General features: G+C 46.7%; 1 protein-coding gene and 1 long non-coding RNA gene across 2 annotated transcripts; one reads left to right on the top strand and one right to left on the bottom strand.

The window, feature by feature from the left end:
• Positions 1-6,704: 6,704 nt before the first annotated feature.
• Positions 6,705-25,848, bottom strand: LOC136313123 (uncharacterized). Its single transcript, XR_010727103.1, has 5 exons — positions 25,769-25,848; positions 23,603-24,402; positions 17,896-18,020; positions 9,308-9,473; positions 6,705-7,028 (listed from the first exon to the last, which is right to left on the bottom strand). It is a non-coding gene; the product is annotated as an uncharacterized lncRNA (long non-coding RNA).
• Positions 25,849-26,356: 508 nt separating this feature from the next.
• Positions 26,357-50,370, top strand: C9H10orf71 (chromosome 9 C10orf71 homolog). Its single transcript, XM_066242971.1, has 3 exons — positions 26,357-26,662; positions 41,410-41,512; positions 44,771-50,370. The coding sequence occupies exon 3, from the start codon at positions 44,918-44,920 to the stop codon at positions 49,193-49,195; it is 4,278 nt and encodes a 1,425-aa protein (XP_066099068.1). The 5' UTR covers positions 26,357-26,662; positions 41,410-41,512; positions 44,771-44,917; the 3' UTR covers positions 49,196-50,370.
• Positions 50,371-71,864: the final 21,494 nt, after the last annotated feature.

The following is a 71,864-nucleotide window of genomic DNA, read 5'->3' on the forward strand; positions in this document are numbered from 1 at the left end:
TTCCCTCTACTTTTCCCCCCAAAATATGTCAAATTGTCTAGCATGAGAAAAATACATTTTATTGAGAAGGAAAGAAGAGAGAGAAGGGAAGAGGGAGGGAGGGAGGGAAAAGGGAAGGAGAAAAGAAAAAAGAGGAACCCTTTATCCTGACTGAAGAGCACAGACGGACTCTCAGCCTTCTGCTCTATGACACACCTTCTGTCTCACCAGCTGTTGGAATTCCACACCATTTTAAGTTTGTGACCTCATGTCCACCATCAACATACTTTCTCCCATTCAGACTATGTTAATACTTTCTCAACCCCTCAACCCTCCTGAAAACGTCAAATGCAAGTTGGCCTCCTAAGGAAGCCTCCTGAATTCAGTCTCCAGCTCCCTGTACCTGAGGCAAGTGTTCCTTTGGACTTTGAGCCCTGGTCCATCCAACCTGTGCCCTGAGAACCTGGGCAGAGAGTCTCTGGCTTTCTCCCCATTCTCCTCCACACACATGCTGCCTCCAAGGCCTGTGGGGAGCAGCACTTGCAAGGCAGTTTTCTGCCAGCAGGGGGCAGAATGCTGAGCTTGGTTGGAAGCCAGGCCTGTGTATGCATCTCAAGGTCCTCAAAACCCAGAACCAGGGGAGCACAAGTACCTTGATTGAAAGAGTAAATAAGTTTGAGGCCCATTTTTGGACTTTTAACTGGAAAATGTGCTCTTCTGGCCAGTGATAGTGGAGTTTCATATGTTACATCAGCCCACAGGAAGGACTATTCATAGCATAGCTAGCCTGTTTCAATCTCTGATAGACGCTTCTAAGGTCCAGTTCCACCTCCCTGTGCTGCAGAAGGGTGTCAGGACCTGGGTTTCCATCCACACACCACAAAGCCTGGCCCAGGCTCACTCCCCCGGGGGTCCTGGGGGTCTCAGGTATAGCATAAAGGGGTGGAGTGAACTCCCAGGGCCCTTCCACCAGCTGGATCCCATTAAGGGCCACTTGAATGTATAATTAATGCTCAATGTGAAAAGCACTTCCAAAATACGGGATATTTTAGAAAATCCAGTTTATTTTTTATGTTGTTTGTAACAGCTGCAAAAAATTCAGGGTAAGATTCTTAGAAAATTAGCTCCACAAACAGTGGAAATGAACTTCTTGTTGTCTTTTTGATAAGATGATAATACAAAGTCTAACCCATAAACCTTCCTGGGCTACACACACACACACACACACACACACTCACACAATCACAGATGCGTGCATACTATCACACTCTCGTATACCTGTATACATTTCTTTCTTTTTTTTTTAACAGAGACAGAGAGAGAGTCAGAGAGAGGAATAGACAGGGACACACAGACAGGAACGGAGAGATGAGAAGTATCAATCATTTGTTTTTCATTGTGTATTGTGACACCTTAGTTGTTCATTGATTGCTTTCTCATATGTGCCTTGACCGTGGGGCTACAGCAGACCGAGTGACCCCTTGCTCGAGCCAGCAACCTTGGGTCCAAGCTGGTGAGCTTTGCTCAAACCAGATGAGCCCGCGCTCAAGCTGGAGACCTCAGGGTCTTGAACCTGGGTCCTCTGCATCCCAGTCTGACGTTCTATCCACTGCGCAGTGGATAGAAGCAGTGGCTTGGTCAGGCTACCTGTATACATTTCTATCACCACCTAAATGTATTGTAAATGCACATGGAAAAGTTTTTAGGAAGGGGACCACCTAGTGAAATTTAAAAAGATGAAATTTAGGTGTTACTTAGAAGCAAATGATGCTATGGAAATGGGGGCAGCCTCTCCCCTTTGGGATTTAAAATAGACAAAAGATGGGGCTATTTTTGTCTTTCTGGGGAGGGGAGCATTGAGGAGTGACAGTGCTGATGTTTTGCCCAGGGCACTTACAAAAGAAAAGAGGCACCCTGACTCTGCTCTGGACTGTTCAGTGGTGGGCTCCACCAGAAGAGGCAGGGTCTGTGCAGGAGGCTGCTTTCAAAGACCACTGAAAGCAGATCACTCTCCTAATCCAAGCTGCTTCTCATTGAATACCAACCTCAAATGCAGCATGGATCTAAGGGTTGAATAGTCACTGTTTTTACTTAATCTGTACAATAACTACCAGACCGATATTATTATGCCCAGTTAATAGACAAGACCACTGAGGTAGAGATGGATGAATATCCTTCCCACACCTACATACCTAGTAAGAGCCCAGCTGGGATTTAAAGCCAGAGGCCAATATTTTGGGTTTTTTCTTTTTTAACATTTCTTTCCACAATTTATTTTTTAAAGTTTATTTTTCAACTCTAGTTTACATTTAATATTATTTCATATCAGTTTCAGTTGTATAGCATAGAGTTTAGAAAATCATATACTTTACACAGTAATCTCCCTGGTAATTCTAGTCCCCACCTGGCACCACACATAGTTATTACACTATTATTGACTATATTCCCTATGCTGTACTTCACATCCCCATGACTATTTTGTAACTGCCAATTAGTATTTGTTAATCCCTTCACCTTTTTCATTCAGTCCTCCAATCCCTCTCCCGTCTGGTTTGTTGGGAGTTTTTTTGATTACTGAATCATTTTGTTGGTTATAACTGGTCTGTTCATATTTTCTGTTTCTTCTTGGTTCAGTCTTGGAAGGTTGTGTGTTTCTAGGGATTATCCATATCTTCCAGGTTGTCCAGTTTGTTGGCATACAATTGTTCATAGTATTTTCTTATAATCCTTTGTATTTTTATGATGTCAGTTGTCACTTCTTTCACTTATGATTTTATTTGTGTCTTCTCTTTTTCTTGATAAGTCAAGTTAAAGGTTTATCAATCATGTTTATCTTTTCAAAGAAGCAGCTCTTGGTTTCATTGATTTTTGGTATTATTTTTTAGATTCTATTTTGTTCATTTCTCCTCTCATCTAATTTCCTACACTCTATTCACTTTGGCTTTGTTGTTGTTGTTTTCTAGTTTTTTAGGTGTAAGATGGATTGTTTATTTGAGATTTTTCTTGTTTCCTGAGGTAGGCCTGTATTGCTATGAATTTCCCTCCTAAGACTGCTTTCACTGTGCTCACAATTCCGCTTTAGATTGAGTTTTTGGGAGGGGCTTGGAGAGGTGAGAAACATTCCCTGAGGTCACAGCTCTGCCTGGACATCTTGCTCCCCTTCTAGCTCAGCTACTCTGGCTATTTCCTCTTCACCCTGGGCTGACCTGCCATTTTAAAAGCAATCTCTTTTAAAATAGGCCCCAAAGGGTGTGGCCTGGGTCTGGTGGTTTGATCTTGCTCCAAATGAAAACTGTGATCTTTGGCAGTCCTGTGTTCTTGAGACTAGTTCTTACTAATGCTCTGGGTGGTAACAGCATAGTTATGTCTGACTTGCCTAATTTGACATGCCTTTGTTTCCCCCCCTTCAGCATAATTTAGAATCCTAGAACATAAGTGGTAGACTTGTTTGTTTTTGGAGGGAGGGTTCTTTTTTGATGGGGATTATTTATGTGTGTTTTGGTCAAATATTTTCTAATTTATGTGAAAGGCATATCCATAGGGCATATGTTTTATTCTTTCCATTGTTGGCTTTTCATACCCTTTGCAGTGACGTTAGAATTAAGGATAAGAACCTCTTCAACACCGTAGCTCTAGGCCCTTTCTAGCCCCCTATTCCTTCTGGGGAAGAAGCTCATGGTGCGGGGCCATGGGATCCTGGGCCCTGCCCTGCCCTCATCTACTGTCTGACTTTGGAAAAACCATGCTGTCCATCTGGGCCTTGGTTTCCCACCTGTGAACAGTGGGGAGGCATTGTTAAGACCAGATGTTGAAAGAGAACCCTCAGAGGGCTTGTCAACAGAGTTTTCTGGGTTCACCTCTGGTCTCTGATTCAGGGGAGCCTGAGAATATGCATTTCTAACAAGCTCCAAGATGCTGATACAGTTGGTCTAGGGACCAGGCTTGGATAACCTCTGGCTAAGCATGAAGTGGTGCATGGTGAGAGGTGTTATCATGGTGCAGGGTACAAGGTACAGCCATAGGAAATTTCTCCCCTCAGCACCATCCCTCACACATCAAGACAGTGTTGCCTAACTCCAGACAAGTATCATCTGAGGAGCTTGTTTAAAAACAATACAAAATAGATTCTTGGGCACCAACCCCACATACCAAATTAGAAGTTCTGAGGGAAAATCCCAATACTCTGTGTTGCAACAAGCCTCCAGATCAGCCCTACCAGGAAAAGGCTGGGAAACATGACAACTTAGCCATGAGTTGTAGATCACTGAAGTGTTAGACTAAAGTAAATGGTTCGTACCTCCTCTAGGGGAGGACATGTGCAATAAGTGGCAGTGTCTTTTCTTCAAGGAGAAAGTATCCTCCAACCTAGTCATGAGTACTTCATAAGGCCTAAGAGCCAGACTGTGGGGATATCTGGTGGCATCAGAGAGAGTATGAAAGAATAAAGAAGACCTGTAATGGACCTCAATGTGTGCTCATCCCTCTTACACAGGCTGCAGGGTCCCAGCTCTGCACCCACAGTTTCCCTGCCCCAAAGAAACAGAAGCACAGCTTGAAGCAGCAGTGCCCAGCCTGGCCACACACCAGATGTATGTGGAATCTTAGTAAGCCTCCCCTGTGTATGGCCGAGCATCTCTCCAGATGAATTCAATCAGAAACATCCGGGGTGGGAGGCGGCACTGCAGTGTTTACTGCTCCACAGGTGCTCACAGTGCACAGCTGGCCCTGTGTGGAGGGAAGGAGGGGCATAGCTGGTAACTTCACAGCTGCACATCTTCCTATGGTCTCACCCTCTGTCATCAGCATGCCCATCCAAACCATGTGGCCTGTTCAATACAAAGATTTCCCTTTGAAATGAAACCTCAAAAAGTAGTGATTTGGATGCTTCTTTAAAAACTGATCTTTTTTTTTTAAATGCTCAACAGCATTAATCATTAGGGAAATGTAAGTCAAAACTACATATGATACTACCTCACATCCATAAAGATGCCCACTATTTTTTTTAAAAACAAATAAATAAAAGAACAGTTTATGAGTGGATTAAAAAGCTCTGGTACATACATGTAAGTATTTTACCCATTTTGAGTTTATGTAAGGTGTAAGTCATTGGTCTAGTCTAATTTTTTTTGCATACGCCATTTCAATTTTCCTAATACCATTTATAGAAGAGACTGTCTTTTTTCCATTGTATACTCTTGCCTCCTTTGTCAAGTATTAATTGATTAGCCAAATATATATGATATATATACATGACATAGATACAGATAGCAGGGTAGCTATAGCTAGAGGGAAAAGGGGGAAGAGGGTGGAGAGAGGGGGAAGAGAGCAAAGCGGGGGGTGGAAAATGGGGACTGAAAAAGACTTTGCTTGTGTTGGGGGGCACACAATGAGGTGTGTAGATGGTGTTATATTGAGTTGTACACTTGAAACATATATGGTTTGGAACATATATTGTAGGTGCTTAATGGAAAAAAAAGCTGTGGTATATTTACAATGGAATAGTATTGTGCTGTAAAATGGGAGAAAAATCTTAATTTTGGGGACAGCCCGGATGGACCTGGAGAGTATTATGCTAAGTGAATTCAGCCAGTCAGAGAAGACAAGCACCATATGATTTCACTCATATGTGGAATCTAATGAACAAAATGAACTAACAAGCAAAGGCAAGACAGACTCATAGATAGGAGATTGATAGCTGTTGGGGGTTGGGAGGAAACTGGGGGAATTGAGCAGAAAAGAAGAAAAAAAGAAAAGAACTCATGAACACAGACAATGGTGTGGTAACTGCATAGGGTGGGGAGGCGAAGGAGTACATAGGGGGCATGAACAGTGATGGAAGGAGACTTGACTTGGATTGGTGAACACACAATACAGTGTGCAGATGATGTATTGTGGGACTGGGCATTTGAAACCTATATAATTTGGTAATCAGCGTCACCCCAATAAGTTCAATAAACAGGGAAAAAAGAAAAGAAAAAGTTTTGGTCGGGATGTGGGGAAAATGGAACCTTTAAGGACTGTTGGTAGGAATATAAATTGGTGCAGGCACTATGGAAAATAGTTAAAAAGTTAAAAATATACCTACTATATGACCCAAACATTCTACTTCTGCATATATACTCAACAGACTTGAAAGCAGGATCTTAAACAGATATTTGAATAACCATGGTCATAGCAGCACCATTCATAATAGCCAAAAGGTGGAAGCCACCCAAGTGTCCATTAATGGATGAATAGATACACAAAATGTTGTATAATCATAAAAAGAAATATTATTAACCACAAAAAAGAAATTCTGACACACAATGCAACATGGATGAACTTTAAGAATATTATGTTAAGTATAAAAAGCCAGTCATAAAAACCTAAAAACTACATAATTCCACTAGTCAAATTCATAGAGATTGACATGAAGGCTGGTTGCCAGGGGCAAAGGGAAGGCAGATGGGAGGTTAGTGTTTAATGAGAACAAAGGTGCAGTTTGGGGAAATGGAAACATTCTAAGGATGAACGGTGGTGATGGTTGCCCATCAATATGAATGTACTTTGATGCCATGGAATTGTGCACTTAAAAATGGTTAAGATGGTACCTGTTATGCAATATGTACTTCACTATATATTTTTAAATTACCGTATTATTAAAAACTGATATTTTTTGGAAATGAATAGGATCCCCTTCATGACAAGGTGATTTTATTTGAACCAAACTCAGGAGTCAGGGTTTGTGCTGAGAGAAGCATGGCATTCATGCATCAGCTTTCAAAACATCTTCTACCTCAGGCACCCGAGGACCCAGGGGACATTCCACTCTCTTTCAAAACACAAAAACAATCTGCTAGGGAGGCACTGTAACTGAAGGAAGTTGGTCACAAGAGTTCGTGTGTCAAGGCCAGGCATACATTCAGTGTGTTTCACCCACTGACCTGCTCCTGCTTACGTTCACTCATTTATTCTTTCTCTGTACCAACGGTCACCAGGCAATGGGGCAGGAAGAAGCAAAGGGTCCAGAATGCAGGCTCGATCTTGGTGAGCTCACAGCCCAGCAGGTCCTCTAAGGGAGAAGCAGCACAGTGTGACAAATAAGGAAGAAGACAGGACAGAACAAGAGAGAAGAGAAGCCATGGAACTAGTCGTAGGTGCTGGCAGCCATTGGAGAGAGGCGGAAGGAGGAAGCTGCCTGCGGGGTTTGGTCTAGGCAGCTGGCTCCGGGGAGACTGAGGCTGTAGGTGGTCCCCCGGTGCAGCCCCAGCCCTGACACACAGGAGAGACCCAGCAAATGTCGGCCTGTGACGTGTCAGAGTGGCATTAGTTTTACAAGTGCAGAAGAACCACTCATCTTGATCTGGGGGTATGTCTACAAAGCAGGTCGAGGTCCCCTAGGGGACCAGAAGAGTCTGTGGCCCCGTCCACCACTAGCTTCTGGCAGAGCTGGCTCCCTGTGTGAGGCGTTTTGCGGGCACAGTCCCTCTGCACACCCATCTCTTTTTTAAGCCAGGGAGGGATTGTCTTTATTTCATTCGGATTGAACAGCAACACTAAACTGGGTCCAATTTCTGATCAGTGTCATTTCTCAGGCTTGCTCAAGGAAGACAAAATCCATTAAACTCCCCCTACTCCCCATGAGAGGCACCAAGCTCCTCACGGCACCGGGATGGGAGCTCTTGAGGGTAAAGACTCATTTTATGTGGATCAGTGACTGGCTTATTGTAGGTGCTTAATAAATATTCAATCATAACAATCTTAATTACTGGATTACATCATGTCTGTCTTAGGGTAGGATATAAATAAATAATGCTATAATAATGATGAGACTTTAATGGAGAGCTGCTCAGTTGGAGTTCCCACTACTGTGCGGGAAGTTTTAATAAATTTGGGTGGATTTTATATTTCATGAAGACGTATCTGCTCTCAGTAGGTAAATGTTTCTGAAGATATGTCTTATTTAGTATTACTTCCAGCAGAATGCTTTCTTAGTTCATGTCCTCATCAAGGTTTAATTCAAGTCAACATGGTAACCCAGTTCTCTAAGTGTCTGAGCATGTCTGGTAGGTGGTGAGGAGGGTGGTGGGGCTGGGAGTTCAGGGTCCGGTCTCCCTGCGGGCTTCAGGGGGGACATTGAGATAGAGCAGCTGTGTTGCAAGCAACCAACTCCCCCTTTAACACCATCTAGACCACTCCTTGCTGAGAGTAGAAATGCAAACACCAAAGCCTTCAGACCTGGCAGCTTACGTCACAGTGAAAGTAAACGGGGGCCAGCAGGAGGCTGTGCCCTGACTGCAGGGGCAGCCTCAGCTCCAGCTCCCGCCCCAGGGAGCAATGCCACCCAGTGGAATCCCACCCTCCATTAAAAAACAAAAGCCAGAAATGCTGCTATTGCCACAAAAATCTCTTGATTTTTAAATGCCATTGACTAATCCAATTACTTTAGAACAAAACCCTCCTGCAGTCTTTTGGGCACGAGATGAATCCATGTCTGGAGCAGACAGCCATGGATGTGTAAGGATAGGCATGTGTGCTGTTCCCTCCATGAAGGCAAAAAAGGGGCCAGAAAGCCCCTGGTCCAATAGTTGGGCACCTAGGTTCAGTCTGGCACTAGCTCTGTTATCTGCTGGAATGGTCATGATGAAGAACTCTCTGCAGACCAGACATTACCCTCTGTGCCAGTGGAACGGTGACTAGCAGATGCCCAGGAAGTCATGTGAAAATCTCATCACTCCCTGAATTCTGGCCTCTGGAAACAGGACTACTTTTGGGGAACTAGACTTTGAATGTCAGAAAGCAAACCTGGAGAGAAGGTGACTTGTAAAGCTACTCACTGGCTCCACTTTAACTGCAAAGGCACCTGAGCCAGGCCCAGTGCCATTGTGGGTATCTGTCTCCAATGCTGTGCTCTGACACTGGACAAGTAAATGAGAATGACCTCCCCCAGTGGAGCTGATATTCAGGGAGGGGGACTTGACATCCTGTTTCCCAACAAGAAGCCAGAGCTCTGATGGAATTAAAAGTACATGAGTTGGGCAGTCCATCCATGTGGTGAACAACCCCTCCCTCCTGTACCCTGGGTGACTGACTGGCCCTCTGCAGCAAAGACAATGTCTGTTGAGGGACCTTGAGGTATGCAAGAGTCTAAGAAGTAGCTTGCTCCTGGTACAATCACCATGTCACAGATTCTAACCATTAGGAAGTAACCCCTAGCCCTTGGGAGAAAGCAGATATCTCTGGGTTTTCTGGAGAAACTCCCCTACACTGGTGTATTTTTAGAGCCCTCCCCCCCATCCCACAGACCCATTCCAGGGTGCCAATGTCATGGATGAAATCAGCTGCTCACCTTGCCCAGCTCCAGCCCGCGTGAGGGTGAGGGAACGAGAAGCATCTCCCTGAAACCCTGGACTCAGGTTTCCCTGAGCACAGGTCCAACTGTAATCTCTTGTCGAAGTACGAACAGCTGTTCTTCGCCCTGCTGCAAATCGTCTCATGAAAAATGCATTACCGTCCTTCAAAAGAAAAGGGAAAATCAACACACACATGTAAACTGCTTACAAAACAGTATCTGTTGGGTTGAGGTTTCTTCTTTTTTACCTAATATTTGGTGATATATCTAAGACCTTTTTTATTTTTAACAAAACTGCATTGTTACTTTTTTTCCTCATGAATATACACATTTTTACATCAAAATATAAACTCTACTTGGTTACTTAACAGTCTACTGTAGATATTACCTTCTATTTTAATTTTGTGTTAGTTAAGCATGGCCTCAGTCAGCCAACCTCTGAACTTAGAGGTTTGTTTCTGATGTTCTGTGTTCCTGCCAATATTTGCAGAGCAGTTGGCCTCCCCGAAGCCACTTCATATCAGATAACCCCAAGTGGGGTCAGCAGACAGACTGGAGTCTACAGGACGAGCCAGGCCAGCCCAAATGCCACCTCTCCTGCCACAGGGTCTAAAGGACAGTCTGGGTCCTTGCCCCAACTCCCACCGAGTTCTCTGCCTTCCTCTGTCTCCCTCCCTGAAGCTCCCACCTCCCACTCACTCACTCTGATCTTCTTTTTCTCTCTTGTCTGCCCTAGGGAATTTCTGTTTTGTTTTGTTTTAATTAGGGAGCATTCCATATACAAAAGTTCAGAAGATAGTATAACAAATTCCCAGCTTTAAAAACCTTGTTTCATAGGCTCTGACCCTTTCCCCTTAGACGGCATTACTTAGAAGTTAAGTCCCAGATATCATATTATTTCAGTCAAAAAAAGTAGTGCAGGTCTCTCTAAATACCAAAGCTTTATTTTTTTTTCAGCATATTATCACACCTAAAACAGAAACAGTAATCACTGAACATCACAGAGACCCAAGCAGCGCTCAAATTTCCCAAGTTGTCATAAAAATGTTTGCTGTAGATGGTTTGTTGGCATCAGAATCAGTGGTGTGATTCAAATAACTTAACAACCAGTTATCTGCCCTAATTACCATTTTTAAGTATTAAAAAAATGATATACCAAAAGGTAGTTTATTATTTCATGCATTTAATACTTAAATAAGAATAAAAGAAGTACATAAAACTAGACTATGTTACAAGAACTCTTTAGGGCCTTTCAATCAATTAGTTCATCCTGTATCAGTTTCAATGGCTTATCTGTTGGCTGCTTGTCCTGTAGAGTTCCCACCCCAGACTGTGCTTCCTCCTGGTGTCATTATCAGTTTTCCCTTTCCCTGTTATTCCTGTAGCCTGGCAGTAATATCCAGACTTAGAGGCTCATTCTGATTTAGGATTTTTTGGGTTTTGTTTTTGCAAGAATATTTTATGGGCAATGGATACTATCACAGGAGGTCCATTGGTGACCATGGTCTATATCCATTATTTTGTTCGGGGTTTGGAAAATAATTATATCTTACCTTTACCCTTCCTTCTTTTTTTTATAAATAAATTTGTATTAATTTTAATGGGGTGACATCAATAAATCAGGGTACATATATTCAAAGAAAACATGTCCAGGTTATCTTGTCATTCAATTATGTTGCATTCCCATCACCCAAAGTCAGATTGTCCTCAGTCACCTTCTATCTAGTTTTCTTTGTGCCCATCCCCCTCCCCCTCTCCCTCCTTCCCTCCCCCCCCCCGCCCCTCATAACCACCACACTGTTGTCCATGTCTCTTAGTCTCATTTTTATGTCCCACCAATGTATGGAATCCTGCAGTTCTTGTTTTTTTCTGATTTACTTATTTCACTCCGTATAATGTTATCAAGATCCCACCATTTTGTTGTAAATGATCTGATATCATCATTTCTTATGGCTGAATGGTATACCATGGTGTATATGTGCCACATCTTCTTTATCCAGTCTTCTATTTTTTTTTTACAGTGATTAAAGCCTTTAAGCAAATTCTTGGCCAATACAGCAAGAATCCATAAAAGAGTAGTGTCCTTAACATGTTCACCAAGTCCAAGTTGGCCCCATCACCATGCCAAATCCCTGAAAAATGCAACCCAACCCCAGTTCAGTCTGTTAGGAGCTGTCACAAGGAGCAGGAGTCCAGGGAAAGTCCACATCCAGGAAAAGTCCTCATGGCACTGGAATTGTCACAATTCTATACTTTGCAACTCATGTCCAAGTCCCAATGACCGCTGCTTCTAGCTGGTAATGGTTCAGGTAGACTGGAAAAGCCATCTGCAGCATGTGTGGAGATGGAGCTTCTGTTCTCCTCTGCCTGGAGAGATGAGACCAGGTTGCTTTTCCCTGGAGCTCTGTGACTGTGGCGTGGTAAAGAGAACCTTGGGATACACTTAGCTGGGTGGCAAAGGTAAATTCATAATAGAAGTTGGCAAAAGGGGGAAAGAGAGCTCTAAATTAGGAATAGGTTCCAGCCTGAGATATGAGTGGGGCATTGAGGTAGGAGATAAAAGAAATAAAATATATATTAAATATATATAAATAATTTTATAATAAATATATATAAATAAATATATATAAATAATAAAAGAAACACTATATATTAAACAAAGCAACAGAAAATAGGACTATCAACACCCACAACAGAGATCTTCGAGGGAAGAATAAAAATCCTGACTACTCAGGCAAGACATAGTTAAGTGGCCCTTGTGCAAATGAGATCAGTTTACCTGCTTCTTGGAAGAAATACCCTAGGCTCGTCCACAATGTCGTAGATGGGGCTGACGGCCCTGGGCACCTTCAGCCTTCAGTGGCAAACCCCAGCATTCTGGGCAAGGTTAGGTCATAGGTGGCTGGAGCAGGGGCGGAAGAAACTGAACCCTCCCTTAGAGGAGTGAGGGGGAAGCCTACCTTCCAGCGCCCCTGTTTCCTCACAGCAGAGGCATGTAAGTCTGGCAGGTTTTAGCTCAATGACTTTCCTTTCCACTATTGAAGCAGGACCCAGATGGCATCCTATGAGACCCCTTTGGGGCGTTGGAGCCTTTAAGGGCGTATTCTAAAAGCTGGTAGTTCACCTGATCTCTATTGGGCTTTTTCTGCCTCTTGGTATCTTAAAAGCCATGCTCAGAAGATCTTGCTGAGGGGTTTGAGGATCCCCATCTGTCTATATAAATCTTTTCCATATATCTGGAGCTATTTGGAAAAAGACAAAACAGTGTTATTAGCTGGATCAAATAAAAGAAGGTAGTAGTTTGCAGATTTGGTGTCTCCTGTTCATCAGCATTCAAAAGAAATTTAAAATTTTTTAAGTAAAAAGCATGATATGGTAGACCCATAGGAGTTCCAGGATATGACTCTCCCCTTTTAAATTTTTTTAAATTGACCTTAAAATATTTGCTGGATACACTTTAATAATACTTTGACTTTAAAGATTGTAAGAAATATACATAATTTGAAATGTTTGACAAAATACAGTAAATGCTTTTGCTACATATGCAGGAGCATTGTCAGTTTAACCAGTTTAGGAAATCCAATAATAGAACAATGCATACAGACAATGAGCTATAACATGCTTAGCAGCCTCTCCTGTTCTGGCAGAGGTTACTATAAATCCAGAATATGTATCCACTGTAACGTGGACATAGGACTGTTTGCCAAATGAAGGTATATGAGTAACATCCATTTGCCAAAGTTATCCTGGTAGGGGTCCTTGAGGGTTAACTCCAAATGAAGGGACAGATTGTAGTATAGGACTGCTTGGACAGGATTTGTCAACCTGCTGTGCTGCTTCCCAAGAAAGTTGAAACTGTTTACACAGGGCTGCAACATTCTGGTGATGAATAGTATGAGACTGAATTGCTTGATCTGTCATGGTTGCTCCAAATAATTTTCTTTTGGGTAGCTTGATCAACAAGGGCATTCCCTTGTGCTAAAGCTCCAGGGAGCATGGAGTGAGCTTGAGTATGTCCTATAAAACATGGAGCTCTATGTTGACATACAAGTCTTTGAAGAAGGAGGAACTGCTGAAATAGTTCATCAGCATTTGTCCCTAAGACAAATAGTCTTTATAGTGGAAACACCATAAGTAAATATTTGCTGTCTGTATATAGATTAAAGGGGGAATATGGAAAATGCTGAAAAGCCATGATAATGGCATATAATTCTAGTCTTTGAGCTGATTTTAAGTTGACAGTTTCAGTATAAAGTTGTCCATTGATTTGCAAAAGCGATTTGCCATTTAGTGGAAGTTTCCCAGAACCATTTTTGTTGATCCTTTGAAAAAAGGAACAACAATAATTTTGAGGCTCAAAACCTATTAGTTGTAAGGGTCACCTATACCCCTTGATAATCCAGGAGGCAACAAGATCAAAATATGAAAGTGTATTCCATGGGCTATTAGATGGTTCAATGTGCCCAAGCTGTAGCTGCTCTTGTACCAATTGAGCAGCTGCCCTAAGTTTCTCCTGAGAAAGGGGTCATTGGTCTACCCATACAGGATTATCTGATTTCCAAGTAATTGGGTCTGCTCAATGCATTATTGAGGTAGCAGGAGCTACCAAGGCCCCTATGCTAAATTTTGATATCCTAATCCACAAGTTCTTAGTTTTTTCTGATTTACTTATTTCGCTCAGTATAATGTTATCAAGGTCTATCCAGGTTATTGTAAAAGATCTGATGTCATCATTTCTTATGGCTGAGTAGTATTCCATAGTATATATGTATCAAAGCTTTTTAATCCACTCGTCCTCTGACAAACATTTGGGCTGTTTCTAGATCTTTGCCATTGTGAACAATGCTGCCATAAACATGGGGGTGCATTTCTTCTTTTCAAACAGTCCTATGGTGTTCTTGGGATATATTCCTAACAGTGGTATAGCTGGGTCAAAAGGCAGTTCGATTTTTAATTTCTTGAGGAATCTCCATACTGTTTTCCACAGTGGCGGCACCAGTCTGCATTCCCACCAGCAGTGCAGGAGGGTTCCCTTTTCTCCACATCCTCGCCAGCACTTATTCTGTGTTTTTTTGTTGATGAGCGCCATTCTGACTGGTGTGAGGTGATATCTCATTGTGGTTTTAATTTGCATTTCTCTAATAATTAGTGATGTTGAGCATTTTTTCATATGCCTATTGGCCATCTGTGTGTCCTCTTTGGAGAAGTGTCTATTCATTTCTTTTGCCCATTTTTGGATTGGATTGTTTGTCTTCCTGGTATTGAGTTTTACAAGTTCTTTATAAATTTTGGTTATTAACCCCTTATCAGATGCAATGTCAAATATGTTCTCCCATTGTGTAGTTTGTCTTTTTATTCTGTTCTTGTTGTCTTTAGCTGTGCAGAGGCTTTTTAGTTTGATAAAGTCCCATTTGTTTATCCTGTCTTTTATTTCACTTGCCTGTGGAGACAAATAGGCAAATATATTGCTGCAAGAGATGTCAGAGAGCTTACTGCCTATGTTTTCTTCTAAGATGCTTATGGTTTCATGCCTTACATTTAAGTCTTTTATCCATTTTGAGTTTATTTTTGTGACTGGTGTAAGTTGTTGGTCTAGTTTTATTTTTTTGCAGGTTGCTGTCCAATTTTCCCAACACCATTTGTTGAAGAGGCTGTCTTTACTCCAATGTATGCTCTTACCTCCTTTGTCAAATATCAGTTGTCCATAAAAGTGTGGGTTTATTTCTGGGTTCACAGTTCTGTTCCATTGATCTATATGCCTGTTCTTATGCCAGTACCAGGCTGTTTTGAGTACAATGGCCTTATAATATAACTTGATATCCGGAAGTGTGATACCTCCCACTTTATTCTTCCTTTTCAAGATTGCTGAGGCTATTCGTGTTCTCTTTTGGTTCCATATAAATTTTTGGAATATATGTTCTATATCTTTGAAGTAAGTCATTGGTATTTTAATTGGTATTGCATTGAATTTATAAATTGCTTTGGGTAATATAGACATTATAATGATGTTTATTCTTCCTAACCATGAGCACGGTATATGCTTCCACTTGTTAGTATCTTCCCTGATTTCTTTTATTAATGTTTTATAATTTTCCGAGTATAAGTCTTTAATCTCTCTGGTTAAATTTATTCCTAGGTACTTTATTTTTTTGGTTGCAATGGTAAAGGGGATTGATTCCTTAATTTCTCTTTCTGACAGTTCATTGTTAGTGTATAAAAATGCCTCTGATTTCTGAGTATTGATTTTATATCCTGCCACCTTGCTGAATTCATTTATCAGGTCTAGTAGTTTTTTGACTGAGACTTTAGGGTTTTCTATATACAATATCATATCATTTGCACATAATGAGAGTTTAACTTCTTCTTTTCCAATCTGGATGCCTTTTACTTCTTTTTCTTGTCTGATTGCTGTGGCTAGGACTTCCAGAACTATGTTGAGTAAGAGTGGTGAGAGGGGACACCCCTGCCTTGTTCCTGATCTTAAGGGGATCACTTTTAATTTTTGCCCATTGAGTATGATGTTGGCTGTACGTTTGTCATAGATGGCCTTTTTCATGTTGAGGTATGTTCCCTGTATTCCCACTTTGCTGAGAGTTTTGATCATGAATGGGTGCTGGATTTTATCAAATGTTTTTTCTGCATCTATTGAAATTATCATGTGGGGTTTTTTTTGTTTATGTGATGAATCACATTGATTGATTTGCAAATATTGTACCAGCCTTACCCTTCCTTCTTTATTAGAGGAACTCTCCTTCATCCACACTTGATTCCTTGGCACAGTACATACAGGTAAGTCATGTGAGGTACTCAACCCTGCTCCCCCTTTTGGAAAACGAAGCTGGTCCCTTCATTCTCTAAGAGGACCATTGAAGGGCTGTTTCAGTTGTTGGCTTTTGGGGTTTTGTTTTGTTTTTTCATTATCATTATGGACTCATGTTTTTAAACATATTCGATGTGTTTCAACCCAGCATGGCTTTCACTCTCACTGGTATAGGCCCTGCTCCCCCATTCTCTGGTGGGAAACTTCAACCTGTTTCCTTTGTTCTCTGGTTTCATTCCAGGAGCTTTTCTTAGTCCACCTGCCTTTTGGTGTTACAAAGAGTTCTAACCCTTTCTACACATTTTCTACTCCAGATCAGGAAATGCTTTTTTTTTCAATGAGAAATTGTATTCAGAGACAGAATCTACGTGCAAAATAGATTCATTGTGGTTGCATTGTTTATTGTTTTGAGACTGGTTCAGGAAAAAAATGCTTTTTTTAAAGATAAAATACATGTTATATTTGCTTTTTATATTTGATTTTATAGTATCTCTCCAACTTACGCTGATATTAAAATATAAGTACATTGATATTCAAATATACAAGTAACAGCTTTTGCTTACCATTTTATTCTATATTTTCATCTCTTTAACACTAAAAAAGAAAGTTCTGCTTTCCAGGGCAGTAACATATCTACTAATTTGCTGTATCTATATCTACATCTATTTCTGAGAACAGTTAATTTTGTGTTAGGGAATGTGTTTCTTACAGATGCTAAGTCCAATTAATAAATTTCAAGGTCATTTGAAATATTTCCTCTCTGAAATTAGGCCACCCACATATTAAGTTCATTTGTTTCATTTTGCTCTTCATTTTAGGGACTTTTTTTTTAATTTCTTATGTATTTAATTTAATTTTATAATTCTGTAAGGTACTTACATGACTCAACATCAAATCTACCAAACCAGGTAGACTCAGAGATGTCGACCTCCTCCTCCCATCCCCACACCTGTGCTCTCCTATCCCCACAAGTAACTGTTTAACTGTTTCTAGATGGGTTTTCTCTTTTTTTGTTGTTTATTTTTCTATTATTTTCCTTACTGTAAACAAATACACATCAATGCCCACATGACTCCCTGAGAGGATGGAGGAATGCCCCTCATCCCTTCCGGCAGCTATGCAGTACCCCACCGTCAGGAGGGGCCCCGCTTCTCGGTCCACTGCTCACTACCTCCTCACCCCAAGCCCCAGGCTTCTCAGTCCCTGCAGACCTGCTGAGGCCCTCTCCCCCAATGCTGATAGAGTCAAGGCAATCAGAGCGGTAACAAAATAGCTCCCTCAGCCTATTGCACTTTCCTGTGTGGAGCTACCTGTGGAAACACATGCGTCATCTCGTTTTGCATTGACAACAGTCACCTGAAAGGAGTGCCAAACTGAATTTTAGAAAAATCAAGCCACGTGCTGAAGGTCACACAGCCAATGTGTGGTAGGTCTGGGAATAAAAACCTTACTTCTCTGAGCCAAAATCTACTATCTTAGCCACTCAGCTGCACAGTCTCCGGGCTGCATCTCCTGAAGTTCCATGTGGCTCTGCAACCATCACAGATAAGAACTGGAAATAGACAGCTGGTCTACCTGGCACCCATGACCCATATCCAAAGGCTTCTGGAAGGTACACCTCAGAGAGACAGTAGGGAAGAATGGGAGCATAGCTCTTGCCTGGGCTGAGTCTGTAAATTCAAACCCCGACCTTATTTTCCCCTAGTTCTTTGACCTTCAGTTATTTCTTTAGCCCATCCCTCAGCTCCCTTACCTGTAAACTCACCTCAGAGATGCAGTAAGGATGAAGGTCGATGCCTGAGACCTAGGGGGTGTTCAGTACACACTTGCTGAATCAACTTAAGAAGAAAGCCACTCTTGAGCGATTGTCCTCAGGAAATGATCTGTAGCCTGTAGCGAGATTGGGAGGGTGGAGTGGGCGTGGCTCACCTGGCTGCAGCTTTCTTCTCAAAGTGCAGCCCTCACACAAACAGCACAAGTATCACCTGGGAGAGTGCTTTAGAGTGTGCATGCTGACAGAGGCCCTACAACCTGTGTTTCTGCCAGCCCCCCCCCCAGATGACTTAAGAACAGCTGCTCTGTAGTAAGGCCAACACTCTGAGTCCGTAAAGGCAGGTCTGAAAAGGCCATGAGGAGCCCCCCCTTCACCTTCAGTGTCTCCTAATCATTCATGAGCATATATTAGGTGCAGGGAAGAGCAAGGTAGACAAAGTAAAAGCCCTCTTGGAGCCTGCCTTCTGGGAGAGTAGTTACAGAGTACAGAGCCATGATTAAAGGGGTGAGATGGGTCCTGTGAGTGATCAGCATCATGAAAGATAACAACAGGACAGCATGGCAGAGGATGCCTGGGGTGCCATGTGACAGGTGGGAAAGTCAGGAAAGGTCTCTCTGAGGAAGTGACACTTGAGCTAATGTTTGAGTGGGGAAGGGAGCAGCCAGGTAAAGATCAGGTCTGCTTCCAAGCAGAGGGCCAGCATGTGCAAAGGGCCTGAAGCAGAAAAGAGCTAATATGTGAAGAGGAGCAAGGAGGTCAGTGCTGCTGCAGCCAGCGTGAGAGAAGTGAGTGCTACCTTGGGTCATCTCTTAAGTCAAAACAACCCTGCTACCCCTGTGCCAGGGATGGGTGTGGGGCAGTTAAACAGTGGTATTCCTCTGCAGCTGCCACTGGGGGTACAGAGCAGCAAGGGCACACACGTGGGGTTTGCACTCCCGCCTACATCAAGATCTTTCTTGCACACAATGTGCCCTTGCCCCCACTGCCTTTCTGCAGTGGAGGGAGAAGCAGTTCTTCCAGGGAGGCCTTGTTTCTCTGGGCATTGCAGTGAGTGTGGCATCAGGAAGAAAACTTAGTCTAGGGAGACAGGGAGACCTGACTTTGAGAGCAACTCTGCTGTCAGTTACATAATTTGGGGCAAGGGATTTCAGCTCTGTGACCTTGTTCTGCATCTGGAAGTGGAGACAGGGATGGCTTCCTCCCAGGGTGGCTGAATCAAAATCCACACCGTGTAGAAGAGAGCTAACCTCATGTCTAGATGGTGCCTGGAAACGGTAGCTGTCACAATCTTTATATCGTTAGCAGAGAATGTCATTGAAGGTCCAATATTTTCTAGATAATGGTAGAAGCAAATAAAAGCATCAATACTAGTGTTCTAGGAACAAGTCCTTGCTTCACAACTGAACTCAGAGCAGCTGACAGTGGAGAAGCTGAGACATTTTCACTAGGAGCACATCAGCCCTGTTTCCAGGAGCAGACCAGCCTCGTGGTCTTGGTGGGCAGTGAGGGAGGGTCCCCACCCAGGAGAAGAGTTAGCCTAGTGCTGTCCAACAGAAATACCTAAGAATCACACATCATTTAAAACCTGCCAGTTATTAAAACAGTAAAAAGACACATGTGAAACCCATCTTAGTGATACATGTTATTAAAGCCAAAATACCCAAAGTATCATCATGTCAACACAAAGTCAGTATAATAGTCAATACAGAATATTACTAAAGAGACACTTTACATTCTTTTTTTTTCTTTTTTTTTTAATTTTCTGAAGCTGGAAATGGGGAGAGACAGGCAGACAGACTCCCGCATGCGCCCGACCAGGATCCACCCGGCACACCCACCAGAGGCCACACTCTGCCCACCAGGGGGCGATGCTCTGCCCCTCCGGGGTGTCACTCTGCCGCGACCAGAGCCACTCTAGCGCCTGGGGCAGAGGCCAAGGAGCCATCCCCAGCGCCCGGGCCATCTTTGCTCCAATGGAGCCTTGGCTGCGGGAGGGGAAGAGAGAGACAGAGAGGAAGGAGGGAGGGGGGTGGAGAAGCAAATGGGCGCTTCTCCTATGTGCCCTGGCCGGGAATCGAACCCAGGTCCCCCGCATGCCAGGCCGATACTCTACCGTTGAGCCAACCGGCCAGGGCCCACTTTACATTCTTTATTATTATTATTATTATTATTATTATTATTATTCTGTCCTGTCTTCAAAATCCAAGGTGTGTTGTAGACTCACAGCACATTTTAATTCAGACTAGCCAGGTTTTCAAGTGCTCATTAGCCTCATGTATTGTAGTTGACAGTCACTAAAGTAGACAGAGAGGTTTAGGGGTTCGCACACCATGGCCATGAGCCAAATTCATTCTGCCGCTGTTTTTGTACAGTCTCCTGAGCTAAGAATAGTTTTTACATATTTAAATAGTTGGAGGCAAATCAAAACAAGACTATTTTGTGAGATGTGAAAACTATACAAAGTTCAAACGTGTCCATAAATAAAGTTTTATCAAAACCCAGCCACTATGGCCCTGGCCGGTTGGCTCAGTGGTAGAGCATCGGCCTGGTGTGCAGAAGTCCCGGGTTCGATTCTTGGCCAGGGCACACAGGAGAGGCAACCATCTGCTTCTCCACCCCTCCCCCTCTCCTTCCTCTCTGTCTCTCTCTTCCCCTCCCGCAGCCAAGGCTCCATTGGAGCAAAGTTGGCCTGGGCACTGGGGATGGCTCCATGGCCTCTGCCCCAGGCACTAGAATGGCTCTGGTCACAACAGAGTGACGCCCCGGATGGGCAGAGCATTGACCCCTGGTGGGCGTGCCGGGTGGATCCCGGTCGGGCGCATGCGGGAGTCTGTCTGACTGTCTCCTCGTTTCCAGCTTCAGAAAAATACAAAAAAAAAACAAAACCAGCCACTATCATTTGTTATAGATTCTTTCTGACTGCTTTCCACAGTCAAGCTGAGAGGCTGAGAAACAGACATCTTGCCGGTAAAGCTGAAAACACGTACTCCCCAGCCTTTTACAGAAAAAAACAAACAAACAAGTGTCGACCTGTGCTCTAGAGAGCAGAGCACACCTGTCCCAGCTCCTCCTGACTCTGGGTTTCTAGATATCTCCCTTTTGAGACCTTTCTACGCAGGTTGTAGATATGCTGGGGCCCAATCTCCCAGTGGCCCACCCTGATCTTGCTGGTGTCTGCCAGTGTCTTAATGAACTGGATTCACCTCTAGTCACAACACAGGCTCTGCCTCTTTCATTTGAATTGAAGTTCTAAGCAAAGAATCCTGATGGGACCCTGGCTGATTGGCTCAGTGGATACAACATTGGCCCAGCATGCAGACATCTCAGGTTCAATCCCAGTCAGGGCACACATGAAAAGCAACCATCTGCTTCACTTCTCCTCCCTCTCCCCCTTCTCTCTCTCTTCCCTTCTTGCAGCCCGTGGCTTGATTGGTATGAGCCTGTCAGCCTCAGGTGCTAAAAATAGCTTGGTTGATTTGAGCATTGACCCCAGATGGGGATTACCAGGTGGATCCCAGTCAGAGCACATGCAGGAGTCTATCTCCCCCTCTCACTTTAAAAAAAAAAAGAATCCTGATAGAAGGCCTTAAGGAGAAGCCCCTGGTCTAGGTGACCCTCAATTGACTGTGACAGACACCTTGTGGGACCAAGCTGGTCAGACTGAGAGAGCAGCTGCCTAGGAAATGGCCTCAGTGATCAAGGCCAATGTGCAGTTTTCTAGCATGACCTACAAACAGGGGTACCCCCATAAATCCAGCCCCTCTGAGCTAGGCACAGAGACACATTATCATGCAGCAAAGGATCAGCCCAGAGTTCCTAGTAAGGAAATCTGTCTGAAGGAGGACTCCAACTGCCCAAGCCCCTAAGCAGGTGAGTGGCCTAGGGGAGCCAGAGCCTCAGAAGCACCATCCTTCAGTGATGCCCCTTCCTGCCATGAGCCCTGAGGGCACAGTTCCACTGTTCCAATGCTGGGTAAGAACCCTCTGGGTTACCATTACAAATCAGTAGCTAAGGAGGTGCCCTGGCCTGACTCTGGCCTCTTGGCAGTGAGAGGCAAAGAGAACAGGTGGGTGAAAGGAAGCTGTGTTCCCTGGACTTGGGCTAGGAGAATGGTTAGGTGGCGGGTGGGGGGTGGGGGTACAACAGAGACGTACAGGCTGACAGACAGGCAGACAAACTCTGGCCTACATCCTCAGTACCACCGTGAGCTGTGTGACATCCAAAACCTCTGCAAGTTTCAGTCTCCTCATCAGTACAGACGGAGCCCAATCTGCCACTGCGCAGGGCACTGTGAGGATCTGGTGAAGAAAGCACTGAGAGTGCCCGGCACGTAACAGGTACGTAGGCACTGTTGATTCCACTGCTCGTGTTACGGTAGCTCCTGGACAGGCAGTGATTTGTGGGGGCAGAACAAAGTGGAGCCATGCCTCTGACACACTGTACAGTGTGCGGGTTAACTTATATCAAGACTCAGAACAGTGCAGGGCACAGAGTAAAGGTTTTACGTGTGTTAGCTTAGCATGATTATTATGATGTTAGTGCTGCTTCTTTTTATTATTATTATTTTTATTCAGTGAGAGGAGGGGAGGCAGATAGGTTCCCACATGCATCCTGACCAGGATCCACCCAGCCAGCCCTGGAGATGCTCTGCCCATCTGGGGTTTCTGCTCTGTTGCTTGGCAACTAAGCTATTTTAGCCCCTGAGGTGAGGCCTTGGAGCCACCCTCAGTGCCCAGGGCCAGCTTGCTCGAACTATTTGAGCCATGGCTGCAAGAGGAGAAGAGAGAGAGAAAGAGAGAGAGAAAGAGAGAAGGGGGAGAGGTGGAGAAGCAGATGGTCACTTCTCCTGTATGCCCTGGCCGGAAATCGAACCCAGGACATCCACACACCAGGCTGATGCTCTACCACTGAGCCAACCAGCCAAGGCCTACTACTTATTTTTATTATTATTGTTGTTGTTATTATGACTAAGCTCAGGAAATGCACCAACCTCCTGAAGAAGTTGATGGAAAAGACTTGTAAAGAATTTGGCCCTGGCTGGTTGGCTCAGTGGTAGAGTGTCGGCCTGGCGTGCGGAAGTCCGGGGTTTGATTCCCGGCCAGGGCACATAGGAGAGGCGCCTATCTGCTTCTCCACTCCCCCTCCTTCCTCTCTGTCTCTCTCTTCCCCTCCTGCAGCCGAGACTCCATTGGAGCAAAAAGATGGCCCGGGCACTGGGGATGGATGGCTCCTTGGCCTCTGCCCCAGGCGCTAGAGTGGCTCTGGTCGTGACAGAGCGACACCCCGGAGGGGCAGAGCATCGCCCCCTGGTGGGCATGCCAGGTGGATCCCGGTCGGGTGCATGCGGGAGTCTGTCTGACTGCCTCCCCATTTCCAGCTTTGGAAAAATACAAAAAAAATAAAAAAAATAAACATGGAAAGACTTGTAAAGAAGGCTGAGCTTTAGTGACAAGAAGTCTCCTGAGGCCTCCTGACAAGCCATCCAGAGAACTATGTCACGAAGTGGAAGAATGGGGGGGGGGGGGGCAGTGCCTCATGATACTTTCAGGTATCTAAGCTTCCAACACCCCAAATCAGGAATTGGCCTGAAGGACCCATACTGTACTGCCTTCATTACTGGCTTTGAATGTTTGTAACTAACACACATGCAGAATGCAGTGAATTTGCTGTAAAACTAAATTAGCAAAGCGTCACGTACATTCAGTTGAGGGCCAGGCCATTTTCACCCACCCAGTCAGGCAGGTGAGCAGCTCCCACGGCATTCCAGGAGTTGGGCTGAGAGTTGGAGGCAGCAGTCGCTGTGCGAAGGGAAGACACAGCACGCCACCCGAGGACAGCTTTATTTACGCTCTTGCAGAATGTCCAGGCAAGCCTTGTTTTTCTGGATGATTAGAGAGACGGCTCACATGGCGTCAGTGATGCTACATTTAGAATTGTGTCTTCATTCACATTCTTTCCACGCAGCTCACGGCTCCTGGACTGGGAGAGAGCGCTCGCTCCCTGTGCCTGAGCCCGTCCCCTGGAAGGAGGCCGGTTCAGGCTCATGCAGACCCTGAGTTCTTGGTCTGGGGCTGGGGCTGGGTTCTTGGGCTTTGCTTTGTGCTGGAGTTGTCAGTGCCAGTATGCTGCCATGACCAAACGGCACACAGGGTCCCTGGCACGGGGTAGGTGGAGGCATATTCCAGGAGACACCAGACTCTGCAGCCATCCGCTGTGGTCAGGCTAATGGGATGGGGCCTCCAACTACACTCTAAGGACGCCTGCTCCCAGGACACACTCTTGCCAGGTTAACTGTGTCTTATTGTTCTCCCCCGACCCCTTCAGTTGACATCATGGACAAAGTTGCTGGCCATCGCCCTGCCTCCTGAACTATCCCCAGGTCACCCCATGGTTTTCCTTCTCCATTAGCCTCTTCCAGGGAACGCCAGCAGCTCCTGCTGCACAGCAGAGTCCACTGCTGCTGGGTTCCTGAACTGGACGTGAGGGCGTACACTCCACCTGCGAAGAATCACAGTAAGCAGGGGAGGAAAGGTACTGAGGAGTGAGAGGGAAGCATATCAGGAGAACCGGAGGCCCTGCTGAGCAGGTCAGCATGTGCAACTCTGGCCCAAAGCGAACTCCTCCATGAAATGAGATTTAGTAATGGCAGCCATTTCCTAAACTCTGAACGAAACGATTGAGTCAAATGCAGATAACATAGGAACTGGGTATAAATTTATTTCCATGTGCAGTAAGGAAAACAAAATTAACTAGAACATCAAATTCATGGTTGCACAGGTATGATTGTTTGCCATAAAGCCCTGTTTTTGAAAGTTCTTTTTACATATAAATAGTAAATAAGCAATGGTACAGATGATTGAAAATGTGGCAAAAATCATGAAAAAAATAACAAATGACCGACATTTGAAAATCTTTGTATTATAATATACAAGCATATCGGTGTACATTTGCTCGTTTAAACTTTAGCCCCACAGAGCACAGGCAATCTGCCCATCTCAGACAGGAGTAAACTGAGGCACAGGAAGGTTCAGTGATTAGGCTGTTGCCAAACAGCTGAAAACCAGGACTCCAAATCCTATGCTCTGTGTTGCTTTCTTAATGCTGACATGTATGTCAGGTTGATTCTTTTCATCTGCTGGGTTGGCCCGTGCCAGTTTTGACAAACAAAGGAGGTGGATGAAGTAGGTAGAACCCGGGGGTTCACTTGGGCTTCCTCCAACCATCTCTGAGTACTCATCCGTGAGCAGGCAGTCCTCGGTTCTCTGGGCGGAGGACAGGCTGGACACTCCTGCTGGTCAGGGTCTGACCCCCACAACCCCATCTGCGGGGCAGCAAGGAGCTCTTCTTCTTGACTCTGTTTGAGCTGCAGTGAGTAGACCCAGGGCCCTGTGACCCTGGCCCTGCGGGTTTAAGGCAGGGGGTGGTGCTAGGCACTGAACTGGGGCTTAGACAGAGGTTGCTGTCTACGAGGAGCCCACGGGCATGGGAGGGCAGTCTGCAAGTAGATATGGAGGTACCGTGCAACGCAGACCTCCTGGGGCTATGAGCTCCGCATAGAGGGGACACTGGCAGGGACTGGGCACCTTGGCATTCCCAGGCCATGGGACAAGGGAGTGTGAGAAAGGGCTGTTGGAAAGCAAGAAAAAAAACCCTCTCCCTTTAAATCTGGTGGTAAGCAGACTTTCACAGGGCCAACTTGAGGAGGGTGAGAAGGGCACCCAGGAGGTGGCACCACATGAGCCAAGACATAGGGGTTGAAGGATGTCTGAGGGTCCACAGTCAGCCTGGGGAGCAGATGACCCAGGCCAAACAGCAGGTGACTACTGGGGCAGCACCTCCGAGGGACGGAAAGGGGAGCTCTCACCTGGTGGAACGGGGCCTGTCCACTGGTGCTCGGGTCTTGCCAACACCTGGGCCTGTGTGGCCAGGCTCACAGAGAGGGCGCTGCCCTTGCCTCCCTACTGCCTCTCGCTCGTGTTCTCCCGCCAGCCCTACCCCGAGCCCCAGCCTGGCATTCTTCCAGCCTGCAGTTGGGCGTGTTATTTTGCTCCAAAAGCACAACAGAGCGCAGTGCCTTCCTCGAGGAATGCAGCCCGCGGCCTCCAGCCCGATGATGAGAGGAGCTATTTCTGCCCTGGGACATCAACGGGCCTCTGCGAGCTGCTTCCCAGGCACGTGCTTTCCATGTTTTTACTGTTTCCCTAAACAAATGTTTTCCTTTGCACCTTGGGATTATTTTTATTCAAATTGAGGGTACTGGGATCACTTTAGAAATCACTGTGGACGGGAGTTGGGATCGCCTTCAACGGCCTGGCTAAGCGGCCAGCAGTTTCTCACTCCCCAAAGTTATCTGTTACCCATGACTGATCTGGATGTAAAAATAGCTGCTGAGGCTGTTTGTTTAATCTGACTGTTACTCGACACCACGCGGGTGTTGCAGTGCACTGTTTTCTCCTGCCCCACCGAGGACACCATTTGGTTCCCCTGGCTGAGTCTCTATTTAGGTACGCTTCGTGAACTCCCAGTGTCCAGCCAGTCCCTCCCTGGTTGCTGATTTTCCTCAGGTGGGCAGGTCTACAAATAAAAAGAAGTTTGGGTCTGGAGTCCCGTCTCTGGGCAGCCCAACTAGCAAAGGAAGTTTTGGCTGCCGGGCAGAACTGGGCGGCTGGAAATGTCAGGATTCTCCCCCATTCCTGGGGGCGCCTGAGAAACAAGCAGCAGGACGCACGGGGCACGCAGGACGCGCAGGGCGTGGAAGGTAGGACACACACACTCTGGTTTCTTAGCGTGGGCAGGGAGGCACAGCTGCCCAGGCAGGGAGGTATGCTCTGGGCCCTCAGTGTGGGTGTCAGGGACGGAGTGAATGCTGGGCTGCGATGCCATGCAGGGTGGTGTGAGTGCTGAGGGGCGCGTCAGGACTGCATGTCTCAGGGTGCTGGGTGTGCAGTGGGTGTGAGATGGCTATGTGAGCCACAGGGGCATGCTGTACAGAGTACAGGGGTAGACTCGTGTGACTCCATCCTTACGTGCATCTGCCAGGGCACTCTGCTCCCACATTCCAGTGGGTGCGCCCCAGTCACCGTGTTGCCAAATGTGGGCGACCCCACAGTCACAACTTCTATGGCAGGAGGCTGACTCATTGTGTCCTCCAGCGCTGGGCCAGGCAGAGTCCGACCAGCCGAAACAAAGGAGACAACTGGTCATGTATGTTCTGGCCCATGAGCTCTGAGAGCATGGGTGTCCTCACTGTGGGCCCACCAGACCGCATGTCCCCTGCACCCTGGGGACCTAACCAGACCTGCACACAGCAGGCCCGGCCAAATCTAAAACCGTACCTTTATTTTTTTCTTGTGGGGAAGAATTGAACACTGAAAATAACAATGCTAATTATGTGTAAAAAGCTAGATAGCCTTAAAAAATTTATCATTTAGCACTTTAAAACACAATCATGGGTATTGAAAATGGAGGAGGCTATATTTGCGGGGGCGGGGGCTACATTGGAAATTTTTGTATTTTTCACCCAGTGGCTCAATTTTGCTATGAACTTAAAACTGCTCTAGAAAATGAAGGCTATTAAAAGACAAAAAAAAAAAAAAAACCCTAAATCATGGACCATTACTTCAATACATTTAACTAAATTTTAATAAACTCTATTTGAAATATTTTTAAAAACCTATAAGCATAGAAAACCTAGCGAGTAGATTAAACAAATCTTTGTGTAAATAAAGTCAGGGCCCTGGTGGGTTGGCTCAGCAGCAGAGCGTCGGCCCAGCGTATGGAAGTCTCGGGTTCGATTCCCGGCCAGGGCATACAGGAGAAGCGCCCATCTGCTTCTCCACCCCTCCCCCTCTCCTTCCTCTCTGTCTCTCTCTTCCCCTCCCGCAGCCAAGGCTCCATTGGAGCAAAGTTGGCCCAAGCTCTGAGGATGGCTCCATGGCCTCTGCCTCAAGTGCTAGAATGGCTCCAGCCACAATGGAGCAACAGCCCAGATGGGCAGAGCATCACCCCCTGGTGGGCATGCCGGATGGATCCCGGTCCAGCGCAGGCAGAGTCTGTCTGACTGCCTCCCCGCTTCTAACTTCAGAAAAATACAAAATAAATAAATAAATAAAGTCAGATTTTCAAGCATTCAGGTTCCCTTTACAACAGTGGTTGGTACACCACAGCCTGATTTTGCAAATAAAGTTTTATTGGCACACTGCTGTAGTTGTTCATTTACATACTGTCTGTGGCTACCATAGCCCAAGCCATATGACCAGCAAAAATGAAAAGATGTATTACTCAGCCCTTTACAGAAACATTTACTGGTCCCTGGTATACAAGATCATTCCTTGAAGTGTGTCAATTTGGTACCAACACACACATTCACACATACACATATAAATATATACACACATACATACACACAATGCACGTGCACACATGCATACGCACACATACACACATACAATGAAAGTTCTGGCAGTTGAAACAGCAGACCCCTCAGGACTGGAGGCTGGTTCTGCAGCCCCCAGCTCTCCCTGAGCCAGGTTTTTCAGCCTGGTGGTACAGGAAGTGTTCGGCTTGCCACTAGGGGGTTGGCGTTGCTGGGGAGTGTGGCCTGGGCTCAGCGGGGCTGATTATGCTTATCAGGACAATTTATAAATAGGTACCTCCAGGTGACCCGAGTCCCGCGTGCATCTGCCCCTGAGTCTTTAGGAGGGAAACAGTTGTGCCTGTTCTTTGGTGACCAGAAACTGACTGGGGTGGCAGAAACTGTGCCTGCTAAGAGGGAAAGGGGCTGGTGAAATGCTGGGTTCAAAGGGGCTTGGGTCCCTTAGAAACTGGGGGACAGAGGTGTGTGGAGGAGACAGGGAAGGTCAGAGAGAGCCACAGATCCTCAGAAGTGTCTTGTTATTTTCCACTTGTTTTTCCTGACCCTAAGGAAACCCTAGAGACCCTTACAGAAAGGGGAAACCCCATGTCTGGAAATAGCCCTATTGCTCCCACCCATGCCAGAAATTTCAGTCCTGAACCCTGCCTGCCAGTTGAGTCAGGGCCGGGCTGTCTTCCTCGTGCGTCTTGGGCTTTCACTTCGTCTGTCCAGGGTTACCGCAGAGACACAGAGGGCCTTAAGAGAAGGTGGCCCTCATGGAGACACACAGAGCTGGCACTTCCCAACAGGCTGCTGTGAGTCTCCGTTTTATTTCCATTTGAGGATTTAAACCACATTTCACCAAATTCAGCCAACCCATGCCCCAGTACTCAATCTTACATTTCATTCAGTTAGTTGGGAAAACCCCAAACACCTCTTAGTTTCTACTTGTTTCCCAGGGATTGCATGACTCAAGCTGGTGAGAGTGGATGGAGAGGGCAGGACAAGGTCAAGACGCACAGGATAAGACCCAAAAATTGAGTACGTGGAGCATGGCTGAGACGTGTCATCCCCACCATAAGTCATAGGTATCATTCTAGAACATTCCCTGGAGGGGCCACATGCGTAAGGCCTGGCCTCCTGCATGGAGGTGGAGGCAGAGCAGGTTCTCAGCTGACCTTGGCTCCCTGGTGAAGACTGTTTGCTGTGAAGTACATTCCCTGGGCAGCCTGGGGCATCAGCCCTGTCCTGGGCAGCCTCATCACTTGCAGCACCACCAGCTTATCCCCTCACCTGGAGCTGTCTGCTCCTCTATGAGCCTGGTCAGGCCTGGAGGCCACAGAGGTCAAGGGTCCAGAATTCAGAAACATCACTCACCCTTGGTGTGTTCACCATTTTCATGAGGGCAGTTGCTGGCTGTGTTACCCGCATGTGTAAAGTGCTTCTGCGGATCACCTGGTTCTGCTGTCGAGATTATCCAGTGTGGCAGCTCTCAGGCTGCCCTTCACGATGTGGCACTGCCCGTCTGGGGTTGGAAATGGTGTGTGCCACTACATGCTCTTCACACAGGAGCTTGTTGAAAGTACGTAGCCATCCTGGTGGCACATTAGGACTGCTGTGGCGGATACTGGACTCCTTCCTTGCCCTGTCTGCTTCAAAAACCCAAGGTCTTTAGTGTGAAAGCTTCCAATTTCCAAGTCTCTTGTAAGTCTCCTCTGGGCTCTTGACAATTCCTCACCTCCACCCAGGGAGGGAGGTATGGTTGCAGGTACAAGTACGCAGAGGCTCAGAGAAGTAAAGTGACTTGAGGTGACACAGGGCCAGGGGAGGGGAGTGCTGGTCTGACTCTCGATCTCCTGCTTTTCCCACCACCCTCTGGCTGGTGCTCAAACTGAACCCAGCAGGTTGTTTGTGCACAGACAGTTGGAACTCTCTCACTCGACCTTTAAGCAACCTCAGGGAGACCTCTCTCCTTCCATTTCCTGGCCCTGAAGCTTGCACTGACCTCTACCTGGTCTCCCCTCACAGGCCATCAGCTCTTGGAGAGGGTAGAGTTTCTGATTCATCTCTGTGCCCCACTCACTCATGGCCTGCCCAGAGCCAAGCCTAGAGAAAGGCAGACACAGTCCAAACCACAGGGGTTGACAACCATAAGACCCAGTGGCCTGAGAGCCTCTGACCTATTAATAAAAGCTCCCAGAAACAGAACACCTCCCATCACACAAGGCCCAGGGCAGTGATACCTCAAGTGTGGTCCCCAAATAGCATCTTCAGCACCCCCAGTGCCCTTCCCCACTGCCTGACCTCAGAGAGTGGGCCTCTCTGAGTGGGGTCCACTGTGCTGAAAAGGCCCTGGGGCCTTCTGAGAGGTAAGGACAAACCTCAGAGCAGGAGGGCTCCCTCATTGTTCTTAGACATAGTGGAGCTGATCTTTCCCATCAACTTGACTCATTATTTTAGATAACCTTGTCTATTGGAAGAGCATCAGTTTTAATTTTTAGAAGGATAACCTGAGTTGCCATGTCTGGATTCTTTCTCTTGCCTCTGTGAAGCATTCCATAGGGAAACTGAAGACAAGACCAGCTGGATACCGATACGCATGTGCGTGCGCGCATGTGCATGTGTGTGTGTGTGTGTGTGTGTGTGTGTGTGTGTGTGTGTGCGCGCACGCGCGCGCAGGACGTTTAGAAATTCCCATGACTGCCCCTATCCCAGAGACTCTTCCCTTCCTGGCCATCCAGGGGTCAGGAAGATGGTGCCTTCCAGGACCCTCCCTACAGGACAGCTAGGTCCAACAAGCGCCTCCTCTGGCTTCACTACAAGCAAATGCTCCCTGGTGGGCAGCGGTGGACTATGGGAGATGGTAGAGAAGGTGCTAAGAGAAAGGCTGCCACACCCCTTTACCCTGCAGGGGCACTAGTGCAGAGGGAGAATCTCCACACCCGGTGCCCCTCTTGGCCTTGGCAGCATAGGAAGGGCAGAGGCGTATAAACTGGAGACCAGGGTCTGAATCACAACTCTGCTGCTCTCTGGCTGTGAGACCTTGAGCAAGTTCCTCAACATCTCTGATCCTCAACTGCTTTGCCTTAGATTTCTTTAGCATAGCTCCACCTAACTTGCCCAGAGATTGTGCCCCTTGAACGAGATTGTGGATATAATATTGAAGGTCCATTATAATTGAAAAAAAATTTTTAATTAAAAAAAAATAAAGATCTTGGCAATAGTAGGAACTGGATGAACAGGACATGTCTGGAAGCACGCAGCAGGGTGCTGATGCTCAGGGAGGGCCATCCAACTCTGCTTCTCTGACTGCTGCCCAGCCCCGTGGCAGTAGTGTACAGATGGAGGAGTTGGGTCCACAGACAGTGAGGAGAGCTCTGCAGCACCCCTGCCTTCCTGTGGTTCCAGGAGCCCTTCTGGAACCTCCTCTCTCTGCCCCAGCCAAGGACACCCCAGGGCTGCTTTCAAGGTATGTCCTTCCCAGAGACTAAAGATAGGATAGTTGCTGAGGGACAACCCACTCCTAACAAAATCAAGTGCCTCTTTCTCTGGGAGCCTGTAAAGGGGCCTTCTCTAGGGCCAAGTCTCTCCAAGGTGGAGTCGAGGCCATCAGTTACAGTTATCGCTACACCCACTTTGTAATCCACAGGGGCCCGTGAGTACCAGGCTCCTGGGCTTGCCTTCCCATCAGCCCTGGGTTACAAAAGCAAGATTAAGGCTCAGACTAATTGAGTGACTTGCCCAAAGTCTGTCTGATTTCATACCTCTTAACCAGACAGCCTTCAGGGAGGTGCAAGGCGGGCTTTCAAGTTCTTTGCAACCAATTTATGGATTCCCAAGCATAATGGGGTGCAGGAAATGAAAGGACATTTTGTGTTCACAGTTCTTAAGATTAGCTCCAAGGAGGCCTGAGGTGATGAACAGGAGTGTGTGGACCACAGGGTGGCCAGGGGCAGGGAGGTGCTAAGCAGAGGTTCTCAACCTGAAACAGGCATTCAGAAGCTCCTGGAGGCCCTTTGTGAATACAGGTTTAGGGACCCTCTCCTCTCCAGTAACTCCAGTTTTGAGCCCCACACCACAAGCTATTAAATTTCTCATGACTCTAGGTTCCCCCTCTGTAAAGAACAAGAGTACTTTGTACTTTACAGGTTGTTGCAAACATGAATTACATAATAATAAATATGGATTAATAATACTGGAGTATATAAAATGTTTATCTTATGCCAGCACTCAGTAAAAGGTGACTTCTCTTATTCATTTATTCATTCATCTAACAAATGAATGACCCTGTACTGGGCCCAGGCCCTGTGTGGGAATTGAGGACCCAACACTGAAGCAGAAAGGTAAGACATGGTCCATGGGTCCACTGCCCTGATGCCTCCTCCCATCACCTAGGGGAGTCGGGTGAGACCATGTCAGTCACTATGTCGGGGCTCGGGTCACCGTTTCTCAGTCCAAGTGAAAACCCAGCATCACTACAAATCAGGCAGCAGCAGCAGAGCCACATCAGGAACACCTGAAGTTAACAGTTCTTTCAAACCTCCTGCAGATCATAACTCGTTATTGGATGCCAAAATCACTTACTAAATTGCAAATAGGTTTTTTAAATGAAGGAAAGAATAGAATAGAATAGAATAGAATAGAATAGAATAGAATAGAATAGAATAGAATAGAAACCAGACAGTACAAATAAGCAGAGTACTTTTTCTCCATGAATTTTCCATCTATATATAAATGTATGTATAAGCTGAGCGTGTGCTGTGCTGTGATGTAAATATATTTCTTATGGTGTATTGAGGGAAAACCAAACAGGTATGAAACTTGTGCTCTGGAAAGACAAGCATTACCCTGGCAGCCCAGCAGCTGGCAAGGGATGCACAGGACTGCACAGCCAGGGCTCACGTTCAGGTGTCCCCTGGCTGGAGGATGCCCCAGGAACTGGTGAACTAAGTGACTCTGAGTATCTGGAGACTACTGGGCATTGTTTGCCCCAGGAACCAATTGCACAATAATTTCTGCAGGTTTCTCCAGTCTGGGGAGCAGCCCACCCAGGGGATGGAAGCAGAGTCGAGGTTCCTATTTTGTAGGTATAAGTAGAGGTTCAGTGGCTTGCCCAAGAGGATGCTGCCTTGGCACCAGGACTTCACCCAGGTCCCAGCTCTTTATACTGTCCAGAATCTAGGGCAAGATGTTCTGGGAAATGTGGCAGGGATAAAGAAAGGAAGGAAGGAAGGAAGGAAGGAAGGAAGGAAGGAAGGAAGGAAGGAAGGAAGGGAGAGAGGGAGGAAAAGGGGAAGGGGAAGGGAAAGGGGAGGGGAAGGGGAAGGGGAAGAGAAAGGGACAGGGAAGGGGAAGGGAAAGGGAAAGGGAAGGGAAAGGGAAGGAAAGGGGAAGGGGAAAAGGAAGTGGAAGGGAAAGGGAAGTGGAAGGGAAAGGGAAGGGGAAGCAGAAGGGAAAGGAAAAAGGAAGGGAAAGGGAAGGGAAAGAGAAAGGGAAGGGAAAGGGAAAGGGAAGGGAAAGGAAAAGGGAAAGGGAAAGGGAAAGGGAAAGGGAAGGAGAAGGGGAAGCAGAAGGGAAAAGGAAAGGGAAAGGAAGGGAAATGGAAAGAAAAGGGAAAGGGAAAGGAAAGGGAAAGGGAAGGGAAAGGGAAAGGGAAGGGAAAGGGAAAGCGGAAGGAAAAGGGAAGGGAAACGGAAAGGGAAAAGGAAGGGAAAGGGAAGGGAAAAGAAAAGGAAAAGGGAGAGGGAAGGGGAAGTGGAAGGGAAAGGGAAGGGGAAGCAGAAGGGAAGGGAAAGGAAAGGGAAGGGAAAGGGAATGGAAGGGAAATGGAAAGGAAGGGAAAGGGAAAGGGAAGGGGAAGCAGAAGGGAAGGGAAAGGGAAGGGAAGGGAAAGAAAAAGGGAAAGGGAAAGAGAAAGGGAAAAGGAAGGGAAAGAGAAAGGGAAAGGGAAGGGAAAGAGAAAGAGAAGGGAAAGGGAAGGGAAAGAGAAAGAGAAGGGAAAGGGAAGGGAAATGGAAAGAGAAGGGAAAGGAAAGGGAAAGGAAAGTGAAAGGGAAGGGAAAGAGAAAGGAAAAGGGAAGAGAAAGGGAAGGGAAAGGGAAAGGGAAATGAAAAAGGAAGCAGAAGGGAAAGGGAAAGGGAAGGGAAAGGGAAAGGGAAAGGGAAGGGAAAGGGAAAGGCAAGGGAAAGAGAAAGGGAAAGGGAAGGGAAAGGGGAAGCAGAAGGGAAAGGGAAGGGAAAGTGGAAGGGAAAGGGAAGGGAAGGGAAAGGGAAGGGAAAGGGAAATGAAAAAGGAAGCAGAAGGGAAAGGGAAAGGGAAGGGAAAGGGAAGGGAAAGGGAAAGGGGAAGCAGAAGGGAAAAGGAAGGGGAAGTGGAAGGGGAAGGGAAAGTGGAAGGGAAAGGGAAAGGAAAGAGAAAGGGAAGGGAAAGAGAAAGGGAAAGGGAAAGGGAAGGGGAAGGGGAAGGGGACAGGAAGGAAAGGAACAAATAATGTTCCAGAGGCTGAGCTAATGCTCTCTACTTAATTCCATAACAACAGTTCTCAAGCAGGGGTGATTTTTCCCCAGGGGACTTTGGCCCTTGGACCTTGGGTTGGGTCTCACGAGGAAGTCAAAAGGTCAAAAGGCTGAGCAGCTGCCTGTCTGTCCCCTTTTGTGCCCCAGCTTTTTACCTCTGAGAAAATTTCCCTTTGACCCCCACCCCCTGGGCAGGGGCCTGTGAATGGCACTCCCCAGTCTGGTGGCCTGAGCAGGTGAGGGCAGCCTGTTTGGGTCAGCCCCTTTCTGCCCCTGCTTTACTTTTGATGCCAGTGTACTTGTTCCTGGAAAGGTAAACTGGGCACCTCTGAGCCCACAAAGCACAGAGGGCCCCTTGTCCAAGAGGCCTCTGGCCACTTAGGCTGTTGGTAGAGCAGGGTCAGAAAGCTGGGCAGTGTCAGGCCAGAGCTCCCCCTGAGAGAAGGAAGCGTCCAGAGCTAGTGCAGGCTGAAGTCCAGTTCCTATGTCCCCAGGAGCTCTAAGAACTGTTCCCTACAATTCCTGGCTGCCAGAAATGGTCAGAAGTGGCAGGAAGATGTGACACTGAGGCTCTGTGGAGTGAGACCACTGCCCAAGTATCTATCAGAGCCAGTGCAAGTGCATCGCAGGAGGGCCTCTGTGTGCACCGCATCCCAACTCCGCACTGGATGCCGGGTCAGTAGCAGGAAACACATTAGTGCTACAAAACAGGGCCTTTGCGCCAGAGAGTAAGTTGTAAACATGCTCAGCCATCTGTGCTCATGTCTCCAAGCCTTACTTATTCTCCTTTTTCCTGCTCCAGGATCTCCCCAGCTGTGTTATGCCAGGTGCCTGCACCTTCCTGTCCTGGGCAGGGTGCAGTTGGGTCCGTGCCAGCCTTTGTTGTGCTGGCTCCCTGTCTCCTCCTCGCAGACACAGCCCCAGGTCTGGGCAATGTTCAGAGGCTCCTGAGGAAGCGGCCCACCTAGACATAGCAGACCAGATTGGCAACCCAGGCCAGACGTGGGGATGAGGCTGGACTGAACCCCAGAAGAAAGTGTAGCTGTTCCTGAGCTGTCTCCCAAGGGCAGGAGCACACCCACAGCAACCATGACTACACTAATAGCCACCTAGCAAGCCTCGCTAGCCCAGGCAGGTGGGCTCCTTCAGCAGCGTTCCCTGGTATGTCCTAGATTCCCACATGTACCCACTCATGAGAGACTCAAGAAGCCTCAGTTTCCTCACCTGTAAAGTGGGAAGAGAGGCCTACCCCTGCTGAGTGTTAGCAAGGAACGAGTGAGCACACTGCGTGCAATGGGAGGGCTGAAGCCTGCCCTCTCACACTCCCGCCATACATGTCTGCCTGCCCTCTCCCAAAGGACCTCCTGAGAAAGTCAAGTTGCCACTTTATGGTTCAGCTCCAGGACATTGTCCCTGAAACAGCAAGCAGAGAGGCTGTTGGCAATTGCACAGAGAGGTCAAGAGCTTGGCCCAAGACTGACCAACAGGGCACGGGTCCAGGGCAAGGCCTGAGGTGGGGTGGGGTGGTGGAGATCACATGTGGGACCTCTGCATGTCCACTGGCTAGAGTAGACCATCTGTCAGTTTACTATACTGAACAGCTCAAGGCATGCCCGAGTCAATTGCTCATAAAAACACCCAGAAAAGGAGTGAGAGAAATCAATTCCAATTTGTTAAGGCCTTCTGAGTTTGATAAAGCCAACCCCTGTCTCTCCTGGCTTCCTGCTTTCCCTTTACGAAGAAGTGAAAACACCATTCAATTAAGGTAATTAAATTCACCCAAAGAGCCTGGGCTCAAAAACCACACTCCAGGCAAGTGGTCAAACCCAACAGCAAAGCAAACCCCAATGGCTTCCTGTGCAGAGACCGCCAGGCCAAGAGGAGAACTGAATTGCTGTCTTAAGGGCTCTTGAGCATCCCTACCAGCTCTGCAATGGCCACTGGACCAACCTCAATGAGTGGGCAGGACCGGTATTTACCAGCCTGGTTATCAGTCCCACTCCTGTGATTGTCATGAAAAATTGAGCTAAGAAATTGTTGGGACATGAATAGAAATGAGAGCCAGCCTTTCTTCTACCTCTCCTCACCTATCTTCAATTCTCCCTTGCATGCTGGCCCATGAGCCCATGACACAGCCTTGCATGCCTGAGCCCATGACCACAGGGTTTTATCCCGAAGAAGGCACACAGGGTGGCCCAGAGATTCCCAGTGCCAGTCCCAGTTCTCTTCCTTGCGTACTGTGCAATGTCACGGTCCAGCCACGACGAGTCGATTACGGGGTCTTCGAACAGGAAAAGGTATGGAATTGAATAAATGATAAACAGGGACTTAAAGATATATATGGGTTCAGGAGGACGCCACGGCAAACAGTCTCTACTGTTCCTTAGCCGTAATCCCTCCCCCCCACCCCCCACCTCACCCCACCTCCCACCTCAACCCACCTCACTCCCACTCCCAGAAGCACATCCACTTTTATGCATAGAAAAAAATGTGGTCCATCAGCAATTCAATTAAGTTTCCAAGGCAACTCAAAGACATCCCCCCCCCCATACCATCCAAATCTACTTTACACTAATAAGAAACTAGCTTCCAGCCTCCTCCGGAGAACATGGGTGAGACAAATGAGAATCAGGTGTAGCTCTTTGTTAACTAGGCAGGTGAGGTGGGGGTTGGGCCCAGCACCTCTGTCCAGATTGCAAAAATACCCTGTTTATTTATTCGGTCCCCAACAGTGCAACATTAAGCAATATTTCACATTTCTCTGTGTTTTTATTTCTCCACCTAAAAAATGGTGACAAGAATACCTGGTCACCTCATCTCATAGGAGTCATGAGAGTTAAACAAGGTAATAGACGCTGACATGTGTCCTAAACAGCAAGGTGACGCACAAACATAAACCATCCCTGCATGGATTCACTGTATCATCTCTTCTGACTGTGATCCAACCTGAGTCCTAAAAGTTGGTGAGGCCCGCAAGACGCCAAATAAAAAACTGATGTCCTTGGCCCTGGCCGGTTGGCTCAACGGTAGAGCGTCGGCCTGGCATGCAGGGGACTCGGGTTCGATTCCCAGCCAGGGCACATAGGAGAAGTGCCCATTTGCTTCTCCACCCCCCCCCTTCCTCTCTGTCTCTCTCTTCCCCTCCCGCAGCCAAGGCTCCATTGGAGCAAAGATGGCCCGGGCGCTGGGGATGGCTCCTTGGCCTCTGCCCCAGGCACTAGAGTGGCTCTGGTCGCAGCAGAGCGAGGTCCCAGAGGGGCAGAGCATTGCCCCCTGGTGGGCAGAGCGTGGCCCCTGGTGGGCGTGCCGGGTGGATCCCGGTCAGGCGCATGCGGGAGTCTGTCTGACTGTCTCTCCCCGTTTCCAGCTTCAGAAAAATACAAAAAACAAAAACAAAAACAAAAAACAAAACAAAAAAAAAAAAAAACGATGTCCAGTGAAATTTGAATTTTAGAGAAACAATGAATATCTATTTTTAATTTAAGTATGTGGTGATTAGCTTTATAGATAACTCTGACCAATAAAAAGTATACTCAAATATTGCATGGGGCACATACTGAAAAAGTGTTCATTGATGGGAACCGTTCTCTTCTCTTTCTCTGAGGCTTCATTATGTCATGTCAGAAATGAAGTTGATGGTGCCCATCCACATGGATGATTACTGTGCCAGAGCTGGGGCCTCCTGCAGTCACCACTCAGGACTCTGGTCCCATGGGCCTGTCCCACCTCCTCATTCATGGAGCTTGGATGAGTGGCCATATAGAGAGATCTTGATAAGGGCCCCTAGGGGGTGATATGGACAAGTCCCTTCTCCTTGCCACTCCCTGTCCTTACAACCTGGCACAGACCAATAGAGCCAGGGCTGTGTGACCTCTCAGGAGACTAAGCCGGCTGCTGGCCAGTAGCCTCAGGGTAGGCAGCAGAGCTTTCAGCATTCCGTTTGTGTACTGCACACGTGCAGCAAACCTGTCATCACATCCTTGCAAGGGCAGCTGAAAACATGGACAAGTGACCACCATGCACCAGGCATCCTGTTCATCAAAAATAAACAAGGCTGGGAACCTTAGTCTCAGGAGCTCAAAGGCTTGTTGGAAAAAGATTCTTTAAAAAGTGGAATAAAGCAATACAAGTGATTTTTTAAAATAAATATTCTATAAGGAATAGGAGAACTGAGTGGTCAGCAGTTGGTGACCACAGACCAGAGAAAGACCTTCTAGGCAGAGAGACTACCACTCCAAAGAGCCATGCAGTGACCCACCTGGGCATGTAGCTCCCTCATGGAAGGTGGGGGAGTGTGGGGAGACACAAAGTTTATCCCAGTCCATGATAGTTCAACAGCATCATGCAACATGACATGGAAAACAGCATTACGTGAGAAGACATTTTGAAAGAGTTAGCAATTTCATTGCTCATCACAAGAAAAAGCTGACTCATGGGGCTGGTCACTGAGATTTGGTTTGTTTGACATACTCTGATTCAAACAGATGACACTGGCCCTGAGAAGACAGATGAATCAGTTGGGGGAAGGCATGGAGGAGAAGGAGAAGGAGAAGGAAAAGTCATCGATTCTTGGGATCCCAAGAGAGAAATGGCTGTGGGAAGGTCATAGCTTCTGTTTAAACTGTGTGAGCTTGTAGAGCTGTGAGACACAGGCGTGACACTCTCTAGTGGGCCATTGGAGATTGGGCCTGGAACCCACATGGGTGCGATTGCTCCCCATGACCACGGGTGTGGGTAAAATTGTCCCTGTGGAGACCATAGGTGGGGAAGCGCAGAGGATCAGGGACTAGGAGCAGAGGAGATACCACCATGTAGGAGAGGAGGATAAAAGACTGAACATCCAACACCCAGGCAGGCCAGGGAGAAGACAATGCATCCCATATGTCGAGGTAGGATAGCTTCTCGGGAAGCTAGTGGCCAAGGATCTTGATTACAGCTCAGAAATAAAGTCAGATGATGAGCAAGGATGACCTGTTGTAAGGACAAGTGGGGGAGGGGGGACTAAAGGCAGAGCAAAATTTGTTAAGGAAATGATGGGAGGTGAGGAGGAGAGGTAGCATTTAAGAGAGCAAACTATTTTGAAAGCCATAGACATAAATAGAAACTTACCATGATATGGTTACATATTCATTTTTGTTTGTGTATTAATTAGTGCATATTCCAAGACTTTGTTTATAACAAGGTTCAGCAATACACAATTTTCCTTCATTTATGTCACCTGAGGGGAAACCACAGCCTTTTACCTGAAAAGTGCTCTATGAGCCAGAATTTTCACCAATTTGGTTTTGCTTCCTTCAAATGGCCCAAAGCAGTGAGCAAGAAAGTTCTGTGCTGACCTCTGAAAAATGTACCTCAGCAGCAGTGAGAGTGAGTCCACAAGCCTCTAAGCACACCTAGGTTCCCTAAATGCTCACAAATAAAAAGCCACCACACCCTTCCAAACCCATCTCGTCATCACGCATGCTAGATGCAGACTGCTGTTCCTCTCGCCCCTAAACTAGAGCTGCACAGAGCCTCAGACAGGGGAGTGGGCGCACTGCTCAGTGACACAAACCGATCATTCCAAAGTTTTCAAATGGCCTGAAGACCCAAGGCCAGAGGTCCTCCTCAGTAGAATTTTTTTTTCTTCCTTGTTCCTTTTCTGGGTCTTTTTTTGCCCAGAGTGTAGGTGGGGAAATTTATTCACACACATTTATTCAGGTTCTGTGTTGGTATGTCAGCTATACAGAGGCCAGTAAGGCACCCTGTCCGGGTTTAAAGAATTTTCTTTCTACTTGAGAGTAAGAAGCAATCATTAATTTCTAACACGTATGGTGTAGGGTGATGGTATATAGCAATGGAAAAGGTAAAACCAGCTGTTGTGCAGACATGAAGGAGGGCCTGGGAGTCAGGAATGGGCTACTGAATGGTGGGGACATCAGGCACCTTCATGAGTCTCTGGCAAAACGTACTCCACAAATTGAGTTGCTATGCTTATTAATATTTATATTAATAAACTTCTGTGAACTGGATGCACACCCAGGAGCTGCAGTGTGAGGACGATCCTATGGGAGCCCTGAGAGTCTGCCTTTAAGATGCACAGTTGATTTATTTTAATTAGTTTGGGCTTCATTCTCAGCACTCTTAAAATCCTTCTGGGCAGCTTTTTGATTCTTTTAGCTGTCAAAACAGATAGGCAAGCCTCCTGCCAACAATAAATCGAACATGGTGTTACAGCCTGATGAGTGGATATAAGTCCAGCTTCTCTGATTTCCTTTATTGCAAAACCTGAGCTATTAATTCACATGGGAAAGAAAGGGGCCTCTGGTCAGATCTGACTAGCAAAAACAGTTCATGACTGGGCCAATTGTATTAGAAATCCCAAAGGCTTGCACACAGGTTCCTGAAGATTTCTTAGACCATAGACAAATTAACGAATGTTTGAAGGAATGAAATTGGCCCCATATGGGTTTTCACCAAAAATTACTACACTTGGAATTTTGTTGAGTTCAAGTATGGACTAAAAAAATAAAATGAAATGAAAGCCAAGTGTATTACTGATATATTGATGTTTCAGAGTATCTTTTGCACCGAACATGTGCTTTTCCCTTTGGTCAGTCGGGTTCTACTAAAATTATTTTTCCTCTTTTTCCTAGATGGGCAATGATGACAGTAAACATAAGCATGAAAAGAAGTTTTACAACTACAGATCCTAAAACCCAGCACAGCAGGCACCAGCATCCCCCGCTGCTGTAACAGGTATGGAGCCACCAGCTCAGGGGCCAGTGTCTGGAAACACCTCTAGTTATTAGTAGGGGACTGTTAGTATGAGGACAACCTAATGATCATCCCATCTGACCCAGATAAATCAAATCAGAACTGAAGAAATAAAGCTACCAATAGGGACATCTCTCTCTTTCCCCTAGGCAGAAGGGACATGGTCATTTTCCAAATACTTTAAACACCATTGCACATCCTTAATTACTCTATGGAATGATGACTCAGACCCAAGATCTGCTAGGGTTCTTTGGCCACACAACAGAAACACGTACTGGACAAATTAAATAGAAATGGGTTAGTATTCAAAGAAAATCGGAGACCTTGTAGATGCAGGGTAAAAAGTTGTAATCCCAGGCAGGGAAAAGGCCAACACAGAACTCTGACACTACAAAGGCACCTGAGTGTGTTGCGATCCTTATGTCACTTCAAACCAAATGCACAATGGACTTAACCTGGGTCTCACATCATCAGCTGGTTCAGGGAGGTCTCAGTAGGCACTTTCAACCCCACCAAGACTGAACACCATAGAGAGAGGAAGTTCTCCAAAAGGCATAGTGTTTTCACTCAGAGAAAGGAGATAGAAGCTGAATGTTCAAATGAGGTAACAAATACCTGCTAATCGTAGTGGGTATTTAATTAGCTGAGGGTGTTTATTTAACGCTAAGATTCTAAATTTAGATCTCCAACTATCTTATTTTCATCTGAATGTGGAAGTGTAGAAACCCCCGTATTCTTGAGTTCAGTTATGGCTCAGAGTCAAAACCTCAGCATTCAGAACACCAGAAGATGTCCTGGTTATATCGGTAGGACCTCAAGGGGCCAAAAATTTGATTTAAAGTGACTAAAGACATGAAGGTCCCCCAGCCCACAACATAACACAAATTCTAGAGGACAGTGGATCTAGCACAGGTTCATGGCTCAGCAGGGCTATGGAGGACCCAGGACTGTTCTCCTGTTCACACTGCCCCCTTCATCAAAATCATGGCTCAGGCCTCAAATTGCAAAGTGAATGCCTCCGTGTCATGAGTTGAATTGTATCTCCCAAAACTAATATGTTGGAGTACTCACCCCCAGTACCTCAGAATGAGCTCTTTGGAAGGAGAGAATAGGGACTGTGTACTTAAAAATGGTTAAGATGGTAAATTTTATATTGTGTTCATTTTAGCCCAATTTTAAAACAGAGAAGATGGCCCTGGCCAGTTGGCTCAGTGGTAGAGCATTGGCTCTATGTGTGGAGTCCCAGTTAGGGCACACAGGAGAGGTGACTATCTGCTTATCCACCCCTCCTTCTCCCCTTTCTCTCTCTCTCTTCTCTTCCCAAAGCCATGGCTCAATTGGTTTGAGAGAGTTGGCCTCAGGTGCTGAGGATGGCTCCATGGGCCTCTGCCTCAGGTGCTAAAAAATGACTCTGTTGCTGACCAATGGAGCAATGGCTCAAAATGGGCAGAGCATTGCCCCTAGTGGGTTTGCCGGGTGGACTCCAGTTGGGGCACGGCGCATGTGGGAGTCTGTCTCTGCCTCCCCTTCTCTCACTAAAAATAAATAAATAAATTTAAAAATAATAAAACAGAAGAAGAGGTGGTAATGAAGAAGCTGTAACAGAGGTCTAGGCAAAATTAGGATGCGGAGTATACAGTCCTCCCACAGCCCAGGGCAAGGGCAAGCAGGCTCCCCCTTCCATAGAGCTCCTGCTGGCATCTCCCATTAGTCACAGCCCAGGGCAAGGCAGAGAGTGAGGGGAGCCCAGGAGATGTGAGCTCCAGAGAACAGTGCCCTCTTAGGGTGGTCATGGGACAAGGGCAATCAGCGAACAGACGGCCGTGTGGCTCCTAAATCCCTGGTTCTTACAGTCTAACAATGGACTGCAACAAAGAAGTAATTTTAACTTTAGATTGTGCTATATGCAATGAAGAAAATAAATAAACCAGTCACTGTGAGAAAGAGTGAGGAGGCAGTACCACATGGAATGCCAGAGGAGATCTCCCTGAAAAAAAATGACACATCCAAATTTTAGGCACTTTCTGAGTCAGTGTTCTCCAAAGGGACAAAAGGCATAGGGTGTGGAACTGCACAGCCATGCACCACTTAACGATGGGATACAGTCTGCGAAATGGGTCATGAGGCAAGTGCCTTATGCAGACATCATAGGGGGCATTTACACAAACCTAGATGGAGTCTACTGCACACCCACACTAAGCAGGATAGCCTATTTCTTCTAGACTGCAAGCCTGTACAACATGTCACTTTACAAAACAACATGAGATTAAATCAAGCACAAGAGAAAACAATGCAATCTAAAAACTCCACACACGCGAGATGTGCAAGGCTGCTGCTGGCATAACCCAGCACACCATTTTACAGTGAACTATTGTTTTCACAAGTAGAAAGAGTATACACTAAAATAACAATAGAAAGTATAGCGTGGTAAATACATACTCCAGTAACATAGTCATTTATCATCATCAAGCATTATGCACTATACACAAATGTGTGTGCTACACGTTCATACAGCTGGTGGCGCAGTAGATCTGTGGATGCCAGCATCATCACACATGCGTGATCAATGCGTTGTGCCATGACACTGATGGCTACAACTTCACTTAGTGATATGAGCTTTTTAGCTCCATTGTAATCTTGTGGGACCACCATCATACAGAGGTCAGCCAAAGGAGGCCTGCAGTTGTATGTATGAACAATAACACAATAATCAATCAATAAAAATACAAGAGTAAACCATGTTGCGTGTACACACAATTGTAAGCCTACCTTTGCCCGCCTGGGTATGCAGTCAGGCATTGGCCAAAATGTCATTGCAGAGAGACATACTTTAAGGAACTGTTTCATGCCATTGTGGGGCTGGCGAGCCTGGCACCTGCGGGGAGGCCAGCAGGCTGGGCACCCAAAGAGTTGACGTAGCAGCACCAATCCAAAGCTAGATGTAGAATTCTTTCTTCCTCCGAGATTCTCGGTCTTTTGGATGTGACCCACCCACATTATAAAGGGCCATCTGCTTTACTTAAAGTCTGTTAATTTGCATGTTAATGACATCTAAAGAAAATATCTTCAAAGCAACATCGAGACTGGCATTTGGCCAAAAACTGGGCACCAGGGCCCAGCCCAGGTTGACCCATAAAATAAACTATTGCAAGCACCATTACCCACCTGGACTCATGTGTGGCTCTTTTACAGAGCTGCTGAGTTGGATATCCTGTTCATACCCTGTTCTTCCTTTTGCAGAAAAAAAGAAATTTCCACTCCTCAATTGCATCTGGATCAACGACAATCTCTAACTTTGTGGGAACAGGGCTATCTCTAACCCTTCCAGAATCATCCCCCAGAGGCGGTCACTGACTAACCAGGGACAGGCTTCCCAGCGGGCAGACAATGCAAGGGAGTAAGAAGTGCCCGGACGGGCTCAGCGACTCCTCAAGCATCGGCAGTGTGCTGGATGACGCGGACAGGGAGGTGAGCAGCCTCACGGACCGGGCGTTCCGGAGCCTGTGCATCTCGGAAGACATGTCCTTCAGTGACTCTGACCTGGCCCTGTCCCCAGACATCACCCGCCAGGTGTTTGGGAACCTGCATCAAGGCACAGTGAGCCATACCCACAGGAAAAGTGGCTTCTGGAGTCAGTTACCATCACAAGGCACAGAGCATGCAGGCTGGGCGGCCACATTACAACAGCTACCCAAATACGTCCAAGGAGAGGAAAAATATCCCAAAAGCAGCCCCCCACTGACACCAGCCCAGAGCAGACTGGAGGTGTCGGTTTCTGGCCTGAGAAGCAGCAACAAACCTGTTTCCAAAGTGTCTTCACTGATTAAATCTTTTGACAGGACTGAGGGCCAACCGTGCAATAGTGGGCCTCCCATGAGCAAGCCTCCAGCAATCAAAAATCCCCCCAAGTTTGCTCCTCTTCCAGAAAGTGGTGTCAATTTCTGTTTTGATTCTGCCTTTTTGACTGTCAGAAGGGTGCCTGCAGAAGTCTCCAGCACCCATCAGAATAGCCACCAGCCCAGTAGGAAGCATGGAGAGCAGGAGTCCCCCAAGAGCCCTGAAATGGCTTGTCAGGGCTCCACTAGCTTCCTCTCAACACCTGAGAATGTGGCCAGCGCCCTGGAGTCCAAGTTCCCCTCTGCACCCCACAAGCCAGCCATGGGGGAGCCTGGCAGGAGCGAGGAGTGGGCTCGCAAAGGCACTTTTCTTCACAGTGAAAACAGTGCCTTCGAGTCATGGAGCACACACCAACCACGGCTGCGAGAGAGAAAGGGCCCTGCGGAGGCTATCCCTGAGAGCAAGTCACCCAGTCACTATGAAGGTGCAGCCTTGCGAAGAGAGTCCCAGGCCTCCAAGCGCAAAGTCTCTCCCAGCCAGCTCCGGGCCAGCTGTGGTCAAGAAGAGAGCACGCTGACAGCAGGTACTCTCTCCACATCTGGACCCTGGAGATCTAGGGACCCAGAAGGCCAGGTGTTCCCTATGGAGGAAAAGGCTGCCAGCTCAAAACCTGAACTACAGGTAAGGTCCACCCAGCCCCCATGGAGGAAACCAAAGACTCACAAAGGAGACAAAGAATGTGTACAAGATGCTTCAGAAGAGACGCAGGCCAGCAGCAGAGGCCTGGCCTCACATACAAAGCACAACGCCCAGGGGCAGTTTCCAGAAAATGACACTCTTGGCAATGCTGTGGACCCCAGTGACTGTTATGATCCTCCTTTTAACATCAGCAAGCTTCTGACCCCCATCATACCCACTAAGCATATCCTAGATTCATCCAACAGTCCACTGAGAGAGATGACCCCATTACCCTCAGGACAGCTGAATGGATACCAAGAGAAGGAGCCCAGTGAGTGTCCGTCTCGAAACAGCTACAAATCGAAGGCCCCTAGCCTGCTGTTCAACCTCAAGGATGTTCGAAAGCGTGTGAAGAGCATGTACAGCCCCTCGCCGCTCTTAAAGGGCCTCGATGAGAAAACCAGAGGTAAGCAAGAACCCGTGAGCAATGGCATTGTTCTTCCCAATGGGCTTGAGGAAAGCCCCCCAAATGAGTTATCTAAGGAGAGAGCAGCTGACACACCTCTGTCTCACAACAGTACCCAGAAGGACCCAAAAGATGATCCTGGTACAACCTCTTCAGACAACTACCTAACCCGTAGCTCACCCTCAGCTATCTCCAAACCCCCCTTCTGTGTCAACGGGGAGGCTGCCGACAAGGACAGCTATGAGAAGGATGCCACCAATGAGGATTCTGATCTAGGTGCTGCCAGCTACACCTGCTCTTCAGTCTCCAGGGAGTGCCGCCCCAGGAAGCATCTGTCCCTGAAGCTTTGCAGCAGAGAGCCAGTGGTGGGGAGAGCTGCAGAGCAACAGAAGACCCCCAGCCTAGAAAATGGGTTCTCAAGATCCATCTCCCAAGAGACAGAACCTGAGAGGGAGGCGGGACTTCAGAATCCAAACTGCCACCAGAAATTCTCCCCGGGACCCCTTTCTCCTGAGGAGGAAGATGTGTTTTATAGTGACAGTCAGTCTGATTTTATGCCAGGCCTCAAAAACAAGGCCAAATTCAGCACTAGCTCTTCAGATCAGTCCTTCGCCTCGTTTGAGGATCCGCAGAAGACGTGGTTCACTGAGGGCCAGCAGGAAGACACTAGGGATGGCATGATTTCGGGTGACCATCAGAAGGAGGAGGAGGTGATGGGGAAAGATGAGCTCCAGCACTGTGCCTTCAGTAATGGGCTCATAGGCATGAAGGAGTGCAGCGAGAAGGAGATGTTGCGAGAAGACAGGAAGCGAGTGTCTGGAGGAAGACACAGGAAGCCATGGAGGGAGGGGGCCAGTGTCAGAGGGGCTGGGACCGAGGGGAGCAAGGGTGCAGCCGTTTCACAGACCACAGACCTCACCCCCTCACCGTCCTCCACTTCAAACAGGCACATACTGTTTGCAATCAAGGACAACACCCTCAGGGCCACCCCTGTGATAAAACCCATTATGCTGCCCCTCCTGAGAGCTTTGTCTTCAGAGGACATGCCGGGCAGTGGCCATAAAGAGGAAGAATTGCCAAGGCCAGACTTGGGTAAGGATGCTGGTCTCTGTGCCCCCAAGAGCCAGGAAATGCCCAGCACCCCAACACCGATAGGCATGAGGGGCCCACACTTAAAGCTTGTGGCCCATAAGGGCATGGAGGATCATGAGTGGGTGTCTGGTGTGGCCAGGATGGAGACAAAGGGGACTAATGTCTCATTTGTACCCATTGTAGGAGAGGGTGAAGGGCTGAAGCCACTTCTAGATGCTGCATGGAAGGTAGTAGTGAGCGATGGCAGCAACAGTTCCTCAGACCAGTGGAAACTGGAGGCTTCCAGGAGCATCCCCATAATCGCTTTGCCCAAAACTGAGGCACACGACCAGCCACCCCTGCGACAGCTCAGAACCTCTTGGGAAGAGCAGACCCAAGATTTCAAAAGCCACTTTTTGTCTACCCCCACAGCAGGGCCCCCAGGCAGAAGACTGGCCCCTGGTGAGATGGCAGCTTCCCCCAACACCAGCTCTCTGGAGGAGAGCAGCGTGTATTCCCCAGCCGCCAGCAGTGTTTGGGATGATGTGTCCCAGGGCCCCAGTGACCTGGGTCTGATACCAGGGGACCCTTCCCGCGCCAGCCCCTGGGCTAACCCCAGCCTGGCCAGGGGATCCCGGAGGGAGGACCTGACGCATGCTTTCTTGTGGGAAGCCAGCTCTGACCCCCAACTTGAGCCGTCGGCGGAAGACCTCAGGAGCCTCTCTCCACGAGGTTCCTTGCTGGATGCGGACACCAGCTCAGCAGTCTTTCCTGAAAAAGCAGAGCCTTCTGCACACCTAGACAGGGCAGCTGCCAAGCCACCGGCAGTCCCGCCCAAAACAGAGAAAGCTCTGCGGAGGGCAAAGAAGCTGGCAAGCAAGAGGAGAAAGACTGACCAGACGCAGGACATGCATGGCAAGCCCCAGGAGGAGAAGCTCTTCCTGGAAGGCTCAGAGCATAGGCCCTTGTCGCCCAGAGAGAGACTGCTGGCTAGGTTCCCCGCGGTCCGCTCCCTGCCCCCTCCCGTGCACCGCCACTCAGTGTCCACCTTCTCAGAGCCAGTAAGGAGGCAGCCTGGGGAGCCCCAGTCCCTTGTACCCCTGCTCCCTTACCCTACTACCCAGAAGGTCCTCCAAGACCCCCAATCTGGAGAGTACTTTGTCTTCAACCTGCCGCTTCAGGTGAAAATGAAGACCTTCTATGACCCAGAGACTGGCAAATATGTCAAGGTCTCCATCCCAGCCTCTGAAGAGGGTTGCCCTGAGCCACCTCTGCTAGACGCACTTGCCGCCCCCTACATGCTGCACCCCGGCATCCGGCCCCTGCCCGCAGCCACTGTGATGCCGATCCGCTGTTCCTCTCAGCTCTCTGCCCCCACCTTTCTAAGGCAGGGCCCTGACACCCCTGAGGTAGCCCACCTGGGGCCCCAGGGCACCCACAATGCTGACCTGCAGCCAGCCCTTGGGCTTCGTGGTGACCCAGCTCAGCAGGCTGTGAGCCCCGGCTCCGGTGAGCCGCCCCGGAGCCCAGAGGAGAAGGGGGCAGACACTCCCAGCCTGGGCATTATCTCTACCAATGATTTGGAGGACTTTGCCACAGAAGGAATTTCTTGAGAATTACAGCAAACTAACACCCCTATGCCTGCCACCAATAAACCCAGAAGAGCTTACTCCCCCTCCCCCATAACAATTACTTATACACACACATACACCACACATACTTAGTAATTTAAGATCCTTAATGTCAGTCTCAAAGGATGTGGGGCTCTTGAAAACACTCCTTCTCAAGGGTACCTCCAGGGCTCCCTTCCCTGGAGGGCAGGGCTTGCATGACCCCGTCTCTTCCAAGCCCCTTCCCAGACCCCAATCTTCTTCTCTTCTTTTCCCTTCCTCTCTTTCCTCCTCTGGCCCTGCCACCAAGGTGGATCTTCCCTGACTCTTCAAGGCTGTTCTGCTTCAGCTCCCAATCCACGCCTTCTCAGGGGTGGGCTGAGGCGCCCAGAAACACCATGCAGACCCCGCCAGGCAAGCAGACCCCCCAGCACACCTCTTCTAGGTCAGATATGCCAGCAAATGCTACTTCACCCTCTCACTCAGCTCAGGTGGAAATGGCTGAGGATCCATACAATGCAATCTTGCAGAGATGTTCATTTGATTAGAATGGGTTTTCTTTACTACGAAAATGTTCTTCTAAAAGCTATTTTCTGATAAAGAAAAGGCTATCTTTTAAAAAGTGAAACCAGTTTGCAGATGTGGTTCTGTCATTGAACTCCTGTCTCTTCTGTGGACAGTGGTGGGTCTCAGCTGGTGACTAAGGGACCATGTGCCCTCCAGGCCTTCCTTCCCAGCCTGTGGGCCATGCGGGGTATTCCCATTTGAATGGAGCAGCAGCCACACCACTGCCTCCCATCCTGATGTCCAGCCTCAATCCTTGAACACCTGTCTGTGTCTTCTCCGGGCCAGGACCTCCACTATTGCTGGGAGGCAAAGATGAGCAGGACCCACAACAACCATTGAGAGTGACCCTAGTCAAGCCCCCATTGTCCTGATTTAGTGACCAGGAGCTATGCTCTGTGCTCACAAGAAAATTTTATTTGGGGATTTGGAGAAAAGGATCTGAGTCAACTCAAAAGAACGGAGTGCAGGAAACCTCTTGGCACCTGCGAGAGCTCTGTGGGCCTACGAGGAGATGCCCACTACAGGCGGCCATTCTGGGAACGTGGCCGAGCCAGTCCTCATGGGCTATCCCTGGGAGCTTTGCTGAAGCCTCCTCATGCTTCTGATGGGGGCAAGATGGAGAAAAAGGGCCTCCCTCTGCATTTAGAAGGGAAGCTATGGAGGGGACCACACAAAATGCATTGTCCTTGAGGGCTTTTTTAATTTTTGTGTTTGGGGTTTTTGGAGGGGTTCCAGGGGTCTCAAACTCGCGGCCCACGGGCCACATGTGGCCTGCCGAACAATTTTGTGCGGCCTGCAGACTAATCCATGAAGTTCAAAATATTTTGGATAAAATTAAGTAAACCCGTGGATTAGTCTGTGGGCCGCACAAAATTGTTCGGCGGGCCGCATGCGGTCCGCCAGCCTCGAGTTTGAGACCCCTGGGTTACACAGAGGCCATTTCCAGGCTGGGAAGATGGGGAGGTACCCACTCAGCATGAACCCTGGGGCATGCACATATTCCAAGTTTGTGATTTGGATTCAGGATTCTATACTCGTTTCTTTTCTCAACAAATGTGGCCACCCCTTAATGTCATCGAGAAATGATCACACTAACCCCCCAGCCCGGTACCACTAGCTCTGTCTACACCTGCTGAGTCAGCCAGATGAGTGGGGTATGAATGGAGGCCATTGTCCAGAAGCCTGGTGCCCACAAGTCACACTTCAGGGTGCAAATGAAGAGAACAAAGTTGTGATCTTGGCTCTGCCACCAAATCACCAAGCGTCCCCTCTGCCTGTTTTCATCTCACTCAAGTAGGAAAAGCAATGTCTCATTTTAAAATTCTCAAGGCCCAGGAAGAGCATGCCTAATGAAAGAAGTATCCCTTGGTGAAAAACAACCACAGTTACAATAACCATGTCCCCACCAGGAAAAATTTTACTTAACCTAAGGGGACCTTATGCTTCAGGAAGCAGTTATCTTCTGTCTAAAAAGCAATATGAGCAAGGCTATTGATAAAGCTGAACACATAACAGCAGACACTTGGAAATCAAGGTCAATTTCCCAGCCCTCTTTATCCCTGTAGGTGCAAAAGAGGAAAAGGGCATCCAGCAGAATGCGCCACCTGTTAACTAAAAGGAGGGACACCTGGCTGGCTCCCTGGCAAGTCAGCTAGAAGAAGGCTTCTTTCACTGATAGCAAAGTGCTCCGCCCCTGTGTTCCTGAAGCAGGTATCTTTGCTCTTGGGGACAAACGTCAGTGGAGACCAACTCATTTGTAAATGATGCTCTCCTCTTTTTCTGGGGAGGGTCATTTATTCCTCCTTCCTTCCTCCCTAATTCTCTCGTTTTACTTCCTCCCTTCTGCCCTCCTTAACCATTACAAATATTTTCAGAGTCCTGCTCTGTGCCAGGCATCTCCCAGGCACTGAAGATATACCATAGTAATAAGAGCTGGTCTCTGCACCCAAAAAATTGAAATCTAACATAGAGGAAAGGCCATTTCGGTCTCATGTGGTAAGTGATTTGATAGGGTGGTCTGAGGAGCACCTAACTCAACCTAGAAGGAAAAGGGGTTTTCTACAAGAAGGAGATGGCCCCAAAGCTGAACCAGAAAACACAAAGTGCTACATCAGCTTATGAAGAGACCAGAATTTCTCCAGCTTTAATCTATTTATCAAACAATGTCATTTGTCAAATATTAATAGATTGTCTTCCCATATCAAAGTGTATTGGTTCAGCTAATCATTCTTTAGCATTTCTAATCAGTACAAAAATAAAACCAGAGTAGCCTCCCAAGATAAACCTTTATTGATATGCCCTTCACCTTCTGAATTAACATTTTACTCATCTGAGTTGGCCAGGGGAAAAAATCACTATTTCTACCATTGTGTTTAATATGATAGTGGTGAGAATGGTGGAAGCATTTTTGTGAAAATTGTAGGTTGAGGCCATGGCTGCACCTTCTGTTTAGTGTACTGACCCTTTACTATGTTATGGCCCCTCTTAATATCTCCTGGATAGGGGACACAAATATTAAGTACCTCCAGGGAACAATCAAAGGTACTGGGGCTATTTAACAGCAAATGACCAAGGGCACAGCCCTGAGCAGGGAGTTTTGAACCTCTCCTCCATCCTCCTCATAACAACAATATGAGAAATGCTCTCATTGGCCTCATGCTATTCCAAGGTCACACAGTCTTTAAGTGAGGGGCTAAGCCAGGAACCCAGGCCTCCCTCACTGTGGGACACTCTTAACTGTCAACAAGGGCTCTATAAGTGTAGTCCATGAACCAATGGCCTTCACATTGCCAGGGAGCTCTTAGAAACCCAAAACCTCAATTTGCATTTTCACAAGTGTAATGCCAGTGGCTAAGGCCAGGCAGGGCCACACTGGATTTGGGAAAATAGTAGAAAAACTGTGGAGCTGGAAAGAGTTGGACCATTCCGTTTAATAGACTCTCACAACAGTGGATGAGCACACAGGGAGGGGAAACCACCTCTCAGGCAAAATGGCCCTCACAGTGGTGGGCAGGCAATCCACCATCCACAATTCCCCATCTCTCTGAGCACAAGCACCCATACATAGCCTTATATAGGCCATACACAAATGTGCTGCCACGTATGCACACACTAATCGGGCAAAGTGCTTTCATCTGGTAAACCAGCGAGCAAGCCTAACACAGCTGCTTTCCCCGCAACAAGATTCCCCAGTGATTCCTTTGCACATTAAACTTTCGTATGTGCTAGGAACCTCTGTTTGGCTGTGGGGGTGGGGGTGGAGATTTAGGGGAGATGCATTTGTGTCTTATGTGTCACAGCACGGCCATGGGCAAGGAAAGAGAGACTTACACATCTGGGCAGTGGTCTCACTTACTGTAAGAAAGGCTTTGCTAATTACTACAGCCATGCCATGTGGTGAGCGTGGCCTGGACCAACTAAACTCCCTGTCACTGGAGAGGTGCAGTAGAAGCTGGTGGCCCCTTTCCTGGACAGGGAATGGGTTCTTATGTCAGGTGCCTAACTATATATTTTGAGACCCTAGGCTACATGGGGAGGCTCTAGTACACAAATGTTATAGATCCAAAGTCTAAGGGGGGGGGGGGCATAGGAGTGAAATAGATAAGTGAAACATTGGCCTGAATAGGAGCTTTAGGCAAAACCTGAATTCTATGCAAGAACAAGGTGTTTTGGTCCAGATCACACCTTGATATTAGACATAACTCTCTTGTGTGGACCTCCCACACCATTGAAATATAAAATCCAAAAGATCAGGGAGAGCTTCGGGCCATATCAACAGAGTGTATCACCACCTGCTTACCCATCTTCAGTACCACCCAGCAGAACCATCTGAGCAGAGAGCTCCTCCCCAGGAATGGGGACTCTGGGTAGGTCCAGGGCTGGAGCTGACTCAGGTGGTGGTTCTCTCTCTCACCCACCAGCTCCCAACAGCATGCGCAAGCCTGCCTGGGCTTCACAATCACCTGGGTGCTTGTTAACAAGACAGTCCAGGCCCTGCTTCTAACTCACCTCATCAGACTCTTCAGGGCTGGGGAAAGGGCAGCTGTAGGCAGAAAAGCTGCCCAAAGACTCTGATAAACCTGCTTAATACACACCATCCTGAGCACAGTGGCTGCACCTGGGCCCGGCACACAAGTGCTGCCCATACCCAGAGGTCTGCCCATGGAGGAGACCCTTCCATGGAGGGTTGCCTGTGGACAGGGAGAACACAGAAGAGCTACCTCCTCTAAGACAGCTGCAAATGAGAAAAAGCACAGCCAGGCTCCAGGCCTGTCCAATGAGGCCACTAGCACCTCCCAGAGCCAGACCCAGGCATGCCCTGGAGCCCTGAGAGGAGGCTGCGGGGACTAATCTTCTCATAAGGGAGGAGGAGGGCATTGTGAGGGATGAAGGCTCCCCTCTACATGCGGGAGCCTGAACTCTCACTACACAAGATCACATAGTTGGTCCTACTCAATATCCCTGTACTTTCACCAGCCTAGTGGAGTACTTGCCTCTGCCCTTCCCTGCACTGGTAGCCTGTTGGGTACCCAGGTTGAGTTTATCCAAGGGCCCTCCATCTGACCAGGTGACCCACCTGTAATGCCAATGGCAGAAAGGTCCACACTGGATTCGGGCAGATGATAGAGAAACTGCAGAGCCAGAAAGTGTTGGGCTATTCCATTTAATAGATTCTCACAACAGTGGACGATCATACAGGCAAGGGAAACCACATCTCAGGCAAAGAACCAGCAAAAATGCCCCTCACAGTGGCAGGCAGGCAATCCGCCATCCACAATCCCCCTGAGCACAAGCCCCCATAGCCTTACATAGGCCACACACACATGGCACTGCCACACTCTCATGCACCAATCAGGCAAAGTGCTACAAGCAGGTAAACCTGCCAGCAAGCCTAATACAGCTGCCCCACACCCCTTTAGGGCTGCTCGTCTCACAATCTACATGACAGGTTTCTTCCGCGATGGTCCCTGTGCGAGGAGTGAGGGACATTACAAAACCAAAACAGTACAGTCTACAACAACAGAATGACAAACACAGCTGTGGGTGAAATGAAAGTGTGGTCAGTGGCACCAAGAGAGGCAAATCTTTCCCTTCTGGCAGAATCCAGGCCAGAGCTCTGTCTGCAGACAGCACCATAGCAGGTACAAGAGGCCACCCCGGGCGGGCATACCAAACCTTATTGGCCTGCACACCAGGATCTGCTGGTTCCATGTGCAGCAGAATGGGAGAACTCATTATTGGCCATAGAAAAATTACAAAGGTGTCCTTCATAATGCTGTCCCCCTGAGCACTCAAGGGATAATACACTTCTACCTTAGGTGGCCAGGTTCTGGTTGCCCAGGGAGTTAACTGGAGGTCCACCTCTAGCCCCCTACCCCACAGTGTCAACAAGGGCACTCATCACAGGTGGGGGCCTGTACAGTCCAGGGCCATGTCCATTGAAGCCATTGGCCTTTAAGGAGGGCTGTTGGGGCAGGCAAAGCAAATTGCCCTGCTGTCCAAAGCCTGGCTTGAGCAAAGCATCCTTGGTGTTATCTCTCCAACTGGATGGCAACAGCTACTCAGTGCAGAAGGTCGTCCACAGGAGCTCCCCCCTCCCCCAGTTGAGGTCTCTCATTCAAAATCTGGAGTACTGTCCACAAGCAGTGTGTCCATCCAGTAAGGGAGCTAGTACCCCCCTCCTGTCGCAGTCCCTGCTTTAAGAGACCATTTTACCGCTCAATGATACCAGCAGCCTGTGGGTTGTACAGGACATGGTACTTCCAGTCCACCCCTAGGTCTTAAGCCCATTGCTTTATCACAGAACCCGTGAAATTGGTACCGTTGTCATATTCAAGGACCAGCAGCTGCCCGTATGCAGTGCTCAGGCGGTCCAGAGCCTGTATGACTGCCCTTTGGTCTGGGTTACAGGCAGGGTAAGCAGCAAGCAGCCCGGTGGCAGTATCTACACAGGTGACTGCATACTGGTTTTCTTCTGACTTTGGTAAGGATCCAATGTTGTCTATCTGCAATCGTGTCAGTGGAATACGACCCCTCTGGATCTGTCCAGGTGACACCAGTGGTCTCCGAGGGTGCTCCTTGGAACATACTGCACATTGTTTGCAAGCTGTAAGTACCTCTGCATAGGACACAGGCAAGTTCCACACCTTAACCGTAGCCCACATAATTTTTTGTCCCACATGGAGCAGACACCGGTGGAGCCACTGTGCCATGTCACCTGCAAGCACAGTCTCCAACCATTATCACATCCTCTACAAAGTTGTCTGCTTCCTCATTGCCAGGATGGTCTAGAGGGGCATGCCCTATGACATGGTGTATTGTCACCTGCTTCTGGTGTTCTATATCCCATAAGTCCTGCCACATGGCCTGACCCCATAGTGGACAGTGCATTACCATCCACTGGTTAATGTGCCTAGTAGCAATCCAAAGGGTCAGTCCACAATAGATAGCCCAGCTGTCAATGCAAATCACCAGAGGTGAAGGCTCATTATGGACAACTAGCCATATGGCTCTTAATTCTGCCCATTGCTGCTTGGCCTATACCAAAAGGCAGATTTAACAGTAGGTGCACTGGGCACATGCCCTGGGCCTCGACTTCTGAAGGGCCCTGCAAAACCCCAACTTTATACTTTTTTCTAATGACACCAAGTTTGGTTTCATATGTGCAATTTTAACATTAATAGTACAAAATATTTTTTATTAATTTAAAATATGGTTAACATGTATTTTATTTTCCCTGTCACTCTTTCTTTTTTTTTAAAGACCCCCATATTTTCTTCTGCGCCCAGGGCCTCAACCAACCTTAATACACCTCTGCCTATACCTGTGACCATTTAAATAGTCTCAGTGGCCGGTTGAAAGGCTATAGTCATCCACTTGGCGGGTTGGTCCGTGCTGGAACCACCAGTATACCAGGCATCCTCGGGGATGGGCATTCACCCCTCCTGGTAGGGACTGACTTCAGGTTCTGCCTCCTGAGCCCCAATTGCACCTGACTCTAAGGTCGCATAGGTGACAGGACCCAAGACTTCCTGCAGTTCTGCTCTCAATGGGCTGGTGCTAAGAGCACAGCGTTGCTGCAAGTATACACCCCACTTGGCCAGGGTGGACATTTGGGCCATACCACTATGTGGTTTGGTTGCCCAATCTCTCACCCATTCTGCAATAGGGTATGTGGTCTTGACTGTAACTGGAGTTGTGGTCATAACACTCTCGTTGGCTAGGAGGACAGCATACACAGCTACCAACTGTTTTTCTACTAATGAGTAATGGACTTCAGCGTCTTTCCACAACTGGGACCAAAACCCAATAGGTTTCCATAAGCGCTCTGTCTGTTGCCACAAGCCCCATCCAAACCCCTCAGGGGTTACATGGACATCCAGCTCACAGGGCCTGGCAGGATAAAACACACTCAAGGCCTGTGCCACCTTGACAGCTCTCTTCGCTGCTGCAAATGCACCTTGTGCCAGCTCAGTCCAGTCCCAGTGACCTCCTTCCAAATAAGGTTGTACAAGGGGCATAGTAACTGAGCCAAATGGGGTATCAATGCTCACCAACACCCCAACAGATCTAGGAATTCCTGTAACTGTTTCACTATAGTGAGCATGGGGTATGCTTGGATCTTATCTATAACTGCATCAGGGATAACCTTTGTCTTACCCGACCAGACAACTCCCAAGAATTTAACAGATAACCCAGGTCCTTGTAATTTGTTCTTGTTGACTGCCCAGACACACACTTTCATGTGGGATAGCAGGGTAGGGACTGCTTGCTCCAATTTTGAAAGAGAGTCACTAGTTAGCATAATGTCATCGATATAATAATACATACAAACTGCGTCTGGCTGTTTCCATTTAGCCAGGTCAGCAGCAGCCACCAGCTCATGGCACAAGGTGGGGCTATGCAAATAGCCCTGGGGTAACACTGTAAAGGTCCACTGTCTTCCTTCCCAAGTGAAGGCAAATTGGTCTTGACTCTCTGCAGCTGTATCAATAGAAAAAGGCATTGGCCAAGTCTGTTACAAAGTGGTATGTCCCCAACTCATGACTTAACTGGTCCATCATGTTAGCTGTTGAGGGAACAGCAGCGTTCAAAGGTGGGACAACTTTATTAAGTTCTCTGTAATCTACTGTCATTCACCAGGTTCTCTCTGGTTTGTGCACAGGCCATACTGGGGAGTTGTAAGTGCTGCATGTTGGCCAGATGATTCCCACCTTTTCTAGTTTGAGGACTGTCCCAGTGATTTCTTCATAGCTGCCTGGCAGGCGATACTGCTTGGTGTTAGTCACATGCTGGGGAAACGGGTAATTGCAAGGGGGAAATGTGATGCGTCCCCCCGGAACACTGCCTTCAAGACCCGGACTTGCAGGCAGAACTCCCCAGCAATAGTTTCCAACCACAGTCCTTGTAAGACATCTACCCCCAAAATATATTCAGGAATAGGAAATATGCCTATCTTATATGGCTTAGGAGAAAGTCTTTCTATCCCCAATGGAATAGTTATTGGCTTCACTTGAACAGTTTGGCCCCCATAACTGTCAATGGCCACTGGGGTTTTAGCAAACTGTTCTGGGTTCCCATAGAGGAGGAAACATTCTGCACCCATATCCACCAAGGCCAATACCGATTGTACATTAGAAGGGGACCAGTGGATTCCCAGTTTCACATGTGGCATCCAGTCCCCACCCGTTCCTGTTAGACAGGTCCCTCAGCCTTCCCCCTATTCAAACTGGAACAGTGGGTCTTGGGGGTCCTCCTCTCCTTCAGTGGTCTCTATCCTATAATCCTATAACTGTGCTGCTCGTGCACCAACTGTTTTATTGGTAGCTGCTGGGCAGTTCATCTCAGCGGCTGGAATCTCTGTCCTGGTTTAAGCTGCTGCCAAAGCCCTAAAGGAACCTTATTAGGCTTGTCATCCAATCTCTCCCTATCTTCCCCAGCTGCAATTAAATCTACCCACATCTGTGTTCAGGTAAAATTCACAGGCCCATTACTCTTACTAGTCAGAGGGGCAGCAGCCCTCACAGCGTTGTGATTCTGTGCTGCCTCCAGCTCCCCCAAGTCTGCTACCATCTGTGTAACTGCATTGATGGCCTGCCCCACAAAGGGGCGCAGGATAGCCACTAGTGACCCAAAAAGGGCTGACAGGGCACTGCAGAGGATAAGATCCCGCATCCCGGGCATAAACACTTCCTTGTCTGGCCCACGAGACTCCAAGTGGAGAACAGCATTCTTCATACCTAGTTCCCAAAGGACCTTGACTATCTCACTGTAGCACTGCCCCTGACTCACTGCCCCTGGCAAGTTCTCCGCATTCTGCCAGACCATATGAATGCCGGCCATCACCCATTCTAATAGGGTATGGTTTCCTGGGTTGTCATAGCAGTTCTGAAGACGCTGCCTCAAGGACGAGTGTGTGGTAATGGTGGCCAATTTCTCCACCTCTGTTCTGGAGAGCATGATGCCACCCACACCTATGTCCCACAACCTCAGTGACCAGGCTGCCAGCAGCTCCATGGGTTTCTGCCTGAATTGTGCCCCCCAACTCCATCAGCTCTGCCTGGGCGTAGGGCTGGACCACAGAGTGCTCCACTGTCTGTGGAGGAGGCTATGGTTGCTTCTGAGGGACTCTTTGCTTCTGAGATTTTACCTTCTTAGTGACCATCGGCCAGGCTCTGAGTCTGAGTACAGCAGTTGCAGCCCAAGCCTCCCCCTCAAAAGGAGTTAGAGAAGCCTGCTCCCACAGACTCAGAGCCACTCCACTGACAGGAATGCAGCTCCGTCTTCTGCACCCACTTTGGCTCCTGCAGCTGCTGGCTCTTGGCCTGAAGCTGACTCTCAAGCTCCTGAACCCGCAGTTGTTTCTCCAACAGCCGTCACTGCCAACATTCAGCTTCTAAAGCAAACTGCAACTGTCAAACCTGCAATTCCTTCTCCAGAGACCAGTCCAGTTCCAGGTGCCTTTGGTGTTCCACCTGCACCTCACACTGCAACCCTCGAACCCGGTCAGCCTCCCTCTCCAGTGCTGGCTCCAGATTACACTGTCGCCGGTTCTCAGCCTGCAGTCTGACTTGCAATTCTCAGATTGCAGCTCCTTCTCCAGTGACTGTTCCAGCTTGTGCCATTGTTGCTGCTCGCTGCACAGCTCACCCTGGAGCTTTCCACCTCAGGTTGCCTCTCACACAGAGCTCTCAATTTCCTCTCACAGGGCTATAAAAAACACCCAGCCTATGGCTTCAAAAGGGCAGCCACAGAGAACCATATGCTGGAAAACAGCGACCACTCCTCTACTCTGCCCTTCAAGGGTGTCAGTGGCTCCATCCCCATCTGCTCTGAACCCTGCCCACTACACCAGATGTAATGCTGGTGGCTGAGGCCAGGCAGGTTCCCACTGAATTCAGACAGATGGTAGAGGAACTGTGGAGCCATAAAGCCTCAGGCCATATCTGTTTATTGGAGGCTCTCAAGAACAGGTGAGCAAATAAACAACAAAAGGGGAAGAGGTAATAAAGGAAAACCTGCTACTCACAGTAAGGGCAAGGGAACAAGGAAAACTGCACCTCACAGTGGTGGGAAAGTGATCTGGGAGAATCACCACCCAGGAGAAGCACCCACAGCCTTATATAGACTATGCACACGGGCCTCTGCCATGTGCTCATGCACCAATCAGGCAAAGTGCTTGCAGCCTGTAAACTTGCGAGCAAGCCTAACACAGCTGCCCCACAGATGGCTACTATTAAAAAAATAGAACACAAGTGTCGGCAAGAATGTGGAGAAATTGGAGTCCTTGTACATTGCTGGTGGAAATGTTAAATGGTGCAGCAGCTGTAAAAAAATAAGAAAGAAAAGTACTAATGTTTCTGAAAAAGTTAAACATAGAATTACCGTATGATCCAGAAATTTCACTTCTAGGCAGACACACAAAGAACTGAAAGCAGAAGCAGAAATGAATATTTGCACACCCATGTTCACAGAAACACCACTCAAAATAGCCAAAAGGTGGGAGTAATACAATTGTCAGTCAGCACAAGAGGGGACAAACCACAGTGTATTCACACGATGGAGTATCCTTCCACCTTAAAAAGGAAGGAAATTCTGACACATGCTACAACATGAATGAACCTCGAGAAGAACATTATTGTGAGTGCCATAAGTCAGTCACAGCAGGATAAATACAGTCTGCTTCCACCTTTGTGGGATGCCTGAATGGTCAAATTCAGAGAGAAAGAAGATGGAAAGGTAAGAGTGGTGGTTGGGAGGGGTGGGGGGAGGGGTGGGGGGAGAGCTGCTGATGTTTAATGGGACAGAGTTCCAGCTGGGAAACATCAAAATGTCTAGAGATGGATGGTGGTGAATGTACCTAATGCACACTTAAAAATGGCTAAAATGGTGGATTTCATGATGTATATTTTTTGCCACAACTTTAAAAACAAAATCCACCCCAAAAAGTCTTTTGAGCGGCACAAACATGCCATTTACCACAAGGCCCTAGCGCAGAATGAGTGTTTGAAGGGAACAGTGCCCCTGTGGGGAGGGGCCAGCTGGGTCCCACCTTTTCCTGCAGACAAAGGTGCAGGGGCCAGCACAGGCAGGATGCAAGACCGTGGGCTGCATGCACCTGCTCAGATCCACGTTCTCGTGATGGCACAGCGACTCCACGCAACTCCACTGAGACCAGTGGGGGAAGAGGAAACTCTATGCTATGCTCCTCTACCAGGTCCTCTCCTTCCAGGCTCCCATGCTTGGCAGCCACCCCCTAGTTGCCCAAGCCACAATCCTTGACACCATCACCACTGCTCCTATAATGCTAGTGGCCAAGGCCAGGGAGGTCCACACTGAATTCGGGCAGGTGGTAGAAAAACTGCAGAGCCAGAAAGCATTAGGGCCATTCCATTTAATAAAGTTTCACAATGTGCAGACAAGCACACAGGCAGGGGAAACCGCCTCTCAGGCAAACAAACAGCAAATGGCCCCTCACAGTGGTGGGCAGGCCATCCGCACATCTGCAATCCCCCCCCCCCCCAAGCACAAGCACCCATAGCCTTATATAGACTATGCACATGTGCCTCTGCCAGGTGCTCATGCACTAATCAAGTAAGGGGCTTGCAGTTGATAAGCCCGCGAGCAAGCCTAACACAGATGCCCCACAGCTATGTTCAGCCCTTTGCACAGCAGGTAGGGGGTCCGTGTCCCCTTGCCCACTGGCATGTGCCCTGCAGAATTTACTCAGTGTAGAGTTCTGAGGCCAGGCCAGAAAATGCCACACCACTTCTACTGGTCTCCTGAGATGCACTCTGCTCAAGTTTCCAGCAGCCACTGAGCAGCCCAGTAACTGGGTCACTCTGTTATGAAGAAGCCAGCACTGGCTAGCTGATGTGGAGATAGCCTGGAGAGGCCCTGAGCAATTAGGAAGGATAGGGAGAGGCTCGGCCCTCCTGTTCCAGCTTTTGCCAATGGCTGCCTGAGCTAGCACCAACTCCCCAGTCATGCCCACATTCCTGGCCCACAAAGTGATGAATAGTGATGGACTTAAACCACTGAGTTGCAAAGAAGTTCATCATGCAGGAAGAGATAACCAGAGCCCTCTCTTACTCCCAGCCTCCATTCCCTCTCCACTTTTGCCCTTTCCCTGAACCCCCATCCCTTTTGTCTAGCTCCTGTACACCCTGGAGTCACTCACCTTAGACACCAAATCCTCTTCGAGGCCATTTGCAATACCCTAACCCTGGCTGTGCACCTCTCTCTCCAAATCCACCAGCACAGGCAGTTCCCACATCATAGCTGATGCTGTAATGGCCGCTTAACTGTTTCTCCACTCGATAGTCAGTTTGGGAGGGAGGAATTTTGCCTTTCCACATTATTGCTGCATCTCCAGTGGCTAACTTCGTGCCAAGTCCAGATGGGCAACAGGTAACCATTGTTGAATTCAGCAGAACTCTTATTTTACATGGACGTGCTGAAGCCAGTAAAAAGACTCTTCTAGGAGAGCAACCAATGCCATTTTGACCTTATTTCTTTACTTTCCCAATGAGCTGCTGATACCATATAGGTAAGTTAACCCAGTTTAAGCCAGAACAAGCACTGCTCTGTGGCCCAACAAATGGGGTCTCAGGGACCCATGGCCCAAGAACTCATGTCCCATGATGTAATCTATAAGTCAAAGTTCACATTTCCCTAATGGTTTTTGATCGGAAATTCCATACCTGTCAAAAAAGGGGGCCCAAGGACTCATTCGGCACATACAGCAACAGCCAAATCCAAAGTGGAAATAGGTTATTTGGTTTTGTGATGATGAAATGATGAAAACATTAGACAAATTGTATTAAGTAGAAGTGGTGAGTGTAACTAAGTTCTGTGTTTACTGCCACTGGGAGAGGTTGGCATCAGACCACAGTCTACTGCAGTGTGTCATCATATTTAGCTACCAAGGGGAAAGGCCAGGTTTGTATAGATGGGTTTTAACTTTAAAGTCACCAAGGAAAAGTGAAGAGTGCTCTCATTCCAGACAAAAAGGGTCAATTAAGCTAGTTGTCTCTCTTCTCATTTTCCCTTAACCCAATAAAACTGCCTAGATTTTAGTTTCATAGATGGAGAAATAAATATTATTATAGAAAGAAAATAACACTAAAAGATACATATCATCTCTCTGTAAGGTATCCAAACATCCAGGTTTAACTCTAGAAGCAGGATTTGAGTATGAACAAGCATGGAGGAGCTTTTGAAAATTCTAGAGGAAATACTGCTTAACATCTTCACATATCAGTTATGTACTCTGTGAGTTCTGAAACAGGTGACTCTGAAGGGCCTTGGGAAACCAAATCAACTGAGAAGAGATTTTTCATGTCCCCAAAAGTTCTAACAGCTTCCATTGAGCATGTTCTTGAGGCTTCAGAAAACTTAAACCTAGTTGACCCCAGCCAAGTACTTTTGTTCAAGAAAGCCCTGACCACCTTGTGCACCCAGAGCGTGAGATCTTCACTGCTCTTTCCCACCCACCCTGCTGAGCCTTCCCTCTTGCACCCTGCATGGCAGTGAGGGGGGGGGGGGCAAAGTACAATACACCTGGAACCAGGAGACAGGAAGGAAAGAAGGAAGATGCCATGGGCTATGTCCTCAGAAAAAAGGCTCACAACATATTTGAATCTAATCTTAATTCTCCAGGCTATTAACAGAAGAGGATGAGAGGTTTTTCTGTGTAAATCTGAGTACCATGTTGATGACCCTGGAGCTTTGTCAAAATAACCTCCAATGTAACTCTCTCCTCTCTGCCACTTAGCAAAGCAGAAGAGAGGTGTTCCTCCCAGGTGACTTCCATAGGCCTATCCAATTTGGTCATTTTAATTTAAATCAAGAGTTCTTTAAGATGTTTAATGGGAACTTGGTATCAACAGAAATCTGGTTATGGTTTTATCATCTTTCATAAATAAGCTTTTATGAAGCATTTAAATTAACCCTTATAGCTGACTAAACTAAATTACAAGCATGCCTATTTCTCCTTCCCTCTTAGCAACAAGGAATCTTCTGCATTAAACAACAGATTTTAGCCTGACCTGTGGTGGCACAGTGGATAAAGCATCGACCTGGAAATGCTGAGGTCGCCAGTTCGAAACCCTAGGCTTGCCTGGTCAAGGCACATATGGGAGTTGATGCTTCCAGCTCCTCCCCACCTTCTCTCTCTGTCTCTCTCTCTCCCTTTCTCTCTCCTCTCTAAAATGAATAAATAAAATTTAAAAAAACAAAATAAAAAAAAAAGATTTAAAAAAAAAACAAAAACAGATTTTAGGCATGGAGCACAAGGCAGCATAGGACTAGGATCCTGAAGAGAAGGGAAACAAACAAGGGAGTCCTGGTTTACCAGCTTTTAGTCTGGAGGCAAGTTCTAGGCTGAGTACAGGAAGGTAGAACCCAAACAGAGCCCAGTGGTCTGGCTTTGCAGATGTAGAGAATGGAGTTTGGAGAGGCCAAAGAAATAAGAGTGTTGAGGGCAGAGTGCTGGAAAGGAGGGCACTGTGAAGAAGAAAGGCTCTGAAAATCTGCGGAACGGAACCCTCGAGTGTTTTGCTGAGCAGCAATACACATATGTTTAAGTAAAATCACCAGAAATGCATAAACAGAACAATTCTGAGAGCCTGCACAAAGTTTATGCCTCACTAATCAGAATGAAAATCCCTCCTAAGACACACACAAGACATTAGGGAGACTCTTCAGAAGGGCATCACCTTAACAGTGGGTCTGAATAAATCTTAAAGGCTCCCTAGATCTGCCCTTAAGAAGCTTGGAAACGAGCCTCTAAAGCTACAATGTCCAACATGGTAGCCACCACCCAAACACAGCAGTAGTCATATAGAAAGTGCTAAGAACCACTCATGAGTAGTGGCCAACATTTTGAACAGCGTAGATTATAGAACATTTCATCACCAAAGTAATTGCTAAAGGATTTGACTAATTCCAAGTAACTTAGCTAGTCACAAGACAAAACTCATCTTCATTTCAAGAATACAACAAAGTCCAGCAAACAATGCTATAAAACTCATAATATGAATTCAGTTTCCAATCAAATATTACCAGGCATGCAAAAAAAAGTAGAAAAATATGACTCATAACTGGGGGGGGGCATTAAATGGAAATAGATCCTAAAATGAAAGAAACAATGGATGATCAGACAGGATATTAAAACAGGTGTTCTAAAAATATTCTATATATTCCAGAAGGTAGAGGAAAATATGAAGATAAAGAGGAAAGAAATTTAACACATAAAAAATATGCCAGTGGAACTTCTAAAGGTGAAAAATACAAAAACTTAAATAAAAATATACTAAACAAGATTAAAACAAAATGATATAATTTGATTTTAATACTGAACTAAAAATATAGCAATAGAAACTATATGATACAGAAATTACTTTAAAAAATAACATTAGCAACTTTTGGAACAATATCAGGATGTTTAATATATACTGTTGAAATATGATATTTAAAAAGCAAAGAAAAGGGGGGAAACAGTACTAAAGAAATAATAATTGCTTTTTTCCAAATTTGATAATAAAAATAAACCCAAAGATCCAAGGAATTCCACAAATCCCAATGTTACAGTAATATAGTGTTATAGTAAATTAAATATATAAAAATATAGGAAATCTATAGAAATAAGTTAGGATCTAATATACTGCTCACAAAAATTAGGGGATATTTTATCACTTCATATCCATTTTGAAATATCTCCTAATTTTTGTGAGCAGTATATTAAAAACCATTAAGGCAAGTGAATAAGGCTACACCCTCTGAGTAAGAGGTAATCTAGTGTGTAGAGATACGATAGGCAAGACCATGCCCTCTGCACAGGACCCAGTTAGTGCATTTATGAAATTATATGTAGATAAAAAGAGCTCCCAGAGAGAAACTCCCTAAAAGTGGCTTGATGTTATAATCCTGTAGGTTAATACCTGTTAGAAGGTATATGCCAGACAAGGTACTTAAGCCCAGGGGCTCCCAGCTGCAGCCAGTCATCCAGACTTCAATGTTGAAAGAGAATTGTCCACACTGCTCTGATCAAGGACAGCCGAGAGCAGCACACCAACGGGGGCATTAAGCTGTACCCAGGCACGCCATAGGATTTGTGAGTAATAAACTGCCTGTGTGATTCTTGGAACTAACTTGTATGTCAGTCATGTCTTTCCTCTACCAGTAAGTGGAATCCTCTCAGCCTCCTCAAGAGTAGTCTTGAAGAGGCTGCCAGCCCTGCCATTAAGTGGGAGTGTCCCACTGCGCGGGGACACTCCCACTTAAATCAGGGATGCCTGATCGATGTAGAGCTCAGGCTCTACTGGGACACCCAAGCAGAATAAATATTTTTAATAAACAAGCCAACCAGTGTTTAAAAAGTTTTTTAACAAAAAAAAATTATACATTACATTCAAAAGAGCAAAGATTTTTTCAATTTTATTTTACAACTACAGTTTACATTCAGTATTATTTTGTATTCATTTTAAATGTACAAAGTAGAGATTAGACATTTGTATAACTTACGAAGTGATCATCCTGATATGTCTAGCACCCATCTGACACCACACATAGTTATTACAATATCAGGGACTATATTCCCTGCGCTGCACTTTACATCCTGGTGATCGTTTTGAAACTACTAATTTATACTTCTTAATCCCTTCACCTTTTTTTGCCTACCCTCCCAACCCACCTACCCTTCTGGCAACCATCAATTTGTTCTCTGTACCTATGAGTCTGTTTCTGTTTTGTTTGTTTATTTTGTTCTTTAGATTCCACATATCAGTGAAATCATATAGTATTTGTCTTTCTCTGTGTGACATTTCATTTAACACAGTACCCTCTAGGTCCATCCATGTTGTAGCAAATGGTAATATTTTATTCTTTTTTTTTATGGCTAAGTAATATGAAATCCTACAAACTACAGCTACAAGCAATGCAATGAAGGAATTTCACCAATCACACTGAGTGAAAATTCCAGACTGGAAAGAAAATATGATTCCACTTCTATAACGTTCAGAATCAGCTTAGAGAGTTACAATCGAGGATAGTAGAAGGAGAGCAGCATGTACAGAGGGAGATTGAAGAGGAATCTGCACGGTGGTAATGTAATTTTATTTTCCATGATTGGGAATTGATTACAAAAATGTGTCCAGCTAAGGTAATTTGTTGAACTTTTACCTTTCTGAGCCATGCACTTTGCTGTTCATGTTCATTATTAAAGAGCCTTACCAACTACAATGAAATAATAGTTCATGTTCATCACTTTAGTAAACTATCTAGATACCTAAGTAGGTAGGTAGATGGTAGATAGATAGATAGGTAGATAGATAGGTAGGTAGATGATAGATAGATAGATAGATAGATAGATAGATAGATAGATAGATAGATAGATATGGACATAGATATTGGTATATAACTGAAATTATCTTCTTTAGAAAATCTGGGAGTAAAGAAGAGATTTGGGCACTCTTTGTAGACTTTCAATTGACACAACTAATTTGGGAAACAATTAATGTTTTCTAATAAATCTGAGATTTAGTAGCTACACCACTTTATTCACTGAGTGACTTCAGACTGCCTGTGCCCATCAGAAGTGGCTGATATGTGCCAAGCTATTCACGACACAGATTTCCCCTGACATGTCCATACTCCACATATTCAGTATGGATTGGGTCTCTCATATGAACACTTTACCCCTCTAAAAAATTAAATTAGTAAACATTCATAAAAATAACATCATACTTAAAACTTTGTGTTCTCTTTGTACAAAGAATGTTTCCAAAAGTTGGTTGTAATTGCAAATATTAAAGTAAAACAAAATTATAAATCAATAAATGAATAGAAATATGAACCATTTCTACAGTCAAATGTCATATGGCAGGAAGCGTGAATAAACTTAAACTACACATAGAAACATTGAAGACTTACAGGTTTAATGTTCACAGGATTAAAATCAAGTAGCAAAAGAATAAATATAATTTAAAAAGAAAAAAACTGGGTAGCCATATTAATATCAATCAAAGTATATTTTAGAACAAAGTAAAAATAGAGATTTTATAACAATAAAGGGTCCAATTAATTGAGAAGATGTAACAATCCTAAATGTGTAATTACTGAATAATGGAGCTCTAAAATGCTCTGACTTTAATTAGCTCATGAAGCAAATTAAAGTCATAGTAAAATAGTATTACCTGCCCATCAGATTGGCAAGAATATCAATTCTAACAATCCCAAGTGTTGTCAAGGATACAGAGCAATAGAAATTCTCACACACTGCTTATGAGAATATAAATTAGTATAAGTACTATATTAGTATCTATTGATGTGTAACAAAACACCACAAGACTTAGTGCTTAAAACCACAAACCTTGATTCTCTCACAATATCATGGGGTCAGGACTGCTGGAGTGGCTTACCTGCATGTTTCTGTGAAACTGAGTCAAGCTGTCTGTTGGAGATGCACTCACCTGGGCTTCCTTGGCCAAGAGGTCTGTGAGAAGCTAGAGGGCACTCCTCATCCTTTTCCACAGAAGGGGAGCCCTGAAGACCTGTGACCAAAGCGTACCAGGGCAGTAAAACACTAAAACACTGCCTACCTCCACTGCACAGGGGCACCCCACTAAGAGGCATTACTGAGGAGAGGTCCCACCTGTGAGGAGCTAATACCCAGGCTTAGAATCAGGCTGCCTGGGTTCATATCCCCATTGGACCACTTGCACAGAGAGTAAGCAGGCCACTCTGACCCTCAGTATCATCACTGTAGGAAGGAGTTTATTCTAATTCTAGCCTCATGTGAGGATAATGAGGATTAGGTGAGTTAATTCATGTATAGCACTTGATCCGTTGCTCAGCACACACTAAGATCTCATCAGTCTGGTTCCCTTGACCATAGCCCCTCATGGCTTAGTAGAGGCCTCATAGTCTGAGGGGTGGCTTCATGGCAGATGACCCCAATAAGCCTGGCTAGGCCCTCCAGGCTGGGCCAGGGGTACCCACAGTTCCCATTCTCAAAGGCTACAGAGGTCATTGTTCACTGGCTTCCTTCCACCAAGCGGGCCTGAACAACAGTAAGAGGAAAACCTCCAAGTGGCAGGCCGCTCAACACCTGGGGCTGGGGGACAGCTCAGAACTCTGCTGCTGCTGCTGCTGCAGTTTGAGCCTGGCGTGCACAGAGAAGGCCCACGTTTAATACAGTCATCCCTCACCATATCATGGTTTATTTTTCGCAGTCTCACTGTATTGCAGATTTTTAAATTGTATAAATCTATTCTTGTATCATGGATTTTTTGCTATATTGAGGGATTTTGTGGTATATAGGTATTTTTATATATTATTTTAATTATTTTTGTGGTAAAATAAGCAGAATAAGTGTGGGAAAGGTTTATAAGAGTGTGGGGAGGGCTTTTTAAGCCTTAAAAAATATATAAATAATAAAATAGACATAGGACCAGCAACCATTAAACAGCTAGAGTGACAACTACTTCTTGTTGCCCCCAACCACCTCTGTAAAATCAATAAATAAAAATATATTTTTAAAAAGACAGTATAGAGACCTGAAGATGGCAGCAGAGTAGGCAGATGCACAGACTCCCAGCTCACACCACCAAACTAGATTACAAATTAATTTAGGAACAATCAGCATGAAAAACCAACCCAAGAAAACCTAGAAATAACACAACTGAAATAACACAGCTCTCAAAAACCAAGGAGCAGCCTGACCAGGAACTGGCGCAGTGGATAGAGCGTCAGACTGGGATGCAGAGGGCCCAGGTTCAAGACCCTGAGGTCACCAGCTTGAGCATGGGCTCATCTGGTTTGAGCAAAAGCTCATCAGCTTGAACCCAAGGTCACTGGCTCAAGCAAGGGGTTGCTCGGTCTGCTGAAGGCCCGTGGTCAAGGCACATATGAGAAAGCAATCAATGAACAACTAAGGTGTTGCAATGTGCAACAAAAAACTAATGATTTATGCTTCTCATCTCTTCGTTCCTATCTATCTTTCCCTGTCTATCCCTCTCTCTGACTCTCTATCTGTCTCTGAAAAAAAAAAACCAAGGGGCAAAGAAGGAGCCACAGCGAGCCTGGTAGGGAGTGCCAAGGAGCAGTAGGTTTTTCCTGCTTATAGGAACGAATGTGGGGGTGAAACTGAGAGCCCAGAAGGGCTCTCACTCCAAGGAAAAGAGCAGAAAATATCGTTCACAGCACTTGCCTGGGGACCTGGGAATGAGGTGTGTTGAAAGGGCTGGCTTGTCTTCCAAAAGTAAAGGAGAGAGAGAAAGACAGATGGTGACGGGCAGAGGAATGCATGAGAAGACCTGAGAAGCTGACTTATCCAGTGCTGGAGGCAGCAATAGGTGGGAGAGGGATTGATCCTTCCACATAACACAAGACTAAAGTGGTTCCGGGTGACCCATCTCAAGATATCTCTCCAGCTCCAATCAGCACAACAAGACACAGCTGAAAACAGGAAGTGGGGAGGAGGGGCAGTAACTCAGTCTCCATGGAGATCTGAGATACACCTTCCCCTACTGAAGCTGAGGAAACACCCACCCCCAGAGAGAGTAACTGGCAGATCAGGCCTTCAGAGTCTCAGGTTACACCCACCACATTCCTGGATACAGTTTTAAATAAGCCCACTGCTGAGATCAGTAAACAAGACTACCACCTGTTAAAACTGAGAAGAAAACAACCAAATCAAGACTTCAAAGTGGCTCTACTATAAAAGCCAAATCCCGCAGTGGATTACAAATAACAGCTGATGCCAACCCAAGAAAACCTAGAAATAACACAACTGAAAACTGGAGGAAGACAACACCAAGCCTAACTCAACCAGCTCTACAAACAATACACCCAAACACACAGACATAATAAGAACACAGAAAAGTGCAATCTAATTTAAACCACAAGAGAAACCTCCAGGAAATAAACTGAGAGATAAGGAAATAATCAAATTTCTGGATGCAGAGTTTAAAATAATGACTGTTAGGATGCTTAGGGATCTTAGAACAACAATGGGTAGTCATTATGAACACTTAAATAAAGAAATAGCAAGTATAAAAAAGGACATTGAAATATTAAAAAAGAATCAGTCAGAGATGACAAATACAATATCAGAAATGAAGACCACAATGAAAGGAATTAAAAACAGGATGGATGAAGCCGAAGATAGAATCAGCGAGGTAGAGGACAAGTTAAACAAAGGCATGGAAGCAGAGCAAAAAAAAAGAGAGTCAAAAAGTCTGAGGAAACTCTTAGAGAGCTCTGTGAAAACATGAAGAAAAATAACATTTGTATCATAGGGGTTCCTGAAGAAGAAGAGAAAGAACAAGGGACAGAGACTTTGTTCAATCATATCATAGCTGAAAAATTCCCTAAATTAATGCAAGAAAAAGCTCACAGGTTCAAGCAGCACAGAGAACTCCATTAAAGAAAAACCCAAAGAAATCTACACCAAGACACATCATAATTAAAATACCAAAGCTAAATGATAAAGAGAAAATATTAAAAGATGCTAAAAAGCCTGACCAGGTGGTGGCGCAGTGGATAGAGCGTTGGACTGGGATGCGGAAGACCCAGGTTTGAGACCCCGAGGTCACCAGCTTGG

Source organism: Saccopteryx bilineata, chromosome 9 (genome assembly GCF_036850765.1).
Source record: "Saccopteryx bilineata isolate mSacBil1 chromosome 9, mSacBil1_pri_phased_curated, whole genome shotgun sequence".
NCBI classification, from domain to species: Eukaryota; Metazoa; Chordata; class Mammalia; order Chiroptera; family Emballonuridae; genus Saccopteryx; species Saccopteryx bilineata.

Coding starts and splice junctions, on each gene's coding strand:
- C9H10orf71 (XM_066242971.1), top strand. CDS start 44,918: ATGCAAGGGAGTAAGAAGTGCCCGGACGGGCTCAGCGACTCCTCAAGC.